Raw genomic sequence first — 63303 nt, 5'->3', positions numbered from 1 at the left:
CTATTTTTTAAATATAGAATCATTTTTTTCCTCGTATCCATATATCTCGAGGTCACGATGATTAATTGTTTGGCTTTTCGACATCAGAACAACCTTTATGAGTGGGTCTTTGATGAACGCCTTATCTGACCTTAAAGATGTTTGGTTCATGTGGCCTTTGAAGGCCTCATGAGTATTTGTAAAATGAATTGATAAAGTGGAACATGAACTCAGTGGGAGTGTGGTCCCTCGTGGGCCATACTAAACAAACGTTGTTTGCAGATACCGGACTGTGCTTGGCGATCTAGGATAGTTGATTGGGAAAAACCCATGTTACCTGGGCATAAAGAACAAACCGATGAGGGTTCTAATGAGTTTGCTCTTGATTAGGTCGGCGAATATGCTCGGATGAGTGAGCCGAGGGACTGTGTGCCCTTGTGTGTGATGGTGGCCAACAGAGACGGGGGCGAAAGCCTCATCCATGTGCCATCACACGGCATGCATATCGATAAATCGTTCGGGAAAGTCAGAAATCCACCTTTTAGGGTGAAGTGTATGTATGTGCGAGATATACCCCTAGGCACCTTAGGAGCTGTGGTAGCATCAGGTCTAGGTGAACTTGACTCGTCCCTAAGGGAGGACCTGAAATCCACAGACTAGGATTGTTCGGCGACCCGCTAATGAGCTTCTACTGGGATTGTAGGTCGTGGGAAACTGGGTCGGTCTGATAAAGCACGTGTGGTCTGTATTCCACAGTTGAAGGTGGAATGCCTCATGATTGTTGATTCCTAAACCATTAGATCATTTTCCTATCAAATTAATTTAATTGTATTTTTTTTATGATGGAAATTATTTTAAAATTATTATTTAAATTTTTATGAACCTCTGTATATTTTTTTTTATAATTTTTGAATTTATAAAATTAAAGATATTGATTTTACAATTGTTTAAATATTCAAATATTATTTTAAAATCCTTTTATTAATTTTAAATATATAAAAATATCATGGGGGCCCATTGTGCACATGGACCCCCCATATTTTTAGAAGGTGGGGCGCATGAGTGCCTCCCTTGGGTGGCACGCCCCACCCTTATTCTCTTTCCTATTTTTTGGTGATATGACATGTGGCCATATGGTTGGAAGATATTGACTAAATATTGACTTGATCTATCTTTGAAAGTTTTTGTGGAAAGATTGAGTAGATTTGTGCTATTTTACGGTATGCACAATATTTTGATTAGATTTAATTTATTTAATTTTTATTGATGAAATAATAGTTTAGGAAAGGGGGATAATGGTTCATGCACCTTCCATAATGTTGATTGCCCATCTATGGAATGGATGGCTCAGATTTCTCACCCCACAAGTCATCCTTGATCGATGATCTATGTTCAATCTCACAAGAAGAGGCAAGCTAAAGAAAACCCTGAAAAACCCTAATCTTATTCAAAGCCTATAAAAATGGATTGTCTCTACAAAAAAATCTCTACACCTTATCTTTCTATCTCTCTCTCTTAAGAAAGTTTATCTCTCTCATGTTTAATCTCTCTTTCCTACATTGTGAAATAACTTAAGGGTTTAAGTTATGGAGTTTTTTTCTCCTATCTCTCAAATATGGATTTATGGCTAAGGGTTTAGCAAACAGAGAATCCATCTCTCTCAAACTAGGTTGCTAAGAGAATTCGCCTAAGGTTTGAGTTTGTGATCAAAGGGATTTATGTTCCATTGGTGTGGCTTGGCCAAAATTTACTTTTTCGATTCGAGATTAAAGCTAGACCGTTGATCCCGCGCCATCAGATGGTGGTGACTCGGTGTGGGGTGTAATAAGCCCCCCAGTTGAGGTAATATCCGACACTCTTCCTTTTGCTTCTTGCAATCTTAGTTTTTATTCTCAAGCATAGTGCATAGTTGTTTCAATGACATCAAGTTGTTAAGATCTTGATTTTTTTGTTACGTTAATTTTATTTTGAAATTTATCTTATTATAATAGAGACCACATGTAAGTGATCTTTTGCCAAAAGAAAGAGGTGAAGAAAAAAAAGAAAGAAAAAGTATTCCCGGTAAAGGATCATATGGGTCTTTCTTTCATTAGTATCAAAGTTATTGATACTTGATGTCAATAGTTGTCTTTTCTCTTTATTGAGTTTAGATGAAGCTTGGGAATGAGATATGAGAAAGCTAATGACCTTTGTAGTCACGAAATATACACACCGTTAATAATTATTAAAATACTACAACACCGAAAATGCACTATACATAATGAGTATTCTAGGCTATTTTGGAGTAGTGATATGAATAAGATAATGATCATTTTTTCTATTATATACCTCAGTGATATTTTGTGTCTTTAAGAGCAGAATCTACCTGAAAAATTTCAGTGGGAGATCCTAAGGGAATTGAGAGTTATGGAATCATTAATGAATGGTGTCAGTTCTGACCCTGCAAAATTTAGGAAGTGTCCATTGAGTTCCATGATTTTTTCCACCAATCATATGACTTTATTTCTTTTTGAAATTTTACTATAACTTACAAAATTGAGTCTACTTTCAAACAAAAAACAAAGTGTCATCAAGAAATTTCTTGTGATTTAAAAGATTTGATCAATTTATTAAAGGGTGCACAAGTGTTGTTTTCTGCAACGAAAACTATTTCCATGGCTTGGAAGTCATAATTTTATTTCTATACTTAAATAATGTTTTATGGTCTACAATAAATTTTTAAACTTTCATTATGAGTCTATTTTATAATTAAATTTATTTGAAAGAGAAATATCTATGGGAAGAGAGGAATAAAAATTTGGATTGAAGAGAGGCCATCCTGAATTTTCTACAATTTGGTATATTCTTTATTGAGGCATGAATAACTATATTTATCAAGCATACTTAACAAAATCTTATGAGGCTTGTGGATATATATGTTTTATCATTGTGTGTGTCTAATTTCAAATAAAGGTTGTTTTAAATGGAAACTGCATGAGAGTTGAGAGAAAAGACACTTTTATTAGATAGTGTTCATCCTGGAATTCTGTAATATGATTTATTTTGTGACGTGAATGTCACTTATTTATTTATCTGAAGAATTGTTTTATTTGAGATTCAAACTATGATGTTGTGATTTAATTTTGAGTCTAATTTTCAACACTAGAGATTTCAGGAAGAAATTCTTTGAGAATTAAGAGAAACAACTTTTTATTGAGAGGTGCTCAACTTGATTTTCTGCTTAGAAAATTACATTGTGACCTAAATGTCACTGAAACGAAGACTCACTATATGGGATGATTTAGGGATGGAACTGAGCATTATTTTATATTTTTGAGTCTATTTCAATACTCGAAAGGATTTGAAGATAAACTTTTTATGAGTTGACGGATATCATATTTTTATCATGGGATGCTCATGTTCTATGCTGCAGTAAATTAAAACGTGTGGCATGTTACGGCACATCCTTGAATTCCTAATTATGGGGACCTTTAAGGCTTATTTTAAAAGGTTTTATATTGTGCCATGAGCATGGTTTATTATAATACAACTTCAGAGAGATGTAATGCAGAGTTACCAAGTTAAGAGACTCTATGTGAAGAGTATTCGATTAGGAAATAGCAGAAAGAAGAAGAAATACAATACCAATAAAAGTATATTGGTTTCTTTGAAATGAAGGGATATATAAAGAGACTTGGTGGTAGCATAGAAACGCTAAAGATCAATGGGAGAATCGAAATTGTGATATTTGAAATAATGAGATAAAGAATATATTTTCTTCATGGTGTAAGATAGGAGAGTTCAAGTACCGAAGAGATGGACACTTCTTGACATGTGAAACCGATGACCAATAAATTCTCCATTAGTTGCGTGTACTTCCAAGATCACAAAAGCTTGTCAAACAGGTAAAAACGATGAATCAAGAAAGCCCAAGTACCACTCTACATAGTTTTAAGGTATGAATCTATCCCACACTATATGGTAAGGTCATATCGGGAAATGTCATATAGGGAAAGATAATTCAATAACTTTGTTTAATTTGCTTTTTGGCTAATTGTTTTATGAATATGTACGGAGTGTATGGACATTAAGTGATAAGTGCTAACAAATTTGAAAGTATTGATTTTGAATACTTCGTGTTTTTGTGCCTCCTTGTGCTTGAGTATGAACTACTTAAGGTAGTGATACACATGGAGATGTAATTTGATCGAGGGTTTTGAGCCCTAAGGATAAAACACGAGAGATGAGTGTGGCTCATTCAAATATGTAAGCACAAAGGGAGTGTTCTGATGGAACTTGATCTTAGTGACCATCCTCTTAACAATGTCTATAATATGATGTGTTGCATGTGATGATGATCTCGTGATAAATTCTCTATAATTGTCAAAAAGGAAGTATTTTGTCAATCCTTTAATAGACAATATTTAGTCGTGCTTTATTTTGGATAAAATTATAAGATTGTATGTATGATTTGTTTTTGTGTCCATGAACTTGACTTGGTAGGAAATTAAAGGTGAATGCGGTAAAATGATTTACGAAGGATAAACATGTATTTTATAATTAAATTGGATGATTTGAGAAAAACCTAAGTCCATAAATATGGTTTTGATACAACCACATAGTCTTGTAAGGTCCATTAAGTCTTTATGAAAATCATTTTAAACTGTCATACTATTATATAACTATTGCTTGTGAATGCATATATATATATATATATATATATATATATATATATATATATATATATATATATATATATATATATATATATATATATATATATATATATATATATATATATATATACCAAGTCAAATTTTATTTTATTAAAAAGAAAAACATTGTCTTGAAGGTATTTATAAAAGTGGGAGAAAAACTAACATGCACCTTTTTTAAAAAAATAAAAATAAAATACATATATGCTTTAACCCGTGTTTCTAGTTATTTAGAATCCTCGATTACCTAAGACTTTGAACCATAGAGAATGTTGTAGGAATGTCATCATGTTAGGCTTCCTTGACACATGTTGTGTTGATTAGATAATTTGGTTTGTATGAATTTACTACCAAGATGTCTAGTGTGGTTGAACCTTTGTGGGTCATGAAGGGTTTTGCATATTGTGAAACCAAAGGTATTGAATTACATATTACATGAGACTTGATATGCTACCTCATGATATATACATAAGAATGTTTAGAATGTATATGTTGTATGTGAAATAATTGAGTGGGAGTTGCTACAGTCCCATGTTTTTTTAGTTGCTTGGATATTCAGATATACCGGTGCAAGCTATCTCATAGATCCAGATGATGCGAAGTCTACATATGGATATGTGTTCATGCTTGAAGGGGGTGTAGTTTCTTGAAAACCAAAGAAACAGGATGTGACGAAATTGTCCACCATGAAGGCAGAGTACGCGACGTGTTGTTTAGTGAGCGAAGAGGCCGTATGGATTAAAAAAATTCTCAATCGACTTGACTTTCACCTCGTGTGTTGTGAAGTAGTAAGAATTTTTTGCGACAACACGGTGACGATATGTGTGTCAAATGAGCCACGATTTCTAAGAACTCCAAGCATATAAAATCATATTTTTATCACCTGAGGAATGATGTAAGATTGATAAAGATCAAGATCTAGATAAATTAAATATTCCAGTGGGAGCACCTGCTAGTATTTGACATGCCAAATGGAACAACAGACTATAATGTTGTTCACCCTTTGGAACCCAAATGTTTGGTGCTGGTTGTATGGCTACCAAAGGGAGCTGCTTATTTGAAGAACTCTTTTGAGCCCAAGAACATACAAGCCCATGCAATGAGGGTACGTGATGGTCTTTTGCGACAACATGTCTATGATTGGCTATGCGATATGAAAGGTGAGCTACGACCATTTTTTAGATGAGATCCGAACAACAAAGAGATAAATGTGTTGCCTCTATAAATCCTTTTGTGAAAGGATTGATGATGAAAGTCATGATTAATGTATTGATAGAATAAGTAAAAATGCTTGAGAGAGATTGTAATTGGGAGAGAGAGATGTGAATGAGAGAAAGTGAGAATGTAATGCATTCAAAGGCCAAGTGGGAGATGTTAGGTTCATGTGACATTTAAAGGCCTTATGAGTGCTTGTAAAATGAAATGCTAGAGTGGAACATGAACTCAGTGGGAGTATGGTCCCTCGTGGGCCATACTAAGCAAACAATGTTTGTAGATACCGGACTGTGTTTGACGATCTAGGCTAGTCGAGTAAGAAAAACCCATATTACTTGGGCATAAAGAACAAATCGAAAAGAGTTCTAATGGGTTAGCTCTTGATGAGGTCGGAGAATATGCCTGGACGAGTGAGCCGAGGGACTGTGTGCCCTTGTGTGTGATGGTGTCCTACAGAGACGGGAGCTAAAGCCTCATCCATGTGCCATCACACGGCATGCATATCGATAGATCGTTCGAAAAAGTCAGAAATCCACCTTTTAGGGTGAAGCGTATGCATGTGCGAGAGATACCCCTATGCACCATAGGAGCTGTGGTCGCATCAGGTCTAGGTGACCTTGACTCGTCTCTAGGGGAGGACTTGAAATCCATAGATTGGGATTGCGATCCCTTGGCTCATCGGCCGGACTTTGACGACCCGCTAATGAGCCCCTGCTTGGACTATGGGTGATGGAAAACACTGAATCGGTCTGATAAAGCAAGTGTGATATGTATTCCATAGTTGAAGGTGAAGTGCCACATGATTGTTGATTCCTAAACCATATAGATCATTTTTTCATCAAATTAATTTAATTGTGTTTTTTTTATGATAGAAATTATTTTAAAATTATTATTTGAATTTTTACGAATCCCTGGATATTTTATTTATAATTTTTGAATTTATAAAATTAAAGATATTGATTTTACAATTGTTCAAATATTCAAATAATATTCTAAAATCTTTTTATTAATTTTAAATATATAAAAATATCATGAGGGCCCATTGTGCACATAGGCCTACCATATTTTTAGAAGGTGGGGCGCATGAGTGCCTCCCTTGGGTGGCACGCCTCACCCTTATTCTCTTTCCTATTTTTTGGTGATATGGCATGTGGCCATATGGTTAGAAGATATTGACTAAATATTGACTTAATATATCTTCGAAAGATTTTGTGGAAAGATTGAGTAGATTTGTGCTATTTTATGGTATGTACAATATTTTGATTAGATTTAATTTATTTAATTTCTATTGATGAGAAAATGATTTAGGAAAGAGGGATAATAGTTCATGCATCTTCCATATTATTGATGGCCCGTCTATGGAATGGATGACTCAAATCTCTCACCCCACAAGTCACCCTTGATCGACGGTCTATGTTCAATCTCATAAGAAGAAGCAAGCCAAAGAAAACTCTAAAAAACCCTAATCTTATTGAAGCCTATTAAAAGGGATTGTCTCTACCATAAAAATCTCTACACCTTATCTTTCTATCTCTCTCTCTTAAGAAAGTTTATCTCTCTCATGTTTGATCTCTCTCTCCCATATTGTGAAAAAACCTAAGGGTTTAGGTTATGGAGTTATTCTCTCCTATCTCTCAAATATGGATTTATGGCTAAGGTTTTTAGGGTTTAGCAAAAAAAAATCCATATCTCTCAAACTAGGTTTCTAAGAGAATTCACCTAGGGTTTGAGTTTGTGATCAAAGAGGTTCATGTTCCGTTGGTGTGGCTTGGCCGAAATTTACTTTTCTGGTTCGAGTTTGAAGCTAGACCATTGTTCCCGTGCCATTGAATGATGGTGACTGGGTGTGGGGTGTAATAAGCCCAGTTGAGGTAATCTCCGACACTCTTCCTTTTGGTTCTTGCAATCTTAGTTTTTATTCTCAAGCATAGTGCATAATTGTTTTAATGACATCAAGTTGTTAAGATCTTGGTTTTATTGTAATGTTAATTTTATTTTGAAATTTATCTTATTATAATAAAGACCACATGTAAGTGATCTTTTGCCAAAAGAAAGGAGTGAAGAAAGGAAAAAAAAAAAAAAAATGTATTCCTCGGTAAAAGATCACATAGACGTTTCTTTCAAAAGAAACTTTTTCCTTTTGTAATATTCACCTTTAGGATTGTATACTATGAGACTATTTATCTTTTGTAGAAGGAGATCACAATCACGCCTAGCCATTAGATATCAAATTGAATGGCTTGAGATGTGTCACATAATGCAAAAAAAAAATTTCTTGGAATTTTTGGTATAGTCAATAACACTCTTACAACCACCCGATTTGAAATCTGACATACAATAGTGATTATGATATGCTTGTATCAAAAGTAAATGACACAATACTGATTGTGATGTGCTTGTATCAAAAGTAAATGGTTGGTGTATGCTTGTATCAAAAGTAAATGGTTGTATTTGTGTATTTTTTCCTTCACGCTTATATGATTGTACTTTGTAAACTTTTGCAAGTTATTCGAAAATTTGAAATGTATCAAATCAACATTGAAAAAAAGACAGACACGTACACAGGCGAGAGAACTTGTCTCTAAGGTATGCGTCTTGGAGGTTGGTGCTGTTGAAATAGAAGTCGGGAAAGTGGGCTTGCTCCACCACATTGACTGGGTTTGCCGTCAGTATGGCTAGCACCGTTGCTGGCCCATCTGCCCTTTGTGCCTTTCGAAGCTCCTCCACACTCACCATTCTTTCTTTCTCTCGGTTACTGGTTGCCTTGGTTTTGAGGGTGGCCACGGCACTTTTATACACAGGAAGAAGCAACGCTGCTTTGTTTTCTCATATATTAACTCTTCACAGCTTTGTTATAGTTATTACATTTCCAAGTTTTTAGCCAACTTTCGAAAGGAATAAAATATAGTTACAAGTTATGGGGGGGGGGGGGGGGTTCCAACCTTTTGGTCCAGTTGCATGATTCAAAAAAATAGAAAGGGGAAAGTATATGGTGAGATTATTTATCTTTTGTATAAGGTGGTCACAATTAATCTTGACCATTGGATGTGAAATTGGGTGGCTGCATTTATTTGATTGATCAAGCTCAAAGTTCAAATTTTTTTTTTTTGGAACTTTGTGACACACCCAAGCGATCGGATTTCACATCGGATGCTTTTAAGTAAATGTGACCTCCCTATACCAAAGGTAAATGGTCTTGTTGTATACAATCCCGTACAAAGGGTAATTTAAATGCAAATAATGGTATTACAGTTTATCCTTCTCTAAAATGGATCGATCTCTCATGAATTGTCAAGTGGACCAAGTAATGCGATTATTCGATTAATAAGTGTTCCGAACAAAGAATGACGCTCTTTCTTGGCAAGTGGTATGCCCAAAAGGGTCATGTTGACAATTATAGCAGCAAGATATTAAGTTTTTTATCTTGTGGAAAGCTTCATATCTTATGGATTATAAGATATTGAGTTTCCTATAGTTTAAGTTTCTTATCTTGTGGATTATCCGATATTGAGTTTCCTATAGTTTTCTATATTGAGTTTCCTGTTTTGTAGGATTACAATTGTAATGAGATTTGTTTCGTAAAAGATAAGAATTGTAACTATATATATCTTTGGTAAATCAGAGTAATCCCTATAAATGAAAATTTAGTTTACCCTCCGTGGATTTTAGCACCATTGTCGAACCACGTATATCTTGTTGGTTCTTCTTCTCTCTCTTTCGTCTCGATTTCTTTTATTACAAATTATATAGGACCTAAAACAACACAGTGGTTCATCAATCTATTATGAGAGTAAGCCATATAAGGGTGGCAATTGGTCAGGCTAGCCTTGGCTCTGGCCTCGCCTATGTTACTATAGGGTCGGCCCAGAAAGAAATAATAGAAAAAAAAAAAAAAAACAAAACAAAAAAAGAAGGCCAGGCCGACACGGTTACTAGGCCTAGCGCCACAATTTGTGGCCCAAGCCCTACTTTTTTACAGCATGACCGGGCAAGGTTGGGTTGCCCAACCCATTGCCGGCCCTAAAGCTAGAAACAGTATACCGTACATCATATAGAAACTCAATTTATGTTTTTATCAAAGGTAGAAAGTCAAAGTAGATTCCAGCGAAAAGCTAATCTCCACCACCAGTTCTCGCGGTTCACCATATATCGTACAACAGGGTGTACGGTTTTTATTAATCGGTTCTTGTTCTCTCTCTTTCGTCTCTATTTCTTTTATTACAAATTCTATAGGACCTAAACAACAAAGTGGTTTATCAATCTGTTATGAGAGAAAGCCATATAAGGGTGGCAATTGGTTAGGCCAGCCTTGGCTCTGGCTTCGCCAATGTTATCATAGGGTCGGCCCAGAAAGAATCAATAGAAAAATAATAAGAAAAAAATAAGGCCAAGCCGGCACGGTTACTAGCCCTAGCGCCACAATTTGTGGCCCAAGCCCTACTTTTTTATAGCATGGCCGGCAAAGTTGGGCCGCCCAACCCATTGCCGGCCCTAAAGTTAGAAACGGTATACCGTACATCATATAGAAACTCAATTTATATTTTTATCAAAGGTAGAAAGTCAAAGTAGACTCCAGCAAAAGCTAATCTCCACCACCGGTTCTCGTGGTGCACCATATATCGTACAACAGGGTGTACGGTTCACTTGAACAATTAATGGGGTATGGTGCACCTAACCGTGCTTATTTTAGCACCATTTCCAGTGAGTCTCAATGCTCCAATACTTGTAAAATATGACCTGTTTGCACTTGTTTATGTTGGTGGGGCGGAACTCGATGACTTCCAATCTTATTGTCAGTTATTAATCTTGTTGTGCTTTTCTTGTTCCACACATCTCCTATAATCCATATTGTTTAAAATTTACCTAAATTCTGTCTGTTTTTCCTTTGGTAACCGTTTTTTGTCAATTTTTTTTTTTAAAATACCAAATTCACTATATTTAGGATCTTCAAGATTTGAAACTATATAGCTTTGAAATTTAGTTAGTTCTTTTTATACATTTGAAAATTTGAATATCCAAAAATTCCTTCTTTTTTTTTTTACAATTTTCAGATTTATTAATTCTAAAATTTGTAAAAATAAGAAATTTTTGGGCTAAAATCTCTTTAAGTTTTTTTTTCTTTCAAAACTTAAAAGTTGCGGTCTGAGGATGACATTCTCGTATCGCTTTTTTTAAAAAAAATGCTTAAGTTTCGGTCTGAGGTTGAAATCCTCGGACCTCAACTTAAGTTTTGAAAAAAAAAAAACTTCTTGAGAATGCCATCCTCGGACGACCCTTGGACCGCTTTCTTTTTAAAAAAAAAACTTAAAAGCGGTATGCTTTTTTTTTCCAAAACTTAAAGTTGCAATCCAAGGATGGCATTCTCAGACCGAAACTTAAGTTTGGACGAAGAAAAGGGTCCGAGAATTCCATCATCAGACCACAACTTAAGTTTTGACCCAAAAAAAGCAGTCTAAGGATGCCATCCTTTGACCGAGTGGTAATTCTGCCCAAAAAAGAAGCGTCGACCAATCTTGATTGTAATTTTTTGTTATAAAGGGAGCAAGGCATATTTTTGTAACTTATTTAAGGTCCATACGTAATTAACTCGATTCTTTATAATTTTCAAATTTTTGAAATTCTAAAATTTGTTAGGGTGCGTACAAGCTCGTGCGCATTTATATCGCATGCTTAACATCAGTACTAGCACCCACACTCTTTCATTTGTTCCATAGAAATAAAGCATGCGACTGTTACCGCATAAGTGCTTTTATTCCCGTACTATATTTTTCAATGTGGGACTAAAAGCCACTACTTTCTTTCTCTATTTATTAAAAATTTAAGAAAAAATCTTGGGAACATATTATTTTAAAATACTAACTAGTATTTTTTAAAAATAAAAAATACTGACAATACACATCCCCTAGGATTCTCTCTCCATTGCCACTTTGTCGAGTAACAAGCACCATACCCACGCTTATTACTAGATGCACTGAGTTGTTTGTCGTCAATACAACATGATGCACTTAGTTGTTTGTCGTCAATACAACATGATGCACTTAGTTGTTTGTCGTCAACACAACATGATTGCCCGTCTATCTTCGACGGCTATATGAATTTTGCTCCTCTTATATGTGGTGCAAACAACCATAGTCTAGGAGAAAGGTTGGGGTCGTGGTGGTAGTTTCTCCATGCCCAATTACTACATGGTGGTGTCCATTCTCTTGTATGTGGTGCAAACAACCATAGTCTAGAAAATGGGCTGGGGTTGTGGTGGTAGCTTCTCCATGCTTAGTTACTATATCGTGGTATCCATTCTTGCTGCTGACATCCCCGATTAACACTTTCAAAATGTAACTCCTTAATCTATTGAAAGAAAAAATAGGGCCTGTCTTCTCTACTGAATTACCAAAAAAAAAAAAAATCAACCAATCAAATGCATAGTCGATGACATCTCTTGCTCAAGGCTCGGATGTATCCATCTCCAAAATGGTGAGAGTGAGGGAAATATCCCCCTAATCATGAAATCCAATTGAGCTATCCATTAACTGAGCTAATCCCACTTGTGCATCATCTGTCATTGCATCCCTATTCTTTTTTTTTTTTGTACATTCGACAATGTCTCACATAGTGGCTTGGCTTGGCTTTGGCTAGTCTTATGCCATTGTTTATCCTATGATCACTACTATTTTCCTTCTTGCAAGAGTCAGACTTCAGGGATAGATTTTTATTTTTCCCCTCCCGTCGCCCTTGGGTTGCCATGAACGCCCATTTTCTCTTCTTTGCAAAGAACCATGCCATAAGTTCATCATAAAAAATAAAAATAAAAAATACAAAGAGCACTGCTATCTCTCTTGCTGGTGAGTTTAGTGGCCATCCTTGCACCATGGTCAAGAATACCTCCATTCTGACTCGCGCATGAATAACCTTCGCATATGTCTTACCGATCCACCAATCCTCATCAAGTTGTAAGACTCATTGCACATGTACCTCACTTTCATCCAATTGTGAGAAATAAAAAGTAAACCATAAGTTAAATAGCCTAACACGATAATTGTAGCTGGGTATTGTTTGCTCAAAGGAAAAAGGAAAAAGTTTATATAATATAGAGCTACAGATGCACCTCAAAAATCCATCGGAAAAGGTAGTTTTAATGTTGAAAAACCCTTTGATTGATCATCTCGACATCGAGATGTATGACCATGAAAAATAAAAAGATTTTGTCTCAGAAATAGTGCATTTTACAACATATGCTCTACACTGTCTATTTTCAAGATTTTCTTATGTTTATAGATCTACTTGATTTTAACTATTTTTGAAATTTTAAATTTATAATTAAATATAAAAATAGATTTTGAGATAATCCTAAGAACATTTTACATCAAAATTATATACCATGATAAAATTTGAAAGTGCACCTTACCTCTAACACTACGGATGCATCCATATGCCAACTGCACCCAAAGAATAATGAAGAGAGGATATCTCATGCTTCTTCTGATGTTTTTGCATCTCTAATGTGGTTAATGAGCTCCTTTCGAATCGATTCTTTTAGCACATATAATGTCTTACGTACGCGATCTTTCAATTCTACAAAGCTTCTCCATTCAAAATTTCCGTTGTTAGTGCGATAGTGTCTTGCAAATCATTGTCTCCCGGAGATCTTGCCTTTGCAGATACAACTCCATATATGATCGTCAATCGATGTAGTTGTGGTTGTCGAGCTTCTCAATCACAGCCTTTAAGCTCCCGCTATCAGTCACGTCGTCCATATTTCCTTCGATTCCGAACTCTAATCTTTTAAGCCAAGCACCCAAAATCACTAGTGCTGCTGCTCTGATTCCACTTGTTGATTCAGACAACATAAATTCGCATGCAAAACAGTAACACATACGCAATCAGAAACACACAAAAACAACCACTCGCATACCGAAATCTAGAGGGAGAAGCTTCAACCCATTAATAAAAAATAAAGTACAAAACAACCTCCTCTGGGCTCTCTCTTACAATGCCTCTCTCTATCATCCGGTAAGTGAGGTGGGATCTTATCCATATGCCATTACATGTAAGCTTAGTTCTTATGTGTTAATAGAAGTCTTCAAGCATAGAGTTTCTTATATTTTCCTGGAGCTTATACAAGGTTAATGCATTTGATATAATTTTTTTTGAAGCATATAATAGTGTTTTGTAGACATCTCCATAAATTCTGGTTGATAGGATTTCCAGCAGCCTCAATTCGGTGTCCAGAGGATCACGCTAAGCCTAGTGAACTATAGTGAACCTAGACCCTCTAGAAATGTTCCAAAGTCCCCCAAGAGCTAGCCCATCTTAAAAGCCTTCCAATTGTCCAAAAAACACCAAAATCGGACTTTTCGTTCGAATGATATGGACTGGGCAAAATTGTTCAAAACAGATGCCAAACTGGTGAAGCGGGGGCACACAATTTGCCACATGTCACACAAGCCCATAGGCCTAAAAGGTCGTTTGCCACATGACACGTTTTTTGAAAGGATAAGCCTGATTTTTTACGCTTTTACCCTTATCCCAGTTAAATGGAGACTCCAACTTTATTTCCATAAATTTTAATCATAACCCTGGGCAAAGTCTATATATACCCCTCTTAAAACCCCAAAAAAATCATTTAGAAAATTCAAAAAATCTAAAAATTTGCCAGGAAAATCCTAGAAATTCGTCCAAAAATTCCTTAGGAAATATAGAAAACCCCAAAAATTTCAAAAAATTTAGAAAAATCTCCAAAATTTCTAAAAATCTAGAAAAATAATAGAATTTTATAGAAAATCCTAGGAGCCCTAGAAACTTAGGAAAAACCCTAGGAAAGCCCTAGAAACCCATTAAATTCTTTAAGGAATCCCTTGATCTAGGACCCTAGAACTCAAGTATAGGATATTCTAACCAATTTCCAACAATTTCCTGCAAAAGAAAGCATTCAATATAGGAGAGGGTAGTGAAAACCCAAAACTCCGTGTTTTAGGTTTCCCGACGTAAGTTTTATTTTTCTTTATATTTTAATTCTTTATTTTTTTTAATGTTCTAATTTTTTGTTTTTATAGATTTATCAGATTTGAATTAATTTTGAATCTATAATTTGAGTGATCCCGCATTGTCTACATTGTATCAAATTTAACTAGTTTGGCATGTACTTGAAGAGATATCATTGGAGGTCTACTCAGATTCCAGCATATACACGCTTGCACTTAGGCTTCATAATTTATCTTTTGAGTGGTCATGGGACTAGGTAATATTACCAAAGGTTTGATAGTGTTTGATAGAAGATATTTAAGGTATAGACTAAAGAGGAGAACTTTTCCCATCCACTAGAGTGTCCTGATGAGACAGGGACTTTTAAATTTGTTGGAGTATATGGATATATAAAATGGGGATAAAGAGGATTTACTGGAATGATCTAAATATGAGGAAGGATGTCAAAATTTCTTAAGAACACTAGCGAAGCTGGATGCAACTGCTACGGTCCCAGAGCCTATAACACTACTTTTTCTCAAAACTATTTCATGCATTTTTTATACTCTTTTTCAACCGATGTCTAGACTCACTATTTTGAGGTAATGTAATTTTGGGAGTTGCCATGGGCTCTAACCATCACCAGATGGCACTTCTCAATGGGATTTTGCATCGGGGATTCTCACACATACTTCATGACAAGGATTGGGGTGTAGTGCATCTGAAATTTTACTTGAGGCTGATTACTAACACTGGCCAATATGGTTGTGCAAAATTTTCTATTCGAGTATTTTAGAGTTTTGACGATATTAATCCTTGAAGACTCAAGAGAGTGTGAGACCAGTGATACATTATGTGATTGTGTAACAATGTATTAAAAAACTAAAGCATCTATGTAACTATGATCTTCTCACGGATATAGAATGCAATGGCATCCAAGACTGTGATTGCCGACCTCCTTATAGGAGAGCAACTGGATGGCAAGAGTTACATCATATGGCAAAGTAAGTTAGTTTCATTTTTTGCATTTATAAGATTTCTTTAGTTTCATTTATTGCTCTCTTTAGCTTTATTGTATTTTGAAACTCTTCATTAAAATACCCCCCTCTCTTCATTAAACACTCCAAAATCTTTGTTGAACTTTAAGGCTAAGGTGTATCGAAAATTGGCTTTGCCAGCAGTCTGAGTGGGAGAAGGTCTTGTTGCCCGACTCCTGTCAAAGAAACAATTTGACGAGACCCTTTCTTTATCAACTTCATTCGATGAGTTTACGCACAAAACCAAGGCGGGGACCGAGCTCCTCACCACCATTTTTAAGTATAAACACATATAAATCTGAGGCACATGATTATTCGAAGAGGTCTAAGTTAGGATGTTGAGAACTAGTTAGAAAAGAGAATTAAGATTCTTAGAATTGATAGGGGGTGCTAGTACATCTTTGAACTGTTTAAAAAGTTATGTCAGAATAATAGGATTTACTGTCAAGAAATAATGTCCTATACTCTGCAGCATATGGTATTGCAGGTAGAAGGAATCATACCCCTTAAGGACATGCTGAGGTCCATGATGGCATAAGCACATCTCCACATGAGTTTCTAGGGAGCTGCTCTGTTGACTGCTTTATACATATTGAATAGGGTAGCTTCAAAATCTGCGCCCAAAACCCTATGAGCTATGGATTGGTAGAAAACATAATTTTTAACCTATTTACTTGCTTGGAGGTATATTGGTTTTGTCCATATCCCATCTCAGCTTACTAGTAAATAGGACATGAGATTCATAGAATGAAATATCTTGAGAACTATAATGGGTATATCCCTTGTGAGTCTAAAAAGGGTGGACTGAAAGAGATCGAATCCCAATATGTGAACTCCGCTGAGTCAAACTTCCCAAGCTAGAACCAGTCTAGGATGAACCTAGACCTCTATGATACGACTGAATCTTAAACACATAATGGTGACGAGATTCCTCCACTAAAGGATGATAGTGGGTGTGTTTCTATGGTCGTTGAGGATAATGGGAGTGAGCCACCATTCATTGCATGTAGCATAATCCCCTAGAGATATTTTGAGATTGAAGGGGAAGGCAAATATGCATCTCCATCGACGATGATGAATTAGGTATATATCAAGAAAATCTAAGATCACCGGTGCAAGCAAGTTGATTGTAGCAATGGATGAGAAAATTAGTTACTGAGAAGAATCGAGTCAAGGAACTCATGGATATTCCTCTAAATAGAAATGTCACTTGGAACAAATGTTCTGAGAATTAAGAGAAAGGCCAATGAAACTATAGATGACAAGGTGTTTGGTGGAAAAAGGGTCCACCCAAGTTAAAGGCATGGACTATGAGGAGAAATTTCTCCTTGGTAACTAGAATGGTCTCAATAAGCCTTGTACTTGCCATTGTGGCATATTTATATTTGCAGCTTTTCCAAATGGATATTAAGATAACCTAGGGGAAGAGATTTACATGGAACAGACAAAGGGCTTTGACATCCATGGGAAATAGCAGAAAGTCTACAAGCTTATAAAGTCTATTTGTGAACTGAAGCAATCCTCTATTTGTGAACTGAAGCAATCCTCCAGACAGTAGTACATAAAATCACACAAAATTGTGCTTTTATGGATTTTCATTAATTAAGCAAGACCATTGTGTATGTGTCAAATGACATAAGAAGAGTTTCATAATCTGGTTGTTACATACAGATGATATACTAATGGCAGGTGATGACAAGGAGATGGTCAGTATTACCAAGCGGTGGTTGTCCTTTAATTTTCATATGAATGACATGGATGAGGCACATTATGAGCTCGATATTAAGATCGAGCATTATCGTTTTAAGAGGCTCCTTAGTTTGTCTCAAGGGACATTAAGAAAATCTTAGAGCGGTTTAAGATGCATAATTGTAAGCCCATTGATACTCCTCTTAGAAAAGGTCACGCACTAAGTCTAAAACTTTGTCCAAAAATAGAGGCTGAAAAAAGAAAAAGACATTTTGTGTACCCTATGCCAACATAATAGGCAACCTAATATATGTCATGTTATGTACAAGATGAAATATTAGATATATTGTACGAGTAGTTAGTTACTACAAAGCAATCTAGTACCAAAGCATTGGAAACACATGAAAAGAATATTATGATATCTCCGGAGAACATCAGACTACTAGCTGGTCTTTCAGGGAAATGAGCTTCGTTTGTGAGGATTTAGTGATGTTGAATGGGCAGGTGAACTAGATGAGAGTAAGTCAACTTCGGGATATGTCTTTACTCTATTAGGAGGAGCAATTTCCTGGTGTAGAAAGAAACATACATGTGTGACACTATCAAAGATGGAGGTGGAACATTTTGCATGAGGGCATGTGGCTCAGGAGGTTATTGCCAAGCCGAATAGGCGAATTTCTTGATACAATGCGGGGATTGGCTTTCACAAAGGACCCTGAAGGTGTGCTTGCTTTTTGGAAGATATGATTTGGAAACCGCGATAAACGGGAAGTACTACACTAAAGTGGATATTGCAATATCCACTTAACTCTTACTTATGGTTAAAAAGCGGTTACTACAAGTTCCATGGGTAATCTTAGAGCTTGAAACTTGTGGTATCCATTTCCCTAGAAGATGTGGTTTCCAAAACCATGTATTCCAAAATGCGAACGCGCCCTAAGTATCACAGTAAGATGAATCACATAAATATCCAGTATCATTATGTACACAATGTGATTGAGAAGAAAAATGTTGTCATGATGCATATTCCTACAAGTAGGATGGTAGAAGACTCTCTGACAGCTCGAGAAATATATAAGATTCATGTCAAAGGGATGGGACTTAAGAGCAATTTGGTGTACTTTTAGTCTTATACAAGACTAGATACATTTCAATGAACATCTGATAAAGATGGGGGTGTGAATAACCACTGGATAAATTATTAATAAGCTTTGCCTTGAAGATATATTGCTTAGTCCCCATATAAGACTAAGTACTCTCTAAACAAACACTTGATTGAAGACATACAATGAAGTCGGTAACGCACGTTGGACAACTATCCTTAACGGATGCTAAAAAATAAACATGGTTTTTAATGGTACCACTCAAACATGTCCTTGAAGGTATTTGGACTTGGCTTAACACATGTCTGTATCTACTGCTAGCTGAAATATGCCTTGGTCGACACCTCAGAGCTTTGTGTTCTGAAGCAAGCAAGCTGAGACTTTCGAGGATTCATTTTCGAGGCATCACAACCCTTCCCCTTGAAGTCTCACATTAATCGGCAGTCTAAAGCTGCCCGGGGATGGCTTAACCCATCACCATATCAATCGACAGTCTAAAGCTGTCTGGGGATGGCTTAACCTATCACCATTTCAATTGGCAGTTTAAAGTTGTCCGGAGATGGCTTAACCCATCACCACATCAATCGGTAGTCTAAAGTTGCAAGGGGATGGCTTAACCCATCACCACATCCATCGGCAGTCTAATGCTACCCGGGAATGGCTTAATCCATCACCACATCAATCTGCAGTCTAAAGCTACCCGGGGATGGCTTAACCCATCACCATATCAATCGGCAGTCTAAAGCTGCCTGAAGATGGCTTAATCCATCATTATCTCTTGGCAGTTAGCCTTATGGACCATGCGACATTTGGTTACCACAATGAGGATTGCTTCCTCAATACAAGGCGTTCTCTCATGAAATCAAAGTTGTTGGACCCTTGACTAATTGCTTTATCACCCTTAGAAGGTGTAGTATGAATTAAGTTGAACAACATAAGTAGTTGCGGTCTACTGACAACACTGATGAATCCCTGATTTTGCTCTCACATGATCATGAGGTTCGAATATTTGAAATTCAAGACAAGTATCTGTGGTTATGCTTGCGTGGCCAACCCAACAAAGAGATTAGCAGCATGAAAAGATAAACACAAGAAGTAAACAACATTATGAAGATAAGAATTACGCCCAGCAGATTCCATGATTCCAAAGAAAGGATAAGTTCAAAATGAAGGTGAAGGGTGGAGATTCGAAGATGGGAAATGCATGGTTATCCCTTGAAAAATCATAACTTAACAGTATAAAAGGCGATCTCTCGATTGAAGAGGGGTTCTGCATTTTTGGTAGACACATTCTAATAGAGATAAGCATTCTTGTGGGGTTTTGCCTCAATAAGAATTAAGATAGGAAAAGAGAGTGAGGTATTCAGGACACGAACAGAGATAATCGTCTCCTACGATTCACTTGAGACCCTTTCTCTTAAGAAGACCAGACTTGAAGGACAATATCCCAGGCATACATCCACATGTATATGGGCCGATATGCTCTCGATGTTATCTTTTCCCTTTTTATATGTCTATATATTTTCATCCTTAGAAACAGATATACAGGTTTCAAGGCCAGAATCAAAGGCGTTCAACTTATTTTCTTTTTCTTTAGCCAATGTAAATTGTAACAAGGGATTCTGCCTTTAGAATTGTTAGGTGCTCAGTATAATATAAAGCTTGTGTTTCTGATATAAAACATATATGTGAATTTGGCCTCGAATTTGATGTCTTTCGGTTTTTTATTTAGGGTCTAATGTTTGTTTAAACGTTTCCTTTAAAGCATTCACATTTCGTAGTGTCCAAGAGCCCTTAATTGTTTTTTTGCACCACAAATGTTGTCTAATTCTTTCAATAAATGGATGGCAATATAGGGTTTTATAATTTGCTTGAATACATGTACGCATGGTTTGGATGGGCATTCACACTTACTTTCTAGGATGCGTAGTCATTGAAAGATAAAATGCCAGTAGGCTTGGTTTGCTTATCGCATAACGTTGACCGCCTTTGTTGTTTGAGACATTGGGAAATAAGACACATATGGGTTGTGTGAGCATCATCTTGATGAGAGGTCAAGACGAGATTCTATCGACGGGAATTGTAACAACCTTAATTTTTAGAACAAAAAAAAATGCTCTTTATAGTATGATGGTCCATATAGGCATTATGGTCCTTAGGGACCATCACTACTCTTATGCCCTTTTACCCTTCAACTTTTTCTTTCAATTGCCACGTCCTTTGGTGGAAGTGGGTTTTAAACATTACAAATTTAATGTTAGTACTACACCTCATGTATGAGGTGAAGTGTAATAAAGTAATATAATAATAAGTTATAAGGAGTTAAATAGAAAGAGGGTAAGGACTCTCGCCCTACAGAACTTCCTTTCTCGCTCTCCCTCTTACAAATGCAGTGAACTCCTTCTCTCTTATCGAAAGTTCCCTCTCAAATATTATAGATAAGTGGCTTCATTGTCTTGAAGAATAATCCGTTTTTTGTTCTAAAGTGAAATGATTATTTTGTCTATTATCATGAATTTTGGACACGGTAAATTTTATGCGTAAGTGACCTCATTGTTTTGAAAAATAATCTTTTAGTAAAATTGTGATATTTTATCTATTGTTAGGAATTTTAAATGATGTAAATTATTAGAAATAAATTTTTAATTTTCATGTCTATTGTTCAGAATTTTAAAGACTGTAAATTATTAGAAATAAATGTGATATTTCCATTTTTAGTAAAATTATGAGATTTCCTTCTACTGATTTTTAATATTTAGACATTCTAAAATTCATATGACAATGTCTGCCTCATTATTTGAAAAACTGATATTTTTGCACTTGATTGTAGTATTGCTTATGAAATGATTATTTATAAATTGGCAATTCCATAAATTGTGATAATTCCGTATTTAATTTTGGATTTTCATAAAAGTTCGTCTATTGATACTAGACTGTTATCATGTTAGATTTCAAGAATGTTCTTCAGAACTGTTACCTTTCAGAAATTATTGCATAAACTGTTTAAATGGCTATTTGGAGATATTTCAATGGAAGCGATTGTTATTAAATTGCTTCAAGTGAATTCATGTTAAAATTTTCAATGATACTTCGCATATGTGATATTGTTGTTTTATGATGTTTAAAGAGTTTCAGAGATAATTTTGAGTATAAGTGGACCTGCAGTGATCGTTAGGACCTATCCGGTTATGTCGGTAGGGACTATTTGGACTCATCCGGGATACCGTTGAGGTATGATCGGACCTGTAGGGATTATTAGGACCTATCTGGTTACGCAGGTAGGGACTATTTGGACTCATCCGGGAAATCGGTGAGGTATGTTTGGACCCGCAGGGATTGTTTAGACCTATCTGGTACGGGCTATTTGGACTCATCCGGTACGTTGGTGAAGTACGTTTGGACTTGCAGGGGTTGTTTGGACCCATCAGAATGCTGATGGGGTATATAAGTGACCTACTTGAGACGCCAGTAGGGTATTTGTGAAATCCTTTGAATTATGCATCTCTGTTAAAATGTTTATATGCATCTCAGGTGGTTTTTAATATATATTCTTCAGAAAATGTTTATAAATGTTTATATCTTCCAACCATGATTATTTTTAGGACCATGATGATCACTTACTGAGTAGCCAAACTCACCAAACTATGGTAAATATTTTTCTAGGTAATTGCAGTCTCATAGTTAAATGCACATTAGGACCAGCTTGTGAAGAAGATACAGTCATGTCATAACTAAATTCTCCTTTGTAACTTTTGTTTAAATTCACCACTGTAAATTCTTGTTCTATCAACAGATGTATACCTAGCCTTTATGTTAATACCAGTTGTGAGAAAACTTTGTAAAAATTTTAATTAATAGAAAAATTTGCTTTGTTACAATATATATTAATAGGAATTTGAATTTTCCTGGTATAAGAATAGGCTGTAACACCACGGGAATGTTAGAAATCTTGGGGCGTGACAATTATGGTATCAGAGCAATATGTTTAAGATTCCTAGGAAATTTGAAAAGAATGTACTTTAAGTCATATTTATTGTATGCACAGACCGGTGCGAGATCAAGATCCAAAATGCCTGAAGCTAATATGGAAGGAATTCATAAACCGTTGGAAAATATGGTTACCCTAATGCAACATCAGATGGAGAACAACAATCCACCCAGGCAGTCAGCTACGAGAAATAGTGGGTGTAACATCGAACAAGTTAAGAAATTGAACCCACCTTCTTTTAAGGGTGCGGTAAATCCACTAGAAGCAGAGGAATGGATTATGCAATTGGAAAAAATATTTGAGGTAATGGAATATCCTGATGATAGGAAGGTGACCTTGGCAGTTTTTATATTAGAAGGTGAAGCAGAACATTGGTGGCGAACGACAAAAGGAGTATTGGTTCAAGAAAATAAACCATTGACTTGGAAGGTATTTCTAGCGACATTTAATGAAAAGTATTTTCCAGATTTTACTTGACACAAAAAAGAAATGGAATTTCTGGAATTAATTCTAGGAAGCAAGACGATGGCACAGTACGAGGCCAAGTATACTGAATTGGCCAGGTTCGCTCTACATATGGTCAACAACGATGCAAGAAAGGTAAAAAAAATTGAAAGGGGCCTCAGACTAGCCATCAGAAGCAGAATATCAGTCATAAAACTAAGGACTTATGCCGAAATAGTGGACAAAGCCCAATTATTGAAAAAGACAGCGAAGATTACCAAAAGAGGAATAGCCAAAGAAATCAGTGTAGGCCCGCTGGGTTGTTGCAGCCTTTACCCGTGCTAGAATGGAAGTGGGAGCACATCTCTATGGATTTTGTCTGCGGCTTGCCTAGAACAAATTCAGGGCATAACAGCATTTGGGTCATTGTGGACCGGCAAACCAAAGCTGCCCACTTTCTACCAATCCACACGACTTACACTTTGGATCAACTAGCCTAGTTGTACATTAAAGAAATAGTGCGGTTACATGGAGTTCCGGTCAGTATTGTATCGAACAGGGACACTCGGTTTACTTCTAAATTTTGGGCTAGGCTACAGTCAGCCATGGGGACGAGACTCACCTTTAACACTGCCTTTCACCCCCAAACTGATGGACAATCGAAGAGGACCATCCAGACCTTGAAAGATATGCTGAGAGCTTGTGTCATTGACTTTACAGGAAGCTGAGATGACCTTTTACCCCTGGTTGAGTTTGCTTATAATAATAGCTTCCAAGCCAGTATTCAGATGGCACCATATGAAGCCCTGTATGGAAGGAAATGCAGGTCACCTATCTGTTGAGACGAGGTTGGTGAAAGAATGCTTTTGGGGCCAAAAATCGTCTAGGTAACCTTAGATAATATAGCATTAATTCGAGAAAGGCTCAGGACAGCTCAGAGTAGGCAAAAGAATTATGACGATAATCGACGAAGAAACCTTGAATTTGAGGAAAGTGATCGAGTTTTTCTAAAGATCTCACCAATAAAGGGCATCATGAGATTCGACAAGAAAGGAAAGCTGAGCCCCCGCTACATCGGACCCTTTGAAATCCTGAAGAGAGTCGGAAGTACTGCTTACAGACTTGCCTTACCACTCGAATTGGCAAACGTCCATAATGTCTTCCATGTATCCTCATTACGAAAATATCAGCCCGACCCATCCCATGTCTTGAAATATGAGCCTTTATCGATCAAGAAAGACTTATCCTTCATTGAGCAGCCAATTTCAATACTAGATAGGAGGGTACAAGTATTGCGCAACAAGGAGATTCTTTTGGTCCGTATATTATGGCAGTACCATTCAAAAGAGGAGTCGGCTTGGGAATTAGAAGACAAAATCAGATAAAAATATCCCTATCTTTCTCAGCAATCAGGTACAAAATTTAGAGGACTAAATTTCTTTAACGGAAGGAGAATGTAACAACCTTAATTTTAAGAAAAAAAAAAAAAAAAAAGTTCTTTATAGTATGATGGTCCATATAGGCATTATGGTCCTTAGGGACCATCACTACTCTTCTACCCTTTTATCCTTCATCTTTTTCTTTCAATTGCCACGTCCTTTAGTGGACGTGGGTTTTAAACATTACAAATTTAATGTTAGTACTACACCTCATGTATGAGGTAGAGTTTAATAAAGTAATATAATAATAAGTTTTAAGGAGTTAAATAGAAAGAGGGTAAGGACTCTCGCCCTACAGAACTTCCTCTCTCACTCTCCCTCTTACAAACGCAGTGAACTCCTTCTCTCTCTAGCCGAATTTTATCGAAAGTTCCCTCTCAAATATTATAGGTAAGTGACTTCATTGTCTTGAAGAATAATCCGTCTTTTTTTTATAAACTGAAATGATTATTCTATCTATTATCATGAATTTTAGACACGGTAAATTTTATGCGTAAGTGATCTCATTGTTTTGAAAAAAAATATTTTAGTAAAATTGTGATATTTTATCTATTGTTAGGAATTTTAAATGTTGTAAATTATTAGAAATAAATTTTTAATTTTCCTGTCTATTGTTTAGAATTTTAAATACTGTAAATTATTAGAAATACATGTGATATTTCAGTTTTTAGTAAAATTATGAGATTTCTTCGCATATGTGATATTGTTGCTTTCTGATGTTTAAAGAGTTTCAGAGATAATTTTGAGTATAAGTGGACCCGTAGTGATTGTTAGGACCTATCCGGTTATGTCGGTAGGGACTATTTGGACTTATCCGGGACGCCGGTGAGGTATGATCGGACCTGTAGGAATTCTTAGGGCCTATCCGGTTATACCGATAGGGACTATTTGGACTCATCCGGGACGTCGGTGACGTATGTTTGGACCTGCAGGGATTGTTTAGACCTATCCAGTACGGGCTATTTGGACTCATCCGGTACGCCAGTGAGGTACGTTTGGACCTGCAGGGGTTGTTTGGACCCATCAGAACGCTGATGGGGTATACAGGTGACCTACTGTGGACGCCAATAGGGTATTTTGTGAAATCCTTTGAATTATGCATCTTTGTTAAAATGTTTATGTGCATTTCCTTCATTTGGGTTATGTTTAACTGTGGATTTGTGAAAAGTGAGATTGTTATTCATAAATGCTTTTGCTCACAATTCTTCCTCAGATGGTTTTTGATATATATTCTTCAGAAAATGTTTATATCTTCCAACCATGATTATTTTTAGGACCATGATGATCACTTACTGAGTAGCCAAACTCACCAAACTATGGTAAATATTTTTCAGGGTAATTGCAGTATCATAGTTAAATGCACATCAGAACTAGCTTGTGAAGAAGATACAGTCATGTCATAACTAAATTCTCCTTTGTAACTTTTGTTTAAATTCACCATTGTAAATTCTTGTTCTATCAACAGATGTATACCTAGCCTTCGTGTTAATACTAGTTGTGAGAATACTTTGTACAAATTTTAATTTATAGAAAAATCTGTTTTGTTACAATATATATTAATAGGAATTTGAATTTTCCTAGTATAAGAATAGTTCGTCGCACTTTGGGAATGTTAGAAATCTTGGGGCGTGACAGGAATCAACTTGATCTACACGATGTTCCACCCGATCATATAACCTGTATAATAGCTAGACGTGAACGTTGGGAATATTCAAGTTAGTTGCTTGGGTACAACCTTTGAGCTCATTAGCTGCGACGGGACGAATGACTGTAGTTGAACTTGAAACTACATGGTGTAAAACTGACATGGATCCTAGTGGTTTAGCAATTTACATTATCGTATATGACTTACACCACACATGCTTATGAGACCGTTATTACTTTATACTGGTGCATAATATAATTCCTATTCCCTTTCACACTATGCAATAATAGCTAGTCACCATGTGACTATGGGTGCCCTCAGAGACCCTGAAACTATATTAAGAAGTGGAGGCATGATATTGCTACTTTAGTTTTCTCCCCATGGTCATGTATGATTTGACTAGATAGGAGCACAATAAAGAAAGCAGTTAAGTTAAAATGGAATTGTAGTAGGCCAGGGGGTTTTGGCATCACATTACAATTGGCGCCTAGAGAACCAATGCATAACATGATGCTTACCGCCTGATCAACATAAAATTTTATCTAGGATGTTCTTTTACGAATATGTATGATATGATATGCCATATTATTTACATATGAGTGCTTAGTATGCATGAAAATTATTGTTTTTTAGATGAGCTGGATGTGAATGTGCAAGAAAGGAGTTAAGTAGTCTTCTGAGTACTAAATATCTCGTGAGGAATTGATTGAGATACTTAATCCAATATGCGAAATTAGCATAAAGTAGGTTGGAGATATTTTAAATAAGAGAGTAGACGTGTTCCATCTTAGTTCAATGGGAACTCAATGTAGTTCTCTCTACAAAAATGTATGCTCCTTAAGGTCTCATGGCATATCTCCTTGATGGTGTATGATAAAGTTATTATGTTTGGTGTTTCGTTGGATAAGGATGGGGACCAATATCTTTTTATGTACCCACTATGGAATGAGTAGGAGGTATAGGACTTAAGTGGTTCGCAAGTAGGTTTTATATGGCATTTTGACATATTTGTATCCTCGGGATGAATAAGAAGAGAGTCAATTGCAACCTGGTCCCGCCAATAACAAAAACGTCGAAAGACCACAGGAGCACTGTAGAAATAAGCCTACTACTAGGTGGCCTCGGAAAAAGTAGCAGATCAACCTCAAAATGCATGAGAGGGTAGCTTTGGATGCCCTAACTACACTGGTAAAGTTTTGTTATGATTTGACAATTTTTAAGCCAATCAGAACAAAACTCGGTTCTTAAATCCAGTTCTTATCATGCTAAAAACAGACTTTATAATTATAGCCTTATTATCGAGATTTCAGATGAGCACCAAACCACTACCATTGGACCCGTAACGTGAAAACACCTTCAGATACCAATTTTTGCCTCAATAGGACCATTCTGGGCCTAAATTATGATAAATAAGTGGGTTTTACATTATTATGGTGCAGCCTCGGTGAGCCAGTTTCTATAAATGGAAACTGAGTTTTCCAATTTCGGGATGAATTTGTTATGCTCATAACTTACTCGTTTCAAGTTTAATTACTCTCAAATTCAGACACAAGCAAGATCTCACTGATATGCTCGTTTTGACATATGACATGCCTCATGAAGTTGCTCGAAATGGGAGAATTTTTAGAGAGAAGTTGGGTTCGAAACACATTAATATTCAGATTTTTAAAGTGAAACATCACATTGTTCAATAGGCTATATTTGGAGATCCCGATATCGGATCATCGCAAATATAGGTCCATTGCGACCATGTTTCTGAGGGCTTCGATTTGATATAAACTTTGTTCGCGATTAGATGACGAAAGATACTTAATTTTGAGGTTAAAGAAGATAAGTTTTCCAGTTACCGAAATCCCATTTTTCGGCGACCCCCCCAATTTGGAATGAGCTCAAACGAAGACCAAATTGGACAATTTTTATCACCAAACAATGACGGAGTATTCTTCAATTCTTTATAAACAAGAAGGCTCGAAACGTGACCTATCGTGCTACATGGGTGGTCAAAGATTCAAAAGTTTATAAACTTTGTTAGATTTTGGGATCTTCTTCAAAACTCTAAATCAATTCAACACCCTCTACTGTCTTTTCTTGTATTCCATTTCTCTCTCTAATTTCTTATAAATCTACTTCTCTCATACTCTATCTTTCTAAACTCGAACAACTCTCGTGAGGCTCTTCGGAAGTGATTTTGCGATAGTTTAGAACTACATACCTCACTTTCCAGAATCCTTCGGAGTGCTCTTAACTTTGGTCGAAGTCTAGGGACCTTTCCGACGTTCTTGGTTGCCTCTTTAGTGAGGGGATGTTGGAAAGATGTATGAGTTGTGAGAGGTCCTCCTCTTCTCTCTCATCTCCTTCTTCTCTTTATTTCATCTTCTTCTTTTCCTCGATCTTTATATCTTCCTCTCTCCCTCTTCTATTTCATTCTCTCTCTTTCTTTACTGTTCTCTCTCTCTTTCTTCTCTACTTCTTTCTTCCTTCTTCTCTCTCACCTTTCTTTCCTTTCTCTTTAAACTTCTCTTTCTCTCTCTTTGTTTCTTAATTCTGTCTCTTCACTCTTCTCCTCTCTCGTCTCTCATACTTGGGCACCTTAGCTAAGGTTTTTGAGAGGCGACTTCCTAAGAGAGTTTGACTCTCGGATCGCCCTACTACCAGTGCTTTAAGTGTCTAGGTTGTGAGAGACCTTATTCTCTCTTACCTCCTTCTTCTGTTCTTGCTAGCCTTGTCTCTCCTTTTTTTACTTTTCTTAGGAGGCTCTATGGGTATTGACTTTCCGATGGGTTAAGCCCACGACATCATTAACGTTAAAACCCTCCGGGATACTCATGTTTCAAGCCAAGTATTTTCTCTCGTCTCTAGTAATACCTCTTAGGAGATGTTCTGGAACGCCACCCAATTCTTGGGTCATTCTTCTTTCTCTTCTTTATCTCTTCTTCTTCTTCTCTATCCACTCTCAACCCTTTTAACCCTTGGAGTAGACCCTCAATGTACTATATAACTACCAATAGGAGGAGATCCCAAAAGGTATACCTTGAAGGCCATTTTTAGTATGTGGATCCAAGTGTTATGCAGTGAAGTGAGGGAGCCGAATTCAAACTGTACTGCAAAGACAGCCGGAGGGCTTTCAAAATGATCTAAGAGGGCGAATTGCCTGGACGCATTCCCTGAACCCAATTGGCGAGGTAGGTGCTCGAGCCCTCCTTTGTCGATTAAAATCTCTCTATTTGTTGGTTCCTATCCACATGTCACACACACCTATACGCACACATGTGCATCGGCCCGGGGTTGTTCGAGAGACGATTGCTCCAACCGGGTCACCCATTTTGGGACAATAAGAAATCAAGCCCAGTCAGTAGTAGGTGGAGGACCCCCATGGTATTCCTTTGGTTGTTATGGGTTGAGAAAAAAATGAATTCTCTTTGGATAGAGATTATGCTCCATGTGGTTATTTAGATACCGCTATAGAGAGAATTGTAGGAGTGAGAACCCCTTTATGTAAAGGAAGCTGTAGATAGAGAAACAAAAAGTCATGTGTTTCGGTTTTCGAGAGAGTTGTATGGGTCTTCATTGAGTCGTTCCCATATCTCTTAGAAACGTTCGGCGAAAAAACACATGACCCCACTCATAAATCTTAAGAGATAACGTTCGGCGAAAAAACACATGACCCCACTCATAAATCTTAAGAGATAACGTTCGGCGAAAAAACACATGACCCCACTCATAAATCTTTCTTTCTGATGTAGGGAAGATGATGAAAGAAATAATTCAAATAAAAATAAAACTTAAGGGTGAGATAATATACCATATCTTAAGGTCTGTAAGGGAATCCACTCCAAAAGATCTTTTCACTAGATCAACTATTTACTCCATTTTAATATTTTTTCTTTACAATAAGGGACATCTTCCCTTTAAATACACTTAGAAGAAAGAAGAAAAAAAAGCCACAAAAAAATAAACTTTCCCACTCTCTTTAAAGGTTGCATACCTTTCCCTTATCTCTTTTTCTCTCTCATGTATGTCTCCCTATTTCCTCTCTCACACCTATCTCCCTATTTGCTCTCACGGGATTCTTTATCCCCTCCCAAATTTTTCTTATAAAATTAATTCTAATCTATTCCCCAAAATCCTCCCTCCTCTTATTTAACATATGCTAACACCATTCATATTCTTAAAAAAATAAATATTAATAATAATAATAATACTAAAATGTAAAATTTTCTAATTTATTTCTGCACCATTCTCCCAAGGTTGGGAGAAGCTCGACCTTGAGCTTGAAGCGAATCGACTAATTGGTGATGTAGTCATAGTCCCACCATGCGACTCGTCATTTTTTCTTCAATGTTTTCTTTAAGATTGATGTAAGACTCCTTGGCTACGTGCTTGTTGCCATTGTATATGAGCTCAGCCACCTGAGGTAAATAATGACTTGTGTAGCATTCTCCAGTAATGTAGAAATCGTGGGACTTGAAGCTGGGAAACTTTTTAAACCAATTCAAGAGGAAAGTGTGCGAGTCCTCTGGAGTGATACGATCCCCAAGCACTTGTAAATCTTCACTTTTGTTTGTGTATGAATGGCCTACGCCAACTAGTGCCTCAAGGACTAGAAGGTTCACAAGTTTGTTCTAAGAGCAATTGTTGAATACGAGCTTGGACTGATTATTCGTAATTCAAGAATGGGCCCAACTTCAAAGAAGCATCATATGCAATCGATGAACACTCTGAACCATGAAATTCTGGGAGATCGACTTTAATACTGAAATCTCGTGAACGCTCTATAGGATGCAGATCTTTCTTGTAAAATTATTTGTTATGATCAAGATTTGTACCTTGGGGTTTGTTATGAGACTACTGGTGCAAGATCGATGTGGTTGCAAGCACCCTTCTTCATGATGAACATTATGCTCCAACCAATGTAACTGTTGATTCAGTTCATGGCCTTCGGTTCGAACATCCTCCATGACTTTGGTCAAGTTTTATAAAACTTGTCCCAGTTGATCATCCATAACAATATTAGCTTAGCTGGATCTTAATTGCTCTGGCTAGATCTTACTTGCTATGATACCAACTGATGTAGGGAAGATGAGGAAAGAAATTACGAAAATAAAAATAAAAATAAAAATAAAGGGTGACAAAGGTGGGCTCCTAGCTTGAAGCTTGAATCAGATTAAATGAACCATCAAAAGGACATTTCTTCGATAAAGACCAGTAGTTCCAGACTCTCCATTACGAATGAACATCTGAGGAAGAATGGCCTAACAAACCAGCGTGAGAGGTGGAGCTCACATCTATTAAAACCTCTTCTGATAGGGCGGCTAGGTGGCTTTCCCTCACTCAAAGTCTGCAAGGGATTCTACCCTAAAAGATCTTTTCACAAGATGAACTCTTTACTCAATTCCAATCTCTGCTCTTTACAATGAGGGACATCTCCCTTTTAAATATACTTGGAAGAAAGAAAAATAAATAAATAAAAAGCCCACAAAAAATAAACTCTCTCTCTCTCTCTCTCTCTCTCTATCTATCTATCTAAAACTCACATACCTTTCCCTTATATATATATATATATATATATATATATATATATATATATATATATATATATATATATATATATATATATATATATATATATATATATATATATATATATATATCTCTCTCTCTCTCTCTCTCTCTCTCTCTCACCTATCTCCTTATTTCCTCTCACGTCTATCTCCTTATTTTTTTTAACATAATTCTCTATTCTCTTCCAAATCCTTCCTAAACGATTAGTTCTAATCTATTCTCCAAAATCTTCTCACATAACAACTCACTCACCAAAAGCCTCCCTCCTCCCACTTAAACTTATCCTAGCGCAATTCCTATTCCTAGGAAAAATGAGCAAAAATAATAATAAAACAAATTGCAGATCCTCTCCTGTATGTGTGAGCATTCTTGAGCTTTCCATCGAATGACTTGGGGTTTGCATTCTAGAGTTTTTTCCTCCTGGTTCTTATAATCAAAAGTGGGTGACCATAAGGGGCAGCATTGAACTCTCCAAGTGCAAAAAAGAGATCAAATCCGACAAAAAGTATGTAACCTCCATCTGATTTGTGTATTTGAGTTTGTTACTGTAGTTTCTATTGCATCAGGAACCCCATTGATTTTTCAACAAAACCAAAGTTTCAAATCACCTGAACCCAAACGGCTTGCTCTAATTTTTGCTCTCTAATGCTATTTAACAATGTGCTCTTAATTTTTTTTGTTGAGATACATATAAAATCTCATTTAAGAGATCAAAACCCCTTATAAAATCATTACAAATGTCAAAAGATCAGCTTTATCTTTAGGGAAAATTGTGTGCATGTCCCCCTAATAAAATGTCCCTAAAAATATTGGTTTTTTGAGTTTCCAAAAAAATGGGGGTTAGTGCATTATGTATTTTTAGTATTTTACGAAATTGCATGAAAATCGAGACGACGTTTCTCATTTGAGTGTCTATTGATTTTGATATTATTTTTTATACTAATTTTAACACAATACTTTTACAATTTACAATTTTTTTTTATACTCCTTTTGTAATTTACAGTGAAGAAATGAGGGAGAAAATGATTTTTTGATTTTTTATACTAATTTTGTGGTATTAGTCGTCATCTTTCTCTATGATTTTTGTGTCGCACACATTGGTCCTTTCCCTCACGTACAAAAAGCACATTGGACATCTCTCTCTATCACATGTACATACACAAACAAAAATACAAACTTATTGGACTTCTCTCTATAACACAAACAGAGAAAGACAATGAACATCTCTCTCTCTCTCAAACATATCGGATCGGTCTTTCTCTCTCATAGCTTCCATTTTCATTGAGACTTTATTTGTTTTCTCTATTTAAATAACAAATATTTGGAAAATGTTAACGTATTTCTCAACTTAATCTACTTTGATGTTTTTATAATTTTCTTAATCTCATGTTGCATAGGTAGAGGGCGTAGTTTTTTTGTAAGACATCGCATGGTTATTTAGAGAATTGAGGGGAGAGAGTATTGAGGAAAGGGGGCAGACATTTAAAGAAAAAATTTATATAAGTGCGAGGCTCTAAACAATCAAACTAAGACACACATAAAAAATTTCACTAGAAGAGCTTGTTTTGATACTAAAAAATCCTCAAATTAATCATCTAGATCTCAAATGCATGGACATGAGAAGAAATAGATTTCAAGTTTTGAAAATAGTGCATCTTGTAATGCATTTTTGGACTGTCAATTTTCAAGATTTTCAAGTTTTCATTGATCTATTTGATATACACTATTTTTGAAGCTTTAAAATTTATAATTAGAGATGAAAAGAAATTTTAAGGCTATCATAAAGACTTATAGTATTGAAACCAGATTCCTCGACACTATTTGAATGTACGTTACTTTGATTGTTTAGAGCCTCAGCCTTATACAAACCGCACCCATCATCAAATCCCACATCGAAAACGTGGGAAGAAAAGGGGAGGCTAGGGAACATTAAAAACGTATAAACATGAAAATATAAATTTAGGAACATATTTTAAATAACGAGAATTTGGGAGATATGTATAAATTTTCTTATTTTAATTTTTATTTTATTTAGGTTTCTTTCCAAAAAATATTTTTTAAAATATCTAAATTACCCTTGTTGAATCTTTTAAGTAAGACATTTCAATATTTTAACATATAAGAAACTAATGCATTATATACAATAAGACCATTTACCTATCATACAAGGAAGCCATAATTACTTATAACTATCCAAGATGAAATCTAATAGCTTAGGTGTGTCATAAAGTTCGAGAGAATTTATTTTTAACTTTGAATGTGGTCAATAGAATAAATGTAACCACCCAATTTTAAATCCAGTGGTCGATATTAATTGAAAATTTCTTTTCAACTTTGAATGCGGTCACTAGAATAAATGCAGCCACCCAATTTTAATTCCAATGATCAAAATTAATTGTGACTACCTTATACGAAAGGTTAATAGTATTAATCTATACTTTTTTTCAAATATAAAAAGGTTTTCCTATTGTTTGAAGCTTCTTAGGGTCAAGTTACTAGGATACCCGTTCAAACTAAAATTAAAGGAAAATTTTTATATAAGGATGCAACCTTATTTGTACAAATAAGAATATATTATTCTACATTGTTCACTTTATTTAGACGGTATGAATTTTAGTTATCTCAAAAAATAAATCATGTATTATGACTATTTGAAAGATGTGTTAATCCATACCATCCAAACAAAATTGGCATTATAGATTATTGCAATCTTAGTTTTACATAAGAAGATTGTATCCTTATACAAATTGCACCTAAAATTAAAAGGGAATAGTTCAAATTAGAGCTTACCTCAAAAATTTCACTAGAAGAGATTGTTTGGATGCTCAAATATCCTCAAATTGATCATCTCGACATCAAGATACATAGACATGAGAAAAAATGGATTTCAAGTTTTAGAAATAATGTATTGCATAATGCATTTTTGGACGGCCAATTTTCAAGATTTTCATCGATCTACACTATTTTTGAAACTTTAAAATTTATAAATAAAAATAAAAATAAAAATATATTTTAAGGCTATCACAAAAATTTTCAATGTTAAAACCACATTTTTCGACACTATTTGTAGGTAGGTTTTAATTTGGTTGTTTAGAGCCCAGGCTCTATACAAACCGCACCCAAATTAAAATAAGAAATTAAACCTCCCATTGGTAACCCTTCGTGATTTTGCAATAACATTTTCCGTAAAAAAACCCTCTCATTCTTACTCGTCAACCGGGAGCTCCTGCGGCTTATGGCCAAAAAACCCCATAAGTGTTACTGGCAGTGGCAACTAATATGAAATGGTCATTCGTGTTGAGGGGGTGAAGAGTACATATTCGTTCTGCTTCTCCCTCTTGCGAGAAGCTCCCCCGCCCCTCTCTCTATCCATCTCCCTTCATTTCTCTCTCTCTGCTTTCCATTTGCTCTGCTCTTGCGGCCATAGTTGCAGGCGCAAAGCAGGTCAAACATGAGCGGGCACGACTCCAAGTATTTCTCCACCACTAAGAAGGGGGAGATCCCCGAACTCAAAGACGAGCTCAATTCCCAGTATAAGGTACGGACTCCACACTCTCTCTGTCTCTCTTGAGAAATTAGGTCTCTTTCATCTTGGATCTGGTACTTATTTTCTGTCTCAATTCCCCTTCTGTTTACTCTCTCTCTCCCTCTCTACCTCAATCAATTGGGTCTCTTTAATCTTGGATCTGTGTGGTTTACCTCTTATCACGCTTTGTTTTTTATCCTCAAAAAGTAAGGTGCAGGTGACCTTTGCACGTTAACTTGTGGTGCATAAATGTGATGATACTACTAAACTAGTTTTCTCGAATATTACTACGGGAGCCCTTTTGCTAGATCTGTTGATTTTGAATTCTTGAAGCTGATCCATTGTTGTCTTATTGTATTCTTTCTCTTAATTTTTGGAACCTCTTGGATTTTAATGTGTATCTATAATCTATGTTGATGATAATTGATTAATTAGTTTTTGCTTGTTTATTTGGTTGTCAAGAGTCTGTTGACGTTAACTTTTGGATGTTCCGAATTTGTAAGGTCGCTGATTTTAGCAGGGATCAATTTGATCCCTGATTTCTCGATTCCTAATTGTAGCCATGGTTCTCTTACGGGAACTTGACTCTTGTTCCAGACTTTTGTTGAATTTGAGGGCTGGATCGTGGGCTGATGGATTAATTGGTTGTCTGTGATAGGTAGGAGAATATTTTTCACTGGCCTAGAGCATCTAGTACATCAATCCTCGGTTAAAGCGTAGTGATGATCTCTTTGATTATTTGATTTCTCATACATAATTGGGGAATTTGTCTTCACTTCAAAATTCCCAGCTTATGATATATTTTGATTTCTGTGATTTTTTTATTTTTTAACTTGATTTTGTTTGTTGTGTATACATTTTGAATGCTTAGTTAAGTATATGTGGAGGTGTTGGTTTAAGCTCAATTTCTCTATATGATAAGCTTCAAGCTTTCAAGGGAGTTTGGGTATGTTTGCTGTGTTATTAGAACGAGAGCTAAACTAGCTGTCGCATATAGGATGGAGTTATGTTTCCAATCTTTTATTGCTATCTTCCAATGGATGGTGTGCTTTTGATAACTTTCTTTCTTTTTTTCTTCTTTTTTGTTTTTGTTTTGGTTATGGTCCATTCTTATGTCCTTCTTTGCCCATCCATTCCTATATAGATGTTGCCTGTTATTGGCCTGTAAGTATCCATCATCTAGAAACTCTAGTAAGGTGTGTAGACCGTTTAATCAATTGTGTGAAGACATTTGGAATTGTTAAGTGAGAAAGGAATTTGTCATGGTTCTGCTAGTTTTATTAGTTAACCAAACTGATTCAAGCCAAATGCCAGAGGGAAAAATTGATCTTAACTCAGAATTTGGCTTAATTAGGCTTCACAACCTTTGTCAACATTAAAAAAAAAAAAAACGCATTGCAACTTTTAGGTTTTTGCAAACCTTGTAATGGCAGGTAACACAGGTTTAACTTGTTATCTACCATGGATATGCTTTCCCATTTAGTTGTTAAGAAGACATATGAGGTCTTCCATCATTTGACCCTCTCAACCCTTTTATTGTCATGTGTGTACCACCTAAGTAAATACATCACCAGAAAGTTTAAATAATGGGTTAATAATTTGTATAACCAGGTTGCATCTAAGAATTTCAAGAAGACTATGCCCTCAGGTTGGCTAACAAAATGTTAATTAGGTTGCAACTTCTCTGATCTTTTCATCCATTTGCCCAGTGAAAATTATTTCCTACTCACGCTAGAGTTTTCTATGACCAGTTCAACATTAATATGTTTTTTGGAGTTCAAGGCATAACCATCATGAGCTGTGGATGTTCATAGTTGGAATTAATGGGATATCTTCTTTGATTTAATCAGAGTGGTGGAAGAACTTATGTGAGGATACGATGCATACTTTTTTATGCACAAAACCCCAATGTCCCCAAGGTCTCACTTTTTAATATTTTTTCATGCAAAAATAAAGGTTTAGCATGGTACTGTACATGTGAGAAGCATGTAAAACCTCCCCCTAAGAGTTTCCATGGGTTTGGCAATAACTAGGATTTGGGGTTGTACTGTTACAATTTAGGGATGGCTTTTCTCTGAGAGAGGGGTTTTAACTTTTAAATTTTAAACATCCTGAATAACTTGAAGGAGATGTTGGGTTTACAAATATTTTTCAAATACAAGTTGCTGAAATGACCGAAAATAGGAATGGCAAAAGCAGTTGCATGCTGTGGCCATGAAACATTGGTTAGGACTAGCGACTTCTGTGCTTCTCCAAATTTTGTAAGGACTGGGACTGATCTTGGACCTCATCCACATTCAAATGTTGGACCAGCTGATCCATTATGGTTCTATAAACACTGGATTATGGTGTTGCTGTTTCTTTATTTATCATGAATTTGAGAGATACTAACTCGAATTGTTTCACATCAAATTATCAGAGAGTTACACAGTTTGTCATTGATATCTAAAATTTGGCTGAAAAGCTGATTATTTTGTTTCCATTTATGATCCTACTGAATGATTAAAGAAGTTGGCGGAGTTGCAAGTCATCATCATCATCGAAGCCTTTCCAAACTAATTGGGGTCAGCTTCATAGAGTCGCCGCAAGTGACTGACAAAAATTTGAACAACACAGAAGTTTTGACATGTAAATTGTAAATTTCTGAGTTGAGAATTGACAGAAAAACTTGGGAAGACATGCTGTTAGCTGTAGTTTACAACCTTGAGTTCTACAATCTATAATATTTCATCACTCTTACAATTTTCCAAAAAAAAAAAAGCAAATTATTTGATCACTCTTTTGGTGACATGATGTACAATGCCGATATTACTCTACAAGTTCTTTACTTTGTGTAATTAAATATATCATGCCAGTTTGTTCAAAGAAAATCACCTGGATGGCAACTTATAGTTAGAATGTAATTAAATACAATCATTAAATCTGGATGATTATGGAAAACATACCAACTGTTTTTACTAGAAAAAGAAACACACTGTAGTTTAAGTGGGCCCCTGGAAATCATGGTTGTTTGAAAGAGATCACTGAACACTGCTCTTAATTGGGTGGGTCATCTGCACTCTGGAAATTCCGAATATGATGTTGGCTACTCTAGCTCATCAAATTGATATTGTTGGCAACTTAGTATGCCTATGAATTTGGAGGCTTGGAAAACATGATCTTCTATGCTACCACACTTGGGGAAATGGTACCATTTTCTTCCATCACGGGACAATGATTTTCTGGAATTCGTGGAATCATATTAACTTTTTAGGTATCATTGACTTTATGTAGTATTTGTGTGAATATACGGAGGCAATGGGAAAGACCTTCCATGCTGCCACACTTTGGGAGATGGTCCTTTCTCTGGTTCAGGGCATTCATGGTTGTTATTGCAAGGTGCTGGACTTTTACCTATCAGTGTTGTGCCTTTCACTCTCGAGCTAAGGAGGTCCATTCTTTTGTGCTCGAAGGCTTTGTGGAACCTAATTTTAAAGGTGGCTTTAGAGCCAATTTGCAGAAGCTAGTTTTGCATTCATGTTCATTGTTTTGAGCTCCCTCTGGAGTCATGGTTCCATGTCCGGAGACTCGACTAATTCACCATGTTATCAAGATTTATGGCTCTCTTTGTATCTATCTCTAATTTTCAGGGGGGAATCCCTTAATGCTGTCCATTTGGTTATTGTTTTAGGCAAGTCGCATAGTTTAGGTGGAATAACAGTATTGTTCATTTGAGATTTTCTTTTGGAGTTTTTAGATGTTCACTAGGAGCCTAGTAAAGTGGGTGATGTTTCAAGTTTTCATCTAAATTTGGGATTTTTATTCGACCTTGTATGTATGAGATGAATTTGATCCTCTTGATTGAGAGCCTTATGTTGTTTCTCTTTCCATCAGTGAAGTTTGTATTAATACGAAAGTATATGATGCATTTGACATGCATTATTACCCTGCTATGTATCCTGTATTTTTTTATTTCTAAATGTTTCATATGTGTAAAGGCTCTTGTCTTTTTGTTAAGCATGTTTTGACTATCATTGAGTTAATCTTTCCATTATGTGTTGGGAAATTATCGTTAAACATACGAACACACATTATTTGATTGACAAGGTAATGTACAATTGATTGTCACAAAAACTTAATCCTTTATATGAGAACTCTGTAGCACAGTATCATCTAGACCTCTTGAAGCTCTAGCTCATAGGTAACGTGTGTTACTTGTATGTTATGATGATTGTTTTGGAATTAGTATCATGGCTCTTTCATTGTTGGGAACTAGTTCCCTGAAGCAGAACGGTGTGCGTTTTCTATCTCTGAGGCATTATAAAATTTGTCTGCGAATTAGAATTTTGCAAATGCCCAACAGTGGGTTCACATAAGCAATTCTGTATCATCCGAATTTCAGCAATAAAAGGACGAAGTTATTGAAAAGAAATTATCATTGAAGTGGTCATAAAATCAAAGATTACACACTCAAACTTCTATGTTTTTCTATTGTTTTATTGTACTGAATTTCTATTTACAAAGTCCAGCTCAAATAAAATCATAGAAAACACACTAATTATGAGATTCTTGCTTTTTATATCGTTCCTTTAGGATAAGAAGAAGGATGCCGTCAAGAAGGTGATTGCTGCAATGACTGTTGGCAAGGATGTTTCATCATTGTTTACTGATGTTGTGAATTGCATGCAAACGGAGAATCTGGAGTTGAAGAAGCTCGTTTATTTGTATCTTATAAACTATGCAAAAAGCCAGCCAGATCTTGCTATATTGGCTGTAAATACATTTGTTAAGGTACGTCTATGATTTGCTGCCATCTCTATTTTGAATGCAATTACATGAAAAATAGTTTATCTGATGAATGTTTTGGGAAACCTAGTGGCTGTTTGTGCTCATCTGTAGTGATTTATATGCTGTATATTGTAAATTTGCGAGTGATGCATGGTTTTGCTGGTTAGATAACAGAGATTGTTTTGTAATTCTCTTTGGCATGTTACATTATGGGCTCTCATAATATGGGGTTGCATTTTGTTAGATTCTAAAATAATATGTTATCTCTGTGGTCTACCTGAAGAAATTTGTGACCTTTTTTAGGGCTGAAATATTTGAGATTTATAAAGCACATTTTTTGGGGAAATGTGACAAAAATCAGTAAAGAGTCTCTCTTCTGGAATGTTATATTGGTATGTGTGCTGCAATTTGAGATTATTGCTTTTGTAGTAAATCATTATCACTGCTTTACATAACCTGTGTTGAAGCCTCATTCTTCTTTCATTCTTGGATTTTGTTGGCGTCCATTGTGACAAGAGTCTTTTAGCAACCAGGTATGATGTGGGCTTCGATTAACCAAAAAAAAAGAGAATAACTATGCTGCAGTCCATTAATTGTGTTATACCTCATTTCATTCATTGACTAACTTGGGAAAAATATCAATCAGTGCCTATAGCTCTTAAGAAAGCCTTGTACGTGCTCCAAGACATAGTCACTGGGATCTTCCATCCAAGGGGTTGATTCCTCTCTGGAATCTCGTTTTTGCTCTAAAAGGAAGAGACTCTTGCTCCTTTGTGATTTTTAAATTTTGGAATCTCACTCCTTCATCTTAGGGGTTGAGATCTTGAGTTACAAGGGATCTAGATTCCCTAGCATTATAGTATATTGTGTGGCAGTGTGGTATGGCATAGTAGTAAAGTATAGCAGTATAATATAGTCTAGCAGTATGGCATGGTGTAATAGTAATATACTATATAGTACAGTTACTGTGGGATATATTACATAGCTGTATATAGTAAATTTAAATATAGTTGCATATAGTACAGTATAGTACAATATAGTTTTATAGTATGCTGTAGTATAGCAGTATGCAGTGTTGTATAGTATAGTAAGATACTGCTGTACTAGTTAAGTGCTCTCAGGGATCTCAATTTTAAACTAGACGGGGCTCAGTCCTTTATAATTTATATCCTATGAAGTTTGAATCGAGCTCCCCACATATTGGGGTCAAGATACTCGATTTCAAGGTTTTCGGACTTCAATTCTGACTATAAGGAGCTTCTTGCTTGTCACGATCCCATGGTTCTGGTCCCGATTCTAGATCTCATTCAATCCCAATCATGGTAATTATGCTCCAAAAAAGAGAAAATGTAGGCGCATAAAGCTTTGCAATGACAAGAAGTTTCCTAAAACATTGACATTTAATTATGACCATTTTACCCTTAGCATGTACAAATTATAAGCTTTAAATTCTGAGGTGCTTTCTGAATTTGGAAATTGTCTAATAATTACTGATTTTATCTGTAATTACATTTGATCTGGAATACTGTTCATTTTACTATTCATGATAGGGATTAGACATGATGATGTAAAACAGTTTACTAAGGAGTGCATTTTGGCAAAATTGCAGCTTTCTTTGGAAAGATCCATCAACTCATTCTAGCCCGGTTTAGGTGTCACTATGTTGGCAGTAAGCTGGATATCGTTTGCCACATCCTGTTTGCATTAGAAAAGTCCTGCAAAATGCCGCTGATAAGCGGTTATTTGCATTCTATTTGGAAAGGCTTTTTTCCCTCTTCTCATCTTGATTACGTGGCACACAATGGAGTACTGCATCTAATGCATTTGTACCTCATGCAGTAGCACCTTTTATGATTTTTTAGAGCATCTGCATCTCTTATGCATATGCCACAATCATTTAGGGGTCATGTTTCCTTTAAAAGGTTCATTTAAATATGTTGTTGGGAGATTTTAGAGCACTTGCATCTCTTATGCATATGCCACAATCATTTACGGTCATTTTTCCTTTAAAAGGTTCATATTTATATTTAAAATGTTGTTGGGATAACGGTCGAATGATGATGATGATATTTCAAAATGTTCATCTCATACCATAATGCATATTTTTGAATTTTATTTATATTATGTTTTTATAATTCTGATGATGATATTTCAAAATGTTTATCTCATACCATAATGCATATTTTTGGATTTTATTTATATTATGTTTTTATAATTCTCATTTTATATACAAGTATCCTCTGACTATCTGGTATTAGTATTGTTACCCTATTGTGACGACACCAAATGAAGATCAAAATATCTACATGTAATATTTACTCTAGAAAAAAATTCAGAAATATTGACAATAGAAAGGTGAATTTGATGGGAAACTAAGTGGTGTTCACTTAAATGGGATCTTCTCTTATTCCAAACAAAAGATGGGCTTGGTTGAATATTCACATTATCTAAGACACTCAGCTACATATATTGACAATGGTATGGGAGCAGGGATGACTCGGCTTTCCTAAATTTTAGGATAAATACTTTAGAAAAGTGTCCTATCTGACACATTGTGAGATATATATAAGAAGCTTCTGTAGTAAACATAAAATTATAATATATAGCATATAATTAATGAGCCAAACTATGAAGCTATGGGAGAGTGTGATTGAGCAGCGACTAAGGCATGAAACGTATGTATCAGAAAGTTACATTGGTTTTATGCTAGGGAGGTCAACAATTGATGCTATTTTCCTGCTTAGGCAATTCATTGAGAAGTTTAGGGCGAAGGACAAGCACCTCCACATGGTAGTTATTGATTTAGAGAATGCTTATAATAGAGTACCTCAATATTTAATTTGGTGGGTATTGGAAAAAAAAGGAGTCTTCAGATACTATATTGACTTGGTTAGTACAAGGGAGTGCTAATTAGTGTGCGAACAACTAGTGGAGGGACGAGTGAGTTTTCAGTGACAATAGGTTTACACCAGGGGTCACTGTTGAGCCCATACCTCTTTGTGTTAATTATGGATGACTTAACTAGGCACTTACAAGGTGAGGTATAGTGGTCTATGTTATTCTGGATGACATAGTTTTGATCGAGGAGATCCAAAGCGGCGTCAACACAATGTTAGAACTTTGGAGGGATGCTCTCAAATATAAAGGTTTTAAAATTAGCAGGACCGAGACAAAGTATGTGGAATGCAAGTTTAGTAATAATAGGAGTAGAGACGAGGAAGCAATTAAGATTGACAACCCAAAAATACAAGAAAAGAGCACACTTTCAATATCTTGGGTCGATAATCTAGGAAAATGGAGAAATTGAGGAAGATATCACACATAAAATTAGAGATGGGTGGACGAAGTGAAGATGTCCAATTGGAGTTTTATATCGCTGCATTACCAATGAAGCTGAAAGGGAAGTTCTATAGAATGGCTGTGAGATCAGCTTTGCTTTATGGGGCGGAATGTTTTGCGGTCAAGAACAACATACCCATTGTATAATTGTAGTTGAGATGAGGATGTTGAGATGCATGAGTGACAAAATAAGGAGTAGAATTCAAAATGGATATATTCAAGAGAACTTAAGTGAGGCTCCAAAAGACGATAAGATGAGAGAAAGTAGACTTAGATGGGTTGGGCATGTGCAGCGTCGACTCAGTATAATATCTGTTAGGAGGTGCGAGTTGATTCAAGTTGAGGACTAAAAAAGGGCAAGAGGTGGGCCCAAAGGGACATGGTTGGTGAGAAAAGATATTGGGACTTATGGCCTCATTGAGGGTATGGTTGATAGAGCAAAATGGTGGAATAGGATTCGTGTAGCCGACCCCAAATAGTATATAGCTTAACAATAGATTGTATATATTTATATTTATTATATTTAATATTATATTTATTTTTTTATTATTGATATCATATTAATATTATAGTGAACCTTTTCTCTGAAAAAAAAGATATTATATTAATAATATATCCATGTTTTATTATAGATATCATTATTTTAACTCATAACTGACACGTTATGCTTCTGTTATGTAATATTTTATCGCTTATATTATTTTGTTCATGACGCACAAGGTATCCTAGAAGTACCCAGTATGGGTATCAGTGTATGTCCATGCTAGTATGTTGAGCATTTACAGGTATCTGAGTAACTTAGTTTGAAATCTTGGGGTGCTAATACGTATCATGCTTTTAGAGAATACTTAGTGTTTATCTTCTTTAAAGATATGAAAATGCATTTATAGTTTGAGAAGCATTCATTTATCTGTTGGGGTTGAATGGAAGAAATAGTTTTGTGGGCACCTATGTGATTTTTATCTTCTAATTACTTTTGCAGGATTCGCAAGACCCAAATCCATTAATCCGTGCTTTAGCTGTACGAACAATGGGATGCATTCGTGTTGATAAAATCACTGAATATTTATGTGACCCTCTTCAAAGATGTCTTAAGGTGCCCTGTTGCCATCTTACCATATATCAGTTGGTTTTTCATCAATGTTAATTTGATTTAGTGAACTTTTCCTGGCTTATAAATATCGACAGGATGATGATCCTTATGTTCGGAAGACAGCATCAATATGTGTTGCGAAACTGTATGATATAAATGCTGAGCTAGTGGAAGACAGGGGTTTCCTAGATACTCTCAAGGATTTGATCTCCGATAGTAACCCGATGGTGGTAGCAAATGCTGTGGCTGCACTTGCAGAGATTCAAGAAAATAGTTGCAGACCGATCTTTGAAATCACCAGCCACACCCTTTCAAAGCTCTTAACTGCTTTAAACGAGTGCACTGAGTGAGTTTCTGATGAATCATTTCTTTTTCTTTTCTTTGTGACATTACTAGCAATTTGTTTTCAATGAATATGCTACAAATGAACAATTGAGATATCCCCAGCTGATTTCTATGCATGAGATAGAATATGCACATGTTGCATGATATAGGGATATAATAAGAATGCAAAGTTAGAATGCGACAAAATATAATATCTCCCAGTCCCTTCAAGAAGAGTGTGTTCACTTTATCCTCAGATAATGAGTTATTCCTCTCTTCTTCCGTGCTATTAGTTGGATGATTTGATCATCATATGAGATAAATTCGGCATTAGCCCTTCCTACTTTAGGGGGTCAAATTATTATTGTCATACTGTGCTTTAGTAGAAGACAGAAAATGCTCTTTTTCAATAGATTGAAGTCGTGGAGTATCTAGGAACTGTCATTTTGATCTACTCAATGTTTTAAAAATCGCTGGTCCGGATTGGAAACCGCTGATAGGGATCGGTAATCTTTGGAGAACAATCTGGTTCTTGGATGGAATTGGCAATTTTTGAGTATATATAATATTATGTGTCTATTTTAATTCAAGAAACTCGAGTAGTTTTGTTGGCTAGCATGTACGGTTTCTGGGCTTCAGGGCAGAGGTTTGAGCCCACTCAAGCGCATTCTCTCACTTTACAATCCAAAATGTTGTCTATTTTTAGGAAAATAAATAGTGCTCTTAAGGAATTCAAAATAAAATAAATGCCCATGAGCTGTTTTGATCCACAAACCTTGTGCAAAGAACCACACTATGTAACCAAGAAGCCAATTGGACCTTGTTATGAGAAAGATGTACGTCACATCTTATATTGTATTATTTTTTTTATTTTTATTTTTATTTTTTTTAACCTTTGCCAGATCGCCGATCCAGATTATCGATCTGGCCAAGTCGAACCAGGATTGGTGGGTGGACGATCCACCCCACTAATCCGTGTTTTTAAACACTGGATCTACCTATGGTAAAAAGGTTTATACATTTATTTCTATGGCTTCTGACTTTTTTTTTGCTATGGCTTCTGACTTTTTTATACTTTGTGGTTTTAAACATAAACCAAGTCTTTCCCAAGATATCCAAGATCCAATATCATCTAAGCTACACAAAATACGTCGAGGACTTGACTGACCACAACAAAATGTTTATTGAAGTGAAATGGGTCAACTCTGCTATCATTAAATAGGCTCAGGCCGTAAAGCATTATGTTTGTATTTCTTTGATAAACCATTTTGTCCTTTGGAAAAGCTATATAATCATCGTATTTGTATCATTTACTGGAATTACATTAGCTGGTATCATGGTGTCTACAAATGCATGCTTGTGCTGATCTGCAACTGCATTCAATTTCTCTTCTATCTTCAAGGTTTATGTTTTCACCTTACACACACACACACACACACACACACACACACACACACACACACACACCCCCCCCCCGATAGGTGTCACTTCCAATGAGTGGTAATTTTGTTTATGCTTGCAATGATCAGATCTTGATCGAATGTCGAGAGTGCATATTACTATTATTTTATCTTTTTACGAACCAGATTGAGTTGAAATTTGATGGAGAGAGTGACTTGATTGGAACACCAGAAAAAAATATAAGACAGATATTTCCAAAATTTTATACTGACTGAGGTTGCTCTGAAATATTTTGGGTGTATATTGGTCATTTTATACTTTTGGAAATATTTGTTTTATATTTTATTCTAGTGCTTGATGTTATTAAAGTACACAACCAAAATTCAGCTCGATACCATTCGTAGATAAACGATTAAAAATCAAATTCTGCACGCTCGATCATCTAATCAAAATCTGATGGCTGGAAGCATATGACGAAAATTGTTATTCATTTTAGGTGACAACCTATTGTGGTTTTTTCCATACACACTCATATATAATGTAAAGAATATGCTCTTGCGTGTTTATATGTATATAATTTATTATTATAATGTTTGACATGTAATTAAATATTTATAAACAATTGAACACTAAAACTTGTTTGATAGGAAAAATTGAAAGTTTAGCAGTAGTTCGGGGAATGTTGTATCACCTTTCACACATAACAACCACAAAGATAGTAGGATTGCCGTACTACTGATTGCTCCATGTCCTAGTCCATAAACTGCTGTTACTCAATTACATAAGCACAAGTCCAAAATATGTAGAAAACAACACGCAACAAATTATAAACAAAATGAAATGAAGTGAGTCATTTTTAATCGTCATTTTCTTCACCACCCTCAACCTACCACCTCCATCTGATTGCATGCCATCATCCTAGAGTCATCTCCTCCAACAAAATTACCATCCTCAGTCTCTTTGAATTGTCGTTGTTGTCCTCCTCCTCCTTTTTGACAATGTCATTCCACCTCTTTGCACCAGGCCTAATCATTGGTCTAGTAGGCATTCTAGGGTCGGAAGCAAGTCCCAAATCCTCCTTAACTATATCTTAGGTCAAACCCTCTATAGGGAAGGCCTTTTCTGCTCCCAGATCAAGGCCAAACAATGTCCTTATTTATGTCCTTCATAACAACAGGATCATTCTCGTCTCCTTAAGCCTCTGATTATACTAGATTGACACACATCATCTGTGTCTTTTGCTTAAGCCTATTCCTTTTCTTTTTATGCACCTATGGGTAAATGCAGAGCAAGATTTTAGACAATTACAGTTATACAATGAACTTAATTAAGTTATAATCATACATTTGTAACTTGTATCTTGCAAAATGAAGGAATAAATATTTAATGAATGAATATGGCATATTATCTATGGGAAAGGTTTCGATACTTCCCCTATTGTATAGAACTTATATACTTCTCCTCCATCCAGCCGTCCAATTTAGATCAAATAAGCCATTGATAGTTTGATCTAAATCTGACGCCTCAGAGTATTTTATTTTTAATTTTTATTCTACAAAACATATGAATATGAAATTTGGTACGTGCTATCATCTCAATGAGGTTATCCTAAACAAAATATAAAAAAATATTTCCAATAAAATAAAATAAGTAAAATAAACCTGAAACTTTCAGGGGTATTTTGGTCATTTTATTCTATTGGGAATTGTTTTTATATTTTTTACAGGTGAGTTTAAGAGAGGAGTAGACGCCCAAAATTTGGTGTCAAAATGTTTTGCAGAAAAAAACATTAGAATAAAATGGTGTAGAGGCGTGATATTGTAATTGGATCCATCTTAGCCGTTCATTCAGATCTGATGGCTAGATAAGGGGAAGTATAGAACTACCAGTCTACCATACATTAGGGGAAATATAGAAAGCTTGCACATTATATATTTTGCAAGTTTCCATCTCAAATTAATCTAATTGCACACTCAACTACGCACATTATATATTTTGCTAGTTTCCATCTTAAATGAATCTAATTGCTCACTCAACTGGCTGAGCTACATGTCAAGTTGAATATGCTGGATGGCCGGGCGCTACTCCCATGTTGGACCAACATTACTCTCCATTCTTTAAAATTATAACTTCATGTTTTTAATTAAAATATTTTTCCTCAAAAATTTTTTTTTTAATTAGAAAAAAAAATCAAATATATACCTTATGAAGCTACGAATACTGAAATTACATGTAGTATAATGCATAAAATTTATGAGTTACTAAGGCTCCAAAACTTCAGAAACAGACGAATTAGAAAGTTCTCTTGGATCCGAATTTAGTCTTAGTCTCACAGGCATTTCCTTACTGAAAAATCTTAATGCGCCCTTGCATAACATCACCCCTTTAGGAGATATCTTATCTTGGATATCCTTATCAGGGTCGAGCCTCTGAACACATTCAATAAAGCTTATCCATAATTGAATCATCATCATCATCATCATCATCATCATAAGAGCCTTGTCCGTAATTGCATGCTTTCTCTAAATATCCAGGTCTGTATAAAAAAATTTTGGGCTCAAATGGTGAAGCTGCTAATCTCACTTTGTTTGCAATCTCCCATATTGGGCTATACATGCTCTCATCATTACCCTGGGCCTCAGCTAATTTTCTCTTGGTTCCCTCTAATGCATCATGTATATAACCTATGCTGGCTCCACCTCACTACCCGCACGGAACTATAGTTTGACCAAGCTCCAGAATACCACAAGTTAGTATACTGCTCCACTTCAAAAAGACTAACAAGACAATATCATGCACCCTTTTCCAATGAGTTTGCTTGTACCGCATATATTTAGGCCAATCCTCTGAGGTGAACACAGCTTGCAATTTGTTTCTCCAATCCAGAATACTTTGTAGAGTTAGGAAAGAGTGCAAATCTCGTAACCTTTGCCTCAGCATCTCCCTCTTCTCAGTGAACTTCTGCATCATGCTACGATAAGGCTTTGATTGTAGATAAACACACTCAATGACCTGAGCTTTATCAAGTGTCCCCTTTACCTTTGCATGTCACCAAGGGCCTCAAACATGAGGTCTATGCAGCGTGCTGCACATGGCGTCCAAAAAAATGCAATGCTGCTTTTGGTGCAACAAATTAGCAGCAGACATTGGTTGCAGCCATTTTGGTAACGGATTATCTATATAACATACTTCTCTTAACCTCCCCAATACCCTTGTCAACCAGAAAAAAGTAGATATAGTGTCCATCGTAAGCATTAGCAAAAATATCAGTAGACCTTAGAAACGTTTATAATTATAGAGGAGAATTCATTAAAATTCCTGCTTGTACTACCACTCCATGAATCTGTCATCATATTGCACCCACACATGCCTATGGGTCTTGAGGTACTTCTTTGTGAACTATACCTCTTTTTTGAATAGTGTCTCCCTAATCTTTTAAGGGGGTTGGGCTATTCAGCCTTGGATCATATTGGCCAATGGCCTCCAACATTGTATGGAAGCTTTTTAGGTGAGTGAGCACCATTGGAAGCAAAGCCCACCTAATACATCCACCGAGCAATATATTGACTTACCTGTCCTCAATCTTCCTCCTTACACTTGTTTGCTTCCCCCCAATCATTTTCTGTGGTCATGGGGCAAGGGGAAAAAGGACATGCATAGGCCCCTTCAAGTGGTGCTTCTTAAACGCAGTTGATCCTGTTTTACTACCTCAAGAGGAACCAACTCCAGTCTTGTTTTCTGTATTTTTCATCACCAAGCGTAATAATCTCGACTTCCAAATCTGTCATGCTTGCGTTCTTTGACACCTTTTCCTTTTTTCCAGCATCGAAAAATTCTTTTATCTCCTTCCTAATATTTGTCAAACTCTTGCATGGGGCAACATCCCACTATTATTGACAAGACAGTTTTTGATTTTATTAATACCCTCGTTTGTATCTTGTTCACAATGATTGCAACAAACTATATTTGGATCATTCTTATGTAGGCAATAACCATATTTCTAACCTAGATCCCCTCTCCTATAAGAACTAGAAGAAGACGTCTTGAAAGATCTCAAATAAATGGAAATTTAATTAAAAATGACTCTTATTCCTTCATTTGATCTCCGATCCTCCATGTCTTGGATGAATCCTAAGCTTTCATCACCCAAAATTTCCTCTTATAACCTCTTTTGATATTTCACAAAGAATGAATAAGAAAAATTTGGACTGATTTGATTTCTCAAATATACTTCCTTTCTTCAATCTTGAAAGGTGGGGGCACTTTGTAATGCCCCCAAATATCTTAAACACACCCCAACTCTCTCCCCCCCCCTCCTTGTCGAGGAACACCCCAGTTCTGCCCCTTCTTTCGTAATATGGAGGAAAAGATGAAAATGCTCATGTATAGAGGGCCATTATACCCCCTCGGGCCATGAGCAATTCTTTTCTTAATATGGAGGAAAAGATGGAAATGATCATGGCTAGAGGGTATTATCCCCCCTCGGGCTATGGGCAGCTTACGACATGCGCCTCAGCTAAGGCGCTAGCTTAGGGTTGGTCTGCTTTGCCGTAGGTGAGATGTCTAGGTCCCATCTTGCTTAGGTGCCTGGGCAGGCTTTTTGGCATAGTGCTTCATGTTTTTTAATTTGCAGTTGAATTAGACCTTGTCCGGGGGACTCTCGTACCTATTAATTTATGAAAATTTTTATTGAGAAAATATGTAACATGATCCATATAGCCTTTGATGCAGATAAATATTGGGAAAAATTCAAAATTGTTATTTTATTATTTTTTGAGTTTTTTAGGAAGTGCGCATAGATAAGGTCGGGCGGGAGTTTTAGTAGGATTGGGGATATGGTTGATTTTAATATTGGGCAAAGGATATAGATCTCCTATTGTGATGGATTTGGGAGATTTACCTAGAGATTTAGATAGGGATGGATTTATGGGGAAATAGGATGGTGTTGGGAGAGAGAAAAAATGAGAGAAAAAATAGGGAGGAGAGAGAAAATAAGGAAAAGTTCGTGAAAGTTAGAGAGAGGTGTCCTTTTTAGTTATTTGTTTTAAAGTCTATTTAAAAGGGAAGAGGTCCCTCATAGTTAAAAGATTAGAGAAAGATCAGAGAATGATTAGAGAGAGTTGAATAAAATTGATCTTGTGATAAGATCTTTTTGGGGTGGATTTTCTTGCAGACTTTGTTTTTGGGGTGGATTCCCTTGTTGACCTTATTTTTGGAGTGGATTTCCTTGCAGACCTTGAGAGAGGGTTTATTCTCTCAACCGTTTTTCTTTTTTTATTTTTATTATTCTGGTTGTTATTTTCTCCCTGCATCAATTGGTATCAGAGCTCTAAGATCTGTGCTGATATGGAGAGCCTTGAGATATGTGATCTAATTATGGAAGGTGTTCGAAAAAAAGTTCGTGACATGAATCAACGGTGGTAGTGATTGGATCAAAGATTCGAGAGACTCAAAGAAGACCTAGTAGAACGTATTAGCAAAGTAGTAGAACAAGGTCTACGAGATTTCTTTCATAGATTACGATTAGAACAAGAGGAAGAAGAATATGAAGAGTTAGGTATCGATACACAAGGCGACGCCGATGTGCAAGAAATTTTGAATATCTATTGTGAAGAAATAGAAGAAATTTTGAAAATCAATTATGAAGAAGAAGATATGTGTGATGCAGTATTCGAAATCCAACGAAATGAGTTTGAAGGAGAAATCAAGATTGAGTATGAAATCACCATGTTCTGACTCGAGATAAGTATGAAGCATTCGATGAATCGGCTTAATGAAGGAATTGAAGAAATGGTGCCGAGGCGCATGGTGGGATTACATCACCAATTAGTAGTGGGTGATTGGATTCAAGCTCGAGGTTGAGCTTCTCCCAACCCACCTGGGGAGAGTGACGCAAAAAAAATTGGGAAATATTCAAAATTGTAATTTTATTATTTTTTGAGTTTTTTTAGGAAGTACACATCGATAAGGTCGGGCAGGAGTTTTAGTAGGATTGGGGATATGATTGATTTTAATATCGGGCAAAGGATATAGATCTCCTGTTTTGATGGATTTGGGAGATTTACCTAGAGATTTATAGGAGATTTAGATAGGGATGGATTTATGGGGAAATAGGATGGTACTGGGAGAGAGAAAAAGTGAGAGAGAAAATAGGGAAAGAGAGAAAATATGGAGGAGAGAGAAAATAGGGAAAAGTTCGTAAAATTTAGAGAAAGAGGTCCTATTTAAAAAGGAAGAGGTCCCTCATTGTAAAAAGATCAGATAATGATCAGAGAGAGTTGAATAAAGTTGATCTTGTGATAAGATCTTTTTGGGGTGGATTCCCTTGCAGACCTTGTTTTTGGGGTGAAGTTCCTTGCAGACCTTGAGAGAGGGTTTATTCTCTCAACCGTTTTTCTTATTTTATTTTTATTATTCTGGTTGATATTTTCTCCCTGCATCACCTTTCTAACAAGAATGACCATTTGGAGTATTGATGGATTGGGTGATGGAGGGAGAGCAGGACGTGAAATTCAATAGATGACATCTTTGTGGCACCCACACTTCTCGATCAATGTCCATCCCAATGATGGGATAGTAATGATCTCATGGTTAGGGACTGATAATGACCAAATGGGTTACATTATATGTGCCATTTTGTTAATTTGTTATAAGATGCACACTGTTATCATTGGTTTGTTCCTTGTGATGTGTGCTTGAACTGGTTTTGTCACTTATGATATTTTAATGATAAAAGCTTTATAGTGAATTTGTGGGTTTGTTTTTTTTCCTCTAATAAGTCCTATCCTATATTCCATCTAAGCTTGATTATCTAAATTCTTTATTCTAATTATGGTGTGAATTTTTTAGTTGCAGATCAGAAACAACTTAAATGCCTGCAAAGGAATTTATGCAACACCAAGAAGGAATTTATGCAACACCAAGAATAAACATTTAATTGCAAAGCATATAGAGAAATCATGACCTATTGAATACTTTTTAACTGTATGTTATTTTTTGTTGGCAATGTTGGTTTTTGGTTGCTATGAGCTGAAGCATGATCCAGATCTCCTGTTCTACAGATGGGGTCAAGTTTTCATATTGGATGCTCTTTCGAGATACAAGGCATCTGATGCCCGTGACGCTGAAAATATTGTGGAACGGGTTACTCCACGTCTTCAACATGCAAATTGTGCAGTTGTACTATCTGCTGTCAAGGTGAATTCCTAGTCTGTGTAATTATTGTTCTGAAATAGATTTAATCAATGAGGATAATCAATGAGGATTATCATGTGCAATAGTTATGAGAAAACAAAACTCCGGAATTGTATAATACTTAAATAACCTTGAGTCACCCCCTGAAACAACTAATCTGATCAAGTTTAATCATACTTTCAAGACAGCAAGAAAGAAAAATTACTTTTTAATAATATCTTCATATCAAGTTTTGTGAATTGCATTTTAATCTAATAATATCAGATTGAGATGCTTGACAGGCTTCCAACATCTCATTATTTTCTTTAAGTGTTTGCACAATTCGAATCTACTTCCTTTATTTGGCAAAAAAAAAAAAAAGTAGAATAAAGGAAATAAATCTGCTTTACTAACATGTAAGACAAGGCTGAGAAGTTCACCACTCTCGCATGGATCTTACCTTTTCTTCTTGGTCCAAACAAGACTTCCCTATTTTATTCATTATGTTTAGACACGGGGTTCTGTTCATTCTAACTTTCTTAAGTTCTACTGTCATTACTTTATTCATTTGTGTCATTTCTGTGCACAGGGAATCTATTTTCTCTCTAAAGTAACATTGACTAGTATCCTTCAGTTAAGTGGTTTCTAAGATGTATTGCGAAGTACATAATAAAAATAACTAACAGAGGAAGAACCAAGAAAGAAGGTAAGTGTTAAGTTGGAGAAGTATCGGCATTAAGAAGAGAACTCGCCTTCATTGAGATTACGACTTTGCAACTTGAATTTGCTCACTCTGAGTGAATGAATATAGGAGAGGAACTCCTTGTACCCTAGCATGAAAGTATTTTTAATGATCGTTTGCTTCTTTGGATACGTTGCCTCTTTACAGGCCCATGGTGGATGTCCTCCACAATGAGGGGCTTGAGAGAGTGAAAGAGGACTTGAGGATACCTCTATGGGATCATAAGAATGTACAGGCCGTGTTTGCAGGAAATTGTTCCCTACGAAGTCCTTTATACTATCTTTTAGGCCAATTGGGCTGCTAATGATACCTTACTTTTATGGTCTTTATGTTTATGACTGTATGTGAATTAATAGCCTTTTATGTTGATATGGGCCATGGGGATTACTTGCTGTGTATGGGGACTACTAAGAAACTGTAGTCTTCATCGTGGTCATCCGAGGATGCTACAGTTCTGGGCTTCCCATGGCTGATCTCAATGGAGAGTCAGTATCTACAATGACCAGAGGGGCATAGTTAGATTCCTTAGCATGGCTCAGGGAACATGGCTGGTTATGATCCGGTGCTGTTACTGCTGGAGGATAGGGGGCATAGGTTGGCTTTTCTTACCTTTTGTCTGGTAAAGCTGAGATGCTATCTGGGGTAAGTATTAATTTTTGGTAGACATCTAGAGGCTTTCTGGGTTCAACCAGCCAGTCTTCTTGCTGTGGAACCTGTCTGAGCCCTGAGCTGAGTCTGGGTTTTAATGCTTTGCTGCTTGTCGAGCTTTGCACTATGCAAGCTAAAAGCTCTTCCTCTTCTGAGTCATTCCCCCACAGATGAAATTGGTAAACATGGGATCTTATTGTCTTATTGCATTGAAGTGCCCATTTTTATGATGAGCCCAATTTCCTAGTTTGTACAAGTTGTGCTTGATGTGACTCTCCTTAAAAGGCCCTCAGAGCTCCTTATTGGGAGGCCTAGGTGTGCCAATAGCATTTGACAAATCCCTCATGATTTTTCCTTTTCCAAACTCAGAAGAAACCGTTATAACTGTAACACCTGTTTTTGATATTCATTCTCTTTATTCATGTGACTTTGCCTGGACGACATTTTACTGTCGAATGGTTCACGTTTTCATTTATCAAACTTCTCTTGTGCCATTTGATGGTTGGGAAGGATTACTCATTTAAGATCCCCATCTTCAGGTTATGTTCATATGGAGCATCATCTGACTTGCTCAAAACATCCAATACCCTTGCAAGGCAATGGCCAGCCTCCCTAGACTGCAGATGGAGGATCACAAAACGAGTCTTACTTGTACTGGACTGGAGGTTTGAATAGCAAGTGTCAGCTTGGAAATTGGATCACAGTTCCTATGACATGGACACTTGTGGATCTCTGTTTACGGCCTTTTATATGAACTTATGAGACCCTACAGTTTTCTTGCATTTATATTTTGGGGAAGATCCACTTGATAAGTGAAACTGCTTGCGTTTTCTTCATCAGACCTTGTCAGATCATAATGCTTAGAGGGAGCCAAATCTTCTCATTTAGCTATAAGCATAACCATTTATAATAGCGAATCATATTTTTAAGAGAAATGTTTCTGACAGACTGTTATTTATCAGCATTAAGTATTTTGTGAATTATTGACTGCGGTAGGTGTTAATCCTTCTGAATTTGTTTGTATTTGTGGATGGTTCTATGTTTGCTTTGAGGGTGACCTCTGATTGATCTCTCTTACGACAGTCTTCCACTCTCACTTGACAAATATCGCCAATGGCTTTTGTTGTTGCAGATGATCCTCATGCAAATGGAACTGATCACTAGCACTGATGTGGTCCGCAATCTCTGCAAAAAGATGGCTCCTCCATTGGTGACACTTCTTTCTGCTGAACCCGAGATACAATATGTTGCATTAAGAAACATTAATCTTATAGTACAAAGGCGACCAACAATACTTGCACATGAGATAAAGGTGATTTTTGTTTGTTTCTTGATTTAAATAAACATTTCTTCAAATTCTAGGTGTTTTATGAATTTAATGAGTTTTCTGCAACATTGTATGGCAGGTGTTCTTTTGCAAGTATAATGATCCAATATATGTGAAAATGGAAAAATTGGAAATAATGATAAAGCTTGCTTCTGATCGGAACATAGACCAGGTATTGTAGCATAGCTGACTGGCTTTCTGCTCAGATTGTTGTGAATTGAACTCTGATGTACCTACTGATGTGATATCCTTTATTAGAATATTTAGTATGCCTTTTTAAGGTATTATCATTATGCAAATGCCTTTCTTCTACTTTGGATGATAATACATTTTATTCTTCGGCAGAAGGTATCCATGAAGAAGCCCCACCTTCAGTAGTAGTTGTTGTTGTTGGTGTATAACCATGAATTTTGTTGTTTATAAATTTATTCTGTGAGGATGAGGTATATTCTATACCGGTGTGCCTCTAATTTCAGCCCTTCTGGAACCTCCTATAATCATGTCAGCAGATAGTTGACTGATGGACACAACTAAAATTTCTCTGCTACCTTTCATTATTGGCTGGTTTTCTTCTTGCCAGGTTTAAGCAGTAGCATTTGTATTTCATGTGAAGACAATTATCAGATAAACATGAATTGTTTTTTATATCCTGCTTAGATCAAATGGTAGTTTTGGTTACAAATTAGTGGATTTTTGTATCATAGGGATTCTTGTTATTCTTTGGTGATGATGTTCTTATGCAGGTTCTTTTGGAGTTCAAGGAATATGCCACGGAAGTAGATGTAGATTTTGTTAGAAAGGCTGTCCGAGCTATTGGACGTTGTGCAATAAAGTTAGAAAGAGCAGCTGAACGGTGCATTAGTGTGTTGCTTGAGTTGATAAAGATCAAAGTAAACTATGTTGTGCAAGAGGCTATTATAGTCATCAAGGACATTTTCAGACGGTACCCAAACACGTGAGTTCTTGATCTCTTTTCTGGTTGGGTTTCTTAAGGGATTGTCTTCCTGTCATTTCGAAAAGGAGATTGATTAATTTCCTCTTTCTATGTTTAAACATTCAATATGCCATTTTGCAGTTATGAATCAATCATTGCAACCCTTTGTGAAAGTTTAGACACATTAGATGAGCCAGAAGCGAAGGTGCTTCCTGTTTTCTGATTCTTTTCTTTTTCTTGTTAATTAATAATTGCTTTTTTCTAATTCTTTGGATGAAATGATGCAAACTTTGGATGAGTTTCCTTTTAGGGCCTTTTTCTTAATCTTGTATATTGATTTGTATGACATGATCTCTGCAGGCATCAATGATCTGGATAATTGGTGAATATGCAGAAAGGATCGACAATGCTGATGAACTTCTTGAGAGCTTCCTAGAGAGTTTCCCTGAGGAACCAGCACTTGTCCAGCTTCAGTTGTTGACAGCAACTGTCAAGTTGTTTCTCAAGAAGCCAACTGAAGGTCCACAGCAGATGATTCAGGTTTAAGCTTTCTCCTTGTGCTTAAATTCATAATAATTCTACTACTCTGTGGTTCACTGAGATGTATATACTAAAAAGATCTCTAAACACATCTGTGAGTTATTCTCCATTGTGGTTTTATTTCAAATTCTAGTGTGTATATTGTATGTTGATATAGAGCTTCTTATAAAGGATTTAGAATGCTTATTGACATGATCCTCCAGAGGTCTCAATTATATTGTTGCATTTATGTACTTTTTAGGCTAATCTACTTATCCAGTCAGCACTTCATGACATGGATCTCTGCTATTCTAAATTATTTGATCGGGATTTTGTTATTGCCACTTCGTAAACCATAGCCCTCAGCTGCTGTATTGATGACAAATGCTCTTGTGAATCTTTGTTTTTGCATTTGAGTCCAGTGCTTCTTTGTTCATTCTTAATTGATCCCTTTGAGTTTGTGGTGGTCCTATAATTTTTTTTGTGCTACTAAAATAGCACTTACAAGTGTTCACAATATTGTATGACAAAATATTACAAAAAGTCTTTCCATGCAACTCTGAGATACAGTACTTTAATTACTTTTTTGCTTGTTTGGTCTACAAACTGCATATTATTGCTTTAGCAGTTTTGATAGAAACCTCAGTGTTTTATTATGATTAAAATGCTATGAAAAATATTATAAAGTTAGAAGTGAAAAACATAGAATATTTAAGAAAATATAATGATCTCTGACTTAGACATTCCCATTGATCTACTAAGTAGTTAAATAGTTCTGCACATTCATTTTAATTTTTTGCAATCGTCATCATGATGATGTAAAATGCCATATCCACCACAAATCCATGATTCACAGTCAATATAAAAAATATTCAATTGATAATATATTCACCTGGAAGAAATATTTGATTGATAATATTTTAATAGTTATATCAAGTCAATTTTGATGTTTTCCTTGACGATTGTCATTAATGTCTTCACCATTGCATTCTTTGTCCTCCTCATGCCTTGGACACACACTCATACTGCCCGTCTTCTTTTTTTGATTTATGATCTCTTTCTCTCTCTCTCTCTCTCTCTCTCTCACAATCCATCCTGTTCACATGCAGGTTGTGCTTAACAATGCCACTCTGGAGACAGACAACCCAGATCTTCGTGATCGTGCATATATTTATTGGCGCCTTTTATCAACAGATCCTGAGGTATGCTTAGACTATTGCCATCCCTGTACCACCACTTTACAATGGATGACTAACGAATCACCTTAATGGAACTCCAGGCTGCCAAAGATGTAGTTTTAGCTGAGAAGCCGGTGATCAGCGACGATTCAAATCAACTCGATCCTGCACTTCTTGATGAGCTGCTTGCAAACATTGCCACACTTGCATCGGTGTACCACAAACCCCCTGATGCATTTGTTAGCCGTGTTAAAACGTCTATCCAGAGACCAGAAGAGGATGAAGAATTTGATGGGGTTGATGCTGGGTCCTCTGAATCATCCGTTCATGCTGTTGACAATAGTTCATCTCCCTCTGTTTCAAGTAACGTTCCATATGCTTCTACAAGGGAGGGAGCACCGGCAGCCCCTGCTCCTGCACCAGCACCTGTGCCAGATTTGCTTGGTGATCTGATAGGTCTTGATAATGCACTTGTGCCTGTTGATCAACCTGCTGTGGCTTCTGGGTAAGGGTTGGAGACCGTGTAATCTCCTGAGTCTAAAATATTCTGTTATCTGATGAATTGTGGAAAACCTGTAGTTGTCATCCATTAAAATGATGGATGGTGATGGAGTATGGGACCTGCTAAGATAAGACTTCAGTGGTGTGTCCCACTCATCATCTTTGTCCATCACTTTTTAATGCATGGTGATGGATGAATTGTGGAAAACCTGTAGTTGTTATCCATTAAAATGATGGATGGTGATGGAGTATGAGACCTGCTAAGATAAGACTTCAGTGGTGTGTCCCACTCATCATCTTTGTCCATCACTTTTTAATGCATGGTGATGGATGACCCAATGGACTTCGATTTTCCAGTACTCCATTTTACTATGCTATGCCTTGCCTCCTTTTAACATTTTTATCTTAGAAATAGTACTTGGGAAAGTTTTAATCTTTGAATAACTTATAGTAAGAGTTCTAGGGTACGAAGTTTGTTCTACAAACTGGATTTCATCTTATTCATTTTCTTTGTTGCTATGCTTCTGCAGACCTCCATTGCCTGTTTTACTTCCATCCTCTTCTGGTCAAGGTTTACAAATCAATGGCCAACTTACAAGACGTGATGGTCAAATATTTTACAGTATAATGTTTGAAAACAATTCACAAATTCCTCTTGATGGGTTCATGATACAGTTCAACAAAAATACATTTGGTCTTGCAGCAGCTGGACCTCTGCAGGTATTATTTTCTAATGCTGAATTCTTCTTCAAGTTCTTTATGGTTAGCATTTACCATCGTGGTATGGGCTTAGCACAGTAAATCATTAAATTTGGTAGGTACCACAATTGCAACCTGGTGCTTCGGCAAGGACTCTGTTGCCAATGGTGTTGTTCCAGAATATTTCTCCGGGGCCTCCAAGCTCACTTTTGCAGGTTGCAGTAAAAAACATGCAACAGCCAGTGTGGTATTTTAATGATAAAGTATCATTGCAGCCATTTTTCACTGAAGATGGTAGAATGGAGCGTGCAAATTTCCTTGAGGTAAGTGAATGCGAATCCTAAGAGTCTTGGGTTGCTTGTCTTCTTTGGTGATATGCCTGCCTTATCTTCTTTTTGAGCTTCAATTCTTATTTTCTTCTGTTTGTTATGCAAAAAATTTGTGGCTTTATAGTTTGGATGCACAAACTGAAATGTTCCTCACAAGTCGCTTGAGGATGTATTTGTTGTTTTGTTTCTTGACTGATAATTATATAATGGAGCACATTGCAAAGAAAGGACCTGGCAACTGAACAGAATCATGATAATTGACTCTGCGACGTCATTTCTTGCAAGCTCAAAACCAGCTGTTAATCTGATATTACAATTGCACTTCTCGAGGAGGCGTATTTGAGGTTTTTCAACTTCAGGAGGAAGTTAGCTTTAATTAGCTTTAGGGGTTATTTCACTATTATGATAAGTTGGGCTTTTCTTCTGGTACTTTGTGTGCTCTGTTCTATGCTTTTGATCTTTGACCAAAATATTTGGCTTTCAGGGTGCATTCCTTGCAACTGTTGCTATGTTCGACTATCACTCACTTATGTTCAGAGATTAGAAGCTTGGAAATGACCTTTTAGCAATTTATGGAAATCGCTGTTCCTTTACATAAATGGGGGTTGAAGCTGAATCGTGCTGTTTTACCTAGGTTTAGTGGTTGGTGGATCCAGGTTGATGGCCACTGGAGTCGCCTGATTTTCACCCAAATTTTTTTTTAATTTTTTCCTGATCTGGATCACCCAACTTGGCTATCCAAATCTATTCAATGGAGGGCTGATCCAAAACCTGATTCCAGGTTTTAAATACTTGTTTGAGGTATCCATACTAGGTTGCTAAATGGCTACATTGCAGAAACTTTTGAAGGGTTGTTGAGCAGAAGGTAGTGATGATCGCTTTGATTATCAGCTTATTAGCAAGCTGAGGATAGTTAAAGGATCTCTTGAGGATATGTCGTGATGATATGGCAATATGACGCTAGTTAAATCAATTACACAAAATGTCAGGCTCATTGCTACTATATGAGCTTGTTCATACATAGAATTGTGGTGAAGTCTAGCGTTCAAACTTTGAACCTCGAAATCTCAAACGAAGCATGTGGACTTTCCCAAGCCTCTGCATATTCTAATTTGGGTGCTAAACAAAATATTGTTGCTGTCTCTGATGTGAATGTTCCATCATAGTCACTAACCTTGAGAACGTATGGGTGGGTGATAAAGGTTAAATTTAACATCCTAAAAGATGATAATATTATAAAAGGGAAATCATGCTATAATCCTAGGGTTCTGTCACCTTAAGCCTTTTGGTCAGCATCATGCAATGCAATGATGAATGGTGATGGATAGATAATTAAAACCAAAACTACGGTCATGTCTTACTGTGATCTTATTCTCTCCGTTATCATGATGCCTTAAGGTATATGCGTTTTCTGTGGAACTCGGAATTAAGCACACTTTCCCTACTGCAAAGTCTCTTCCCCTGATTGAAAAATTTAATCTTTCTGCGGCAACCAAAAAAGATGTTCATAGCCTCTGGAGAGAAGTGTTTTGAAAGTTACTCCCATCTGAATGCATTTGTTTTATTTATTTTATTGTTCTGGTATATGCAGACATGGAAATCACTGCCAGATTCAAATGAGATTGTGAAAGAGCTGACAGCTTCTTTGATCAACAATGTCGATGTCACTCTTGATAAACTTGCTGCTTCCAACCTGTTTTTCATCGCAAAACGCAGGCACGCCAATCAAGAGGTTCTCTATCTCTCTACCAAGATCCCTGGCAACATCCCCTTCCTTATTGAGCTTACCACCACTGCTGGGATCCCTGGAGTAAAATGCGCAATCAAGACACCCAACCCTGAGATGGCCCCTCTCTTCTTTGAAGCCATGGAAGCCCTTCTCAAGTGATGCGATCTTCCAAGTAACATGCTTTTGTAGCATGTGTTACTCACACTATTGTGCCTTTTGTGTAGTCTGCTTTGCTTCTTGGTCCAAACAGCCTGGAAGGTTTTTTGTTAATCTTTGCTTGCCCAGCGCCAGCTCGAAAGATTTTGAGTTGAAATTTGTTGCGAAAGATCTCGAAGAAATTTTTGAGTTTGGTTTGAAGGTTACCATTGTATCCTTGTCCGTTGAATTGCTTTAGTTCGGCATGAAGGTTTTCATTGTATCATTATTAGTGTCGCTAGCTCGCTCTTTCTTCTGTATGTGATCATATTGATGGCGTTGCAAGAACCTTTAGACATGCTATGATTCTGGCTCATGGCTAAAGGGTTAAGGTGTTGCAGCACAATGAATGAGGTTTCGATCTTACTGTTGATCTTAACAAAGAAGGATAAAAATCTAACATAAGAATATCTGATTAATGAAATGAAAGAGAAAATACGACGGAATGAGGTTTCGATCTTACTGTTGATCTTAACAAAGAAGGATAAAAATCTAACATAAGAATATCTGATTAATGAAATGAAAGAGAAAATACGACGGAAAGATTGCAGCAGGCAAGCTAAAGAAAAGGAGGAAAGCAATTGAAGGAGGGCATGTTTGCTTGCACGGACCACCATGTTGTGCAATTTATCATCGTTTTTTCTTTCTTATTCTTTTCTTTTGTTTTTTTGGGGTAGTTGCAATTTATCATACTGAGAACTCAAATCACCTTCCATCTGACCTGTGCAATTTATCATTATCGGAGCCAGTCATTTGGAATACCCTTGATTCATTCTTTACACTTTGGATCAAGGGAGCGTTCCATGTATTGGTTTTTGAATGGCAATTGCTCATTAATAGTGCATACCAAACAAGACCCGATCGGGAAAGTGTCTTATTGTTAACCACGATGATCACAATTTTTTCTTTTGGTTAATGTGTATGGGCACTACTTAATGTCCTAGGCTCAAAGCTTAAGATAAATCATCACACCATCATGATCAAAATGGTAATGAAAAACAGTCATTTGTACAAGTACATTGCTTGTGCCAAATTTTTTATGATGTTCATTTATCCGTCACTATCCTTCAATTATTTGCCTTCTATTTCAATTGTTATGATCACAAGAGTGAAAAAAGAAACAATT

At 36.2% G+C, this 63303-nt stretch overlaps 1 protein-coding gene across 1 annotated transcript; it reads left to right on the top strand.

The window, feature by feature from the left end:
- Positions 1 to 35034: 35034 nt before the first annotated feature.
- LOC18428601 (beta-adaptin-like protein C) lies at positions 35035 to 62403 on the top strand. Its single transcript, XM_006837916.4, has 15 exons — positions 35035 to 35291; positions 39852 to 40049; positions 44368 to 44481; positions 44574 to 44824; positions 53265 to 53400; positions 55899 to 56078; positions 56173 to 56265; positions 56837 to 57048; positions 57169 to 57232; positions 57388 to 57567; positions 58656 to 58748; positions 58826 to 59229; positions 59756 to 59945; positions 60044 to 60247; positions 61845 to 62403. Exons 1-15 carry the CDS (start codon positions 35205 to 35207, stop codon positions 62139 to 62141), a joined length of 2703 nt encoding a protein of 900 aa, XP_006837979.1. The 5' UTR covers positions 35035 to 35204; the 3' UTR covers positions 62142 to 62403.
- Positions 62404 to 63303: the final 900 nt, after the last annotated feature.

The sequence above is a fragment of the Amborella trichopoda genome, chromosome 7 (assembly GCF_054954075.1).
Source record: "Amborella trichopoda isolate Santa Cruz 75 chromosome 7, AtrichopodaSantaCruz75HAP2 v2.0, whole genome shotgun sequence".
NCBI lineage: Eukaryota > Viridiplantae > Streptophyta > Magnoliopsida > Amborellales > Amborellaceae > Amborella > Amborella trichopoda.
The sequence above is the reverse complement of the archived record's forward strand: the minus strand, read 5'-3'. Positions and strand labels throughout refer to the sequence as shown.

What these genes read in the sequence shown, in the direction of transcription:
- LOC18428601 (XM_006837916.4), top strand. Translation starts at nt 35,205, where the DNA reads ATGAGCGGGCACGACTCCAAGTATTTCTCCACCACTAAGAAGGGGGAG. An exon ending in CTGTAAATACATTTGTTAAG is followed by an intron (nt 40,050 to 44,367) that starts GTACGTCTATGA and finishes TTACTTTTGCAG; the next exon opens with GATTCGCAAGACCCAAATCC. An exon ending in TTTTATCAACAGATCCTGAG is followed by an intron (nt 58,749 to 58,825) that starts GTATGCTTAGAC and finishes ATGGAACTCCAG; the next exon opens with GCTGCCAAAGATGTAGTTTT.